Source organism: Mus caroli, unplaced genomic scaffold (genome assembly GCF_978045245.1).
Source record: "Mus caroli unplaced genomic scaffold, Mus_caroli_1 scaffold_3, whole genome shotgun sequence".
NCBI lineage: Eukaryota > Metazoa > Chordata > Mammalia > Rodentia > Muridae > Mus > Mus caroli.
This window is the reverse complement of record NW_028227258.1, coordinates 112697641-112769729: the sequence shown is the minus strand read 5'-3', so window position 1 is coordinate 112769729 and position 72089 is coordinate 112697641. Positions and strand designations below refer to the sequence as shown.

The following is a 72089-nucleotide window of genomic DNA, read 5'->3' as shown; positions in this document are numbered from 1 at the left end:
GGTAATTTCTACTCTATAATTAGGACAAAAATAATATCATATCTAAATACAACAACTGATTAAGTGAGAAAAGGAAATTCTTTTAGCCAGACACAACTAAGCACTCCCAGTTATCCAGACTGAGGGGCTGTGGATTAGAGCCATCTAGCTGGCAGAGATAAATGCAGAAAATAGAATACAGTCAAAAGAATTTCGTGCCAAGAAAGAGCCAGAGCAGAAGTCCCTGATATAAGAAGAGTGATTTCAGAAGCTTTGTATCAGAGCATCTGGTATCCCTGAATTGTCTGGTAAAATGTGTCACATGGCTTTTTCACTGGGATCACCTGCCTTTGGGTTCACAGAATCATGCCTGTCCTCAATGTTTCTTGGTGTATGTTTAGTATAAGGAAGTACTATGAGTAAGGGAGTGTACTGAAATCTCAGAAAAAAAGATCTTTATGATTTCTGGTTGAACTTGTAGCCATATGTGTCAAATTTGTTAATAATTAGACAATTTAATATTTTTAAGACTTAAATTTCTCATATGTAAAATTTGTATTTATAAATCTGCTCTGTAGTGTTATTTAAAACATTTAACAAATTATTTTAGGCCTAACATGCATAATGCAAGTCATAACATGGTTTCACATATAAATACATTTTGTTATATTTTATCCTTTATACTTTATAATTATATTCTATACACTGTGTCTTTGGTATATTAACATTGGCATTTATTTTACATAGTGTTTTAATTTTTTTTTTTAGGAATTCCAGGGCTGGAGAGATGGCTCAGTGGTTAAGAGCACTGACTGCTCTTCTAGAGGTCTTGAGTTCAATTCCTAGCAACAACATGGTGGCTCACAACCATCTGTTATGGCATCTGATTACCTCTTCTTGTATGTCTGAAGACAGCTACAATGTACTCATATACATAAAATATGTAAATAAATATTTAAAAAGATTAAAAACAGAATTCCACATGATGACTGTTAATTATGTTTATCCATATTCATCCAATACACTTCTTCTAATAAGGTATAGCTTTAAGTATAGTGAGATAGATTATGTTTATCCACATTCATACAATAAACTTCTTTTTTAATTTTTTATTAGATATTTTCTTTATTTACATTTCAAATGTTACCCCCTTTCCTAGTTTCTCCTCTGAAAATCACCTATCCCTTCCCACCTCCCCCTGTTCACCAACCCACCTACTCCTGATTCCTGGCCCTGGCATTCCCCTATACTAGGGCTTAGAACATTCACAGGACCAAGGGCCTCTCTTCCCATTGATGACCAACTAGCCCATCCTCTGTTACATATGCAGCTGGAGCCAAGGAATCCCTCCATGTGTTTTCTTTGATTGATGGTTTAGTCCCAGGGAGCTCTGGGAGTACTGGTTAGTTCATATTATTGTTTCTCCTATGGGGCTGCAAAACCCTTCAGCTCCTTGGGTTCTTTCTCTAGCTCCTCCATTGGGGATTCTGTGCTTAGTGCAATGGATGGCTGTGAGCATCCACTTCTGTATTGGCCAGACACTGGCAGAGCCTCTCAGGAGACAGCTATATAAGGCTCCTGTCAGCAAGCTCTTGTCTGCACCCAGGAGGTGGGGCTGATCCTCAGCCCTCTGTGCACCTACAATAAACTTCTAATAAGGTATCTTTTTAGCTACACTGAGATAGAGTCACAATGCAATAAGTATTCTTGAAGTTTTGAAAATGTTTCTTGATATAAAAATAGGTAACTCAATAACTTCATAATTTCATAACTCCTGCTAATCTCAGACAAAGTAGCACAAATACTACTACAAATATTGAAAGACTCTTCTCTTTATCACAACCTCACATCAAAGCTGAAAAACAGCAAAGTTCAAGCTCAAGACTTCACATTGCCCAACACAGGAGTACCACAGAACATCTTTCACAGAGAGTGAATAATGACAAAGCAGTTGAGAAACAGCTCAAGCCTCCATTGTCTAATCTCAAAAACATGTGGAGTGAAAATTGAATGGACTTAAAGTTAGATGTGAGCCACATGGCATCGTCTGAACTCTGGGACCAGAAAGCATTACACATGCGCACATCTGTGCGAGACCATATGCTTTCCAGAGCTTTACTGCAGAAGAAACTAAATTCTTTTGATTTGGGAGAACAAAGATGATTCCTTAGTATAGTCACAGACTTTTAGCCATCTAGAAAATCCAAGGCCATAAAGACCATTGAATAGTAATGGCAAACTTCAAAACAAAGGTCTTTTTTTGAATGAACTTATATAGTTTGAAACAAATAGGTTTCTCGCAGCCCCCTGTAATTTTGCTTCAGATAGTATAATCCTTCCTCGGGTTTCACAATTCTAACCCGCAGACCCACATGCAATGTGGTCTTAATAAAAATAAGTCTGACTTTAAGCAAAAAGAACAAAAGAAGTCTTTTTCTCTGCTTTTAGATTAATTTTCAATGGAATTTCTCTAAGTACTGTCAAGCAACTATTACTGACATTGTGAGAACGATTAATTAACTATATGTAATATTTTTGTTAATAATACTAAATAAAGGAAATATTAAGTAAATGAAATTTTAAGTTTTCAATTTCAAACTGTTTCACAGACAATTTAAAAAATAACATTTAATATAATGTAAAGCATGGAAATTCACCTCATTTTTCTCCTTTCCACTAAATCATGTAAATTATCTTTAACCTTTGAAAATTTATTTTATGCATCCTCTTTCTCAGGATACCATGGAGACAAGATAAGACTAAGCTATTCCAACCTAATGGAATAAGTTCAACAAAATAATATGAGGAATTATGTATATTATTTGCATTACTCTGGGTTACGTGAAGAGAAGAGACTTCAAGAGGGTGTAAAGAGGGATTCGCTAGATTAGATGATGCAATGAGGACTATCTGCACACTGGAGAGGCTGAGAGCCCAGTGGCTGATTAGGACATGAAAGTGGATACCTTAGCAGACCCAAGGCTGGACCTTAAGGCCAAAGGTCCAAAAGATTCACAGAGAATCAGTAGCATCCACCCCATGTTGGAAGGCTGGAGAAGCTGTAGTTTGATGTTGGTGGAAGTAAGACAATCAGACGACATGGTGGGACTTTGCTGGAACTTCTTCATAAACTGCTACCACAGAAGCTTCTTCTGTGAATTTTCTCTATAAACCATAAACAGACATCCATAGATACGTGTCTCCTACATGATTTTATAGTATTGCTTCAAGCTAAAAGTCAGACTCTTCTCCATTTAATCAATATAAGAAGTTTCAGGACCAGCAGTCTCAACTAACTTGGACCACTGAGATCTCTCAAACACTGGAACACCAACCAGGCAGTATATACCAGTTGATATGAGGCCCAAAACACATATTTAGCTGAGGACTGCTGGGTCTGGATTAAGACAGAGAACTTAACCCACAAGAGACAGGGGGCCCCAGGAAGTTTAGAGATCTGGTGAGGGTGGGGGGTGGGGACATACAAGTGGAGGCAGGGAGAAGGTATGGGATGTAGAATAGTCGAGGGTGGACCAGGAAGGGGAATAAACTCTGAAGTGTAAATAAATGAATAAATAAATAAAATAATTACCCATGTTAAAAAAAAGTTTGAGGAACCAAAGGCATATGTGTGTGTGTGTGTGTGTGTGTGTGTGTGTGTGTATACATATATTCAACATTCTTAGTGATCAGGGAAATGCAAATCAAAATGACACTGAGATCTACCTCACACTAGTCAGAATGGCTAAGATCAAAAACTCAGGTGACAGCAGATGCTGGTGAAGATATAGAGAAAGAGGAACACTCCTCCATTGCTGGTGAGATTGCAAGCTGGTGCAACCACTCTGAAAATAAGTCTGGCAGTTCCTCAGAAAATTGGACATAATACTGCCTGAGGACCCAGCTATACTACACCTGCGCATATACCCAAAAGATGCTCCAACACATAACAATGACACATGCTCCACTATGTTCACTGCAGCCTTATTTATAATAGCCAGAACCTGGAAAGAACCCAGATGTTCTTCAACAAATTTATGGATACAGAAAATGTGGTACATTTACACAATAGAGTACTACTCAGCTATTAAAACAAAGACTTCATGATATTCTTAGGCAAATGGATGGATCTGGAGGAAATCATCCTGAGTGAGGTAACCCAGTCACAAAAGATCACACATGGTTTGCACTCACTGATAAGTGGATATTAGTCCAAAAGCTCCAAATACTCAAGATACAGTTCACAGACCACATGAAGCTCAAGAAGAAGGCAGACCAAAGTGTGAATGCTTCAGTCCTTCTTAGAAGGGGGAACAAAACACTCAAAGAAGGAAATATGGAAACAAAGGCATGAAAAAGAGACAAAAGGAAAGGCCATCCAGAGAATGCCCACCCTGGGGATCCATCCCATATACAGACACCAAACCCAGACACTATTGTGGATGCCAAGAAGTGCTCACTGGCAGGAGCCTGATATAGCTGTCTCCTGAGAGGCTCTGCCAGTGCCTGGCAAATACAGATGTAGATGCTCACAGCCAACCATTAGACTGAGCACTGGGACCCCAGTGGAGAAGTTAGGGAAAAAACTGAAGGAGTTCAGGAAGTGTGCAACCCAAAGGAAGAACAACAATATTAACCAACCAGACTCCCCTGACCACCACCCTGCTCCTCAGAGCTCCCAGAGACTAAACCACCAACCAAAAAGTACACATGGAGGGACCCATGGCTCCAGCTGCATATGTAGCAAAGGATGGCCTTATCTGGCATCAACTGGAGGAGAGGCTCTTGGTCCTGTGAAGACTTGATACCTCAGTATAGGGGAATGCCAGGGCAGTGAGATGGGAGTGGGTAGGTGGGTAGGGGAGCACACTCATAGAAGCAGGGGAAGGAAGGATGGGATGGGGGGGTGCAGAGGGGGAACTGGGGAAGGGGATAACATTTGGAATATAAATAAATAGAATATACAATAAAAAATCAATCAATCAATCAAAAAGAAAAGAAAATCACACACATTTGGTTTCCATTGAAGATGAACAAGGTAAAGCTCCACAGCATTAGAAACACAGTCATCATGCTTGCCCTAGAATTCACAATATGCTATACATATTTTGGTTGGTGGAAACACATCTCATTGAACTCATAGAGATTAGGAGATGACTTTCTTGGCCATTCTCTCCTTTCCCCATGTGGGTCCTGATCCTTGATCCAGGGAAATGAACCCAGGTACTCAGGATTGTCAGCTGGTACCATCATGAACTGCATCATCTTGTCAACGTATATGTAGTTCTTAAAAGCTCAACATATGTGAACCATTTGGTATTATATCAAATAGTTGAATTTAGAAGTCATAAGTCCACAGAGACATCTGGCGAATATGACTCTATACAAATGAAAGAAAAGTAATGTAAGATTTTAGTGATTGTACCCAAAATGGCTGGCCAGTAGCGGTAACTAAGTGGGTAATTTTGAGCAAGCCACAAACTTTGGAAGTTTGCAAACATCCAGAATAATTTTCTATTAAAGTCTCTTAAAATAGATTTACATTTTTTGAGAAATTTAAATGAGAATGCTTCCCATAGGGTTATATATTTGCATATATGATCATTTGTCTGTAGACTGTTTTGAAAATGGTGGGAGGTTTGTTCTGATTGGAGGAGGTGTATTTCTGGGATGGGCCTTGACATCAGGCCCTATAGCAGGTACTTTCTGCCTGCCTGTCTGCCTGCAGATCAGGTTGTAGCTCTTAAATACTGATCAGTTCCACGCTTGTCACCCTGCTTCCCTCTACAGTGACAATGGACTACCCTCTGGAATTGTAAGCAAGCCCTCAATTAATTTTTTTTATACAAGTTTTCTTTTTATTAGGATCTCTTGCTGTGGTCATGGTGTCTCTTCACAGCAATAGAAGCGTGACTAAGACTAATGAACTATGTAGAAAATGTGTCTTAGTCACGCATATCCATAATGCCAAATCTTAGCTTGTTTTCCAGTCTATTCCAATCAGGTTTCAAATAATATATACTTTCCTATCTATAAAAACACACGAGCATTGAAGATTCATTCATATACATTACATATACATTACATATAAGATACATTACATATACATTGACTCAGTCAATACATGATGGTTTCTAAAACTCATTTCAAAGTGTTTCATTTGGGAGTCTAGACTTTCTTGAAATCCATTTAGACATTTTGTGTAGATTTTTGCTATTTTGGTAAACCTGAAGAAAACGGAATTTGGGAACGTCTTTAAGGATATCTGTAAGTTAAATAGTACAATTTAATTTGTTTTGGCATCATTTCGAAAGTCAAACTAGTTTAACTAGTAGTCTGGAAAACATAATATACCTGTAGCATGAGACATTCTAACCCATATTCAGACAGCTGACAGACTCTCCATGCTCCCCTTACTTTCTAAATATGTTTATCAGCAGGAAACTGGAATATTTCAGCCTGCATTTAAATTAAATTTCCAATTATGGATAACTAACAAGAATAACTTTACATTAAAATTGGAAATTCTTAGACTATATCATATATGGCTTAAGAAACTATTCTTAAGTACCATCTAGAAAAATTAAGATCATAAATATCAGAGAATCAATAAAATCAATTTGATTTCTGTACATGTGTCCTTAAGTACTCTAATTGAATTTGTTGTTTTAAATATCCAATTGAGATTGTAGTCTTATACAACAATATTCTAGAACTCACATATTCTTTTTCTCAAAATTCTGTGTGTCATTTTAACTGTTTCTCCATATTTTGTTTTCAAATCTGTTTTCTCATTTGCTTTCCCCAGGGTTCTTGTCACATACAGAGGACAAAAGTGTCAATCTGAAACCCAGTCTCCAGATATGTTTGAGTAGCATTTAAAGGCTGTTTACTGGAGAGCTACGGCTGCCTATATTGGGAAACTTGGAGGGGGAGAGCTCAAAGAATGTGATTTGCAGTCTACAACTACTTGAAAAAAGCTTTAAGACAAACCAGCTTCCAGAAGCCTGCGGTTGTAGGTGACTTTTCAGGCTCGTCCATGTTTTGTCTAACTGAGCGGCAGTGCACTGGTACCCAGGGCTGCCAGTGGGCTTCTGCTTGAACATTCCAGCTCACTCAAGTTGGATACAGTAGTTAAGTAAGACAATGAGGCCTCTATTTCCCACCACATGTTATTTTTCTTAATGTATACAGAGCGGCTCTGACATATGAGGAGCCTGTTTGCCTGCTCCGTGCAAAGTTTTATGTTTCTGAAAGGCTTGGTCCCCCTCCGCTAATGATGAAAATAAATCAATTTCATCTGTGGCTTGTTTTATTCCTGGTGTTTCTTTTTTACCTTTTTTCTCTCTTTTAAGGCACTTTCCACAGAGCCATATGGCAGCTGAGAAGACCAAAGAACGAGCTGTGTTTTCAGGTCTCAACAAAGGGGCTATGATGTCACCATGCCCCATGAATGCCTGAAGCTCGGTCATGTATACACAGGCCTTCAGGCCCATCACTGAAAACTAAAGGGAAGGCCAATGGGGCCATCATGACCTGAAGAGATTCTAAGTGTTTTTTCCAGACTTTGTCATCGGGCCCACATCCTCTCTCCACCCATTTGTCCTACCCCTTCCCAGGGGCTTGCTGCCAAAATCCCATTGGCTGCATCCATGACGTGTTTGGAGATAGAAATATGTGGAAGGACAAGAAAAGAACCAGTAGAGTTTTCACCGTCCTCATTGTTGAAACTTTGTATCAGAAGGTGCAAGGACCACACAAAGATGGTAGCTCTCCTCCTTCCACAGCTCAGAGTACGGTGTGGAAGAGAAGCTCTAACACAGCAACCTGCTCCTCATTGGTTCTGAACGGCTGGCTTGTTCTCTAGTAACAGAAAATCTGAGATGGACCTCCACACATTTAAGCAATGCAATACACTATTCACATCTACCTTCAAGTAATATGTTCTGATGTAGAGATTCTGTGAAATCACTGTACACACAAACGTTTACAAACATATACAAACACACACGCACACATGCATATACACGCATGCCTGTCATTTTGTATATTTAGGCTCTATTTATTTTAACATTTGCACATGAAAGCTCTAAATAAATGCATAAATTGCAAACACTTTAAGCCACTGTAAAGCAATTACATATATGAAGAGACTAGTCTATTTTGCTGGTAGTATTTACAAGGACAGAGGGAGATGTGCATAAACATAGTGATAAAATTATTTTTAAAGGTGTGAAGGTACAAATATTTCCTCTTATTGACATCATGGCCTCACATCAAATGCAATCTTATTTTCCAACTGTCAGGTGATCAATAAGATGGGAAGCTATGCTGGGCAATGGTGGCACATGCTCTTAATCCCAGCACTTGGGAGGCAGCGGCAGGCAGATTTCTGAGTTCGAGGCCAGCCTGGTCTACAAAGTGAGTTCCAGGACAGCCAGGACTACACACAGAAACCCTATCTGGAAAAGAATTTAAAAATAAAAACCAAGATGGGAAGCTATAAATATAGATGATGCTTTTCTGTTCCCTAGTGACAACTGGAGAGGGAAAAATGAAGAGAGAATAAATCCTGCTTTAATTCCCACATCTTTCAGAACTTTTGTCCCCACCTATGTTGTGTTAGAATGTATAACTCCTTCTAATACTATATGGCTCTTCAAATTCTTTACTCAGTAAATGACAGAACAACAATATGAACTAACCAGTACCCCCGGAGCTCTTGTCTCTAGATGCATATGTATCAGAAGATGGCCTAGTAGGCCATCAGTGGAAAGAGAGGCCCATTAGTCCTGCAAACTTTATATGCCTCAGTACAGGGGAATGCCAGAGCCAAGAAGTGGGAGTGGGTGGGTAGAGGAGTGGGGGGGAGGGTATGGGGGACTTTTGAGATAGCATTGGAAATGTAAATGAAGAAAATACCTAGTTAAAAAAATTAAAAAAAAAAAAAAGAAATGGAGGAGGTAGGGAAAGCACAGCTCCCTAGAATAGGCACAGCGCAAAGGTTAATGTCTGAAACAAGTGTTGTCAAATTCTATTATGCTTTGTTAAAGATTTTTATTAAACAAGTAGATATTACCCATTTTTAAACAAAAATATGATGTGAGATATACATTGATAACATATTAGCGTCATGGTACATAATTTCAAAATAACATTTATTTTCAACATGAATCAATTATAACATAAATGAAAATATTATTAATGGAAATAAATTTTCAGGATAATTAGAGGCAGTGAATGTTGCCCTTAATGCCTATTTTGAAATAAATTAATGTTGAAATTAAAAAAAAGAAAAGAAAAGAATGAAGAATTCTCCAAATCATGATTAGGATAGATTTTTTTTTTTGTCTTGATCAGATGAAGCAAGAGACACAAATGTTTTCATCTTATTTTAAAGAAGTACTTCATCATGTTCATACATTCATGTCACACTTTGAAAACTGCTACACTTATAAGTTTACTTAGTCCTTACAGGAAACCTATAGGGAATCCATGATTATCAACCTATTAAATTGAACAGGCTCCTAACTAGTCAAACTCTGGGCTTTTCCTCTCATGACTCCAAATTCTCCCCCTCCTAGAAAAATGGAGACCCTAAAGTTAATTTCTACTAGGTTGAAATCAATCATAATCAAAAGAAAAATAAAAGAACATTTCTCAATTGCAAAACGAACATTTGTGACAGGAAATATACATGGGCATTTTGAAATATAGCCAGTCATAAAAGGACTTCCTTAGTGGGACTGAACAAAGCTCTATTTGATCAAGACTTTATAATCAAACTCCTATGACACGTATTCTGCAAAGGACACATGTTACATATTTCTGTTTTAAAACATCTCCCATATTAAACTATAAATTTCATCAGGACAAGCTTTATTGATATTGTGCTCTGAATCTCATTCACATTGGCTACTAATGCTAATAAAAATTTGGGATGCATTAACTGGACAGTCACTAAACCAATAGCAAGGGGGTGGGGGGGAGAGTTTGTTTAAGAATGAAGTTCCGGGCTGGTGAGATGGCTCAGTGGGTAAGAGCAACCGACTGCTCTTCCGAAGGAAGGTCCAGAGTTCAAATCCCAGCAACCACATGGTGGCTCACAACCATCTATAATGAGATCTGACTCCCTCTTCTGGTGTGTCTGAAGACAGCTACAGTGTACTTACATATAATAAATAAATAAATCTTAAAAAAAAAAAAAAAAAAAAAAAGAATGAAGTTCCATGCTTTTCGTTCCTGACCACAGTCATGTTGGGGCAGTGCTTCATGGACATGATATGAGCTCACGGCTTAAAGATGTGTTGATCCAAAGACTGCCCATTAATTCTCTTCCTCCCCACCCCTGCTTCCCCTCTCCCTGTGTATGTGTTTGTGTATGAGAGAGAATGTACATGAGCGCACGCACACACACACACACACACACACACACACACACAAACACACGTATACTACGAAAATTAATTGCAAATGAAAAAGTACAGTCCCCTGACAATAACTTCAAGACATTTTATTGACATACTTTTCTTTCTCTATAATTTCCTGATGGAACACATTTTTAATATCCTTGAATTTGTGCTTCAGGGAGCATAGAAGAGGTAAGAATGCTTTTAAATAAGGCAGTATGCCATGAAATTAGTTTAATTTTATATGAAATACCATGAAAAATAATATTCATATGAAAATCATTCAAATAATAAATTCACAATGCATATAAAATCCCAAAACATACTGACTGTATCATTGGCCCCATTGTACTCAATAAAAATGGGAAAATGGCAACTGCTACACTCCAAAGTACTATACTCTATGATGTCATGCATTTAGAGGATATTATGTCTATATGTCTCTTTCTTCCAAAGAACAAATTCAATGATATAAAAGAGTAGCTCACAGAAAAAAAAGAAACCTTTTTTTCCTCTTGTCTGACAGATGCAATTACTTCACCATCTCAGGCATGCATGTGGTAAATACTGGATTTGTAGTACCACCACAAATAATTACAGCATTTTAGGCACACTGAGAAGAGAAAAAAAATTGCTTATCAGCATAATGTCCTTCTCCAGTGATCTTTTAAGAGCGGGACAGTGGAAGCTAACTTGTAGTGTCTTTAAGGTAAGGGAAGTTTATATTTTTTAAAGGGCAATAGTTTTTTTAACAAGCTGACTTGCAGCACAGAAATAAAGCATTATAAAAATTGGAATAAATGTCTTAAAAGCATCCTGTTATTTGAAACACAATTTTACATGGTACATTTCTTGTCTAACCCTCACATAACTCTGCAAATATCTGTTGAATTCAAGCTGTCTCAAGGGTAAAAGTATAAAGTTCAATGTTTCTGTTGGATTTACTTGAGCTCAAAGAGCATCTGGATTTGTTGGTCATGGCATTCTGTCTTAAACCCTCAAGTGTCTGTCAGGCCCAGTTACACCAGAACAATTCAGCAATTCAAGGTTTCTTTCTCTGTGCAGGAACATCTGAGTACATGGCTTACCTGGGATTTAACATGAGCATATTACCATTTGTTGAAAACAATAACAAGATAGTTGTACAGCTTTTGCATGAATCATCTCTAGCCTATTCATCATAATACTTTTAAAAATGGAAGAATATTGTCTAACACTTTTGAATCTGGATTATTTGGATACAAATTGGAAAGGAAGAAATCAAGGTTTCACCATTTGTAGATATGACAGTAATGATAGTAAGTGACACCCCCCCCCAATTCTACTAGAGAACTCCTCCAGCTGATAAACAACTTTAGCAAAGTTGCTGGATATAAAATTAATTCAAAAAAGTCATCAGCCCTTTTGTAACAAATGATAAACTAGATGAGAAAGAAATTAAGGTAATAGCAGTCTTCACAATAGCCACAAGTAAGAAAGATCTGTATGACAGGAACTTCAAGTAACTGAAGAAAGAAATCAAAGAAGACCTCAGAGGATGGAAAGATCTCCCATGTTCATGGATTCATAAGATTAACATAGTGAAAATCGCCATTTTACCAAAAGCAATACACAGATTCATTGCAATTCCAATCAAAATTCCAACACAAACTTTTACAGACCTTGAAAGAACAATTTTCTATTCCAAATGGAAAAACAAAAATCCAGGATAACCCAAACTATTCTGAACAATAAAAGAACTTCTGGAGAAATCACCATCCCTGACCTCAAGCTGCAGTAATGATACAGACCGCATGGTATTGGTACACAGACAGACAGGTTGATCAACTAGCCTGTTATAGCTGTCTCCTGAGAGACTCTGCCAGAGCCTGATAAATACAGAGGCAAATGCTTACATTCAACCATTGGACTGAGCACAGGGACCCCAATGGTTGAGTTAGAGAAAGACTGAAGGAGCTGAAGGGGTTTGCAACCCCATAGGAAGAACAACAATATCAACCACTCAGACCCCCCACAGAGATCCCAGGGACTAAACCACCAACCAAAGAGTATACAAGGAGGTTCCCATGGCTCCAGATGCATATGTAGCAGAGGATAGCATTGTTTGGCATCAATAGGAAGAAAGGCCCTTGGTCCTGTGAAGGCTTGATGCCTTAGTATAGGGGAACGCCAGGGACACCAGTGACAAGGTAGTGAGTAGAAGGGAGGGAGAGCACCCTCACAGAAGTAGGGGGAGATGGAATAGGGGGTAAAAAGAAGAAGAGCAAGCTGGTTTGGTGACATTGTATCCACAAAAGAGCATAAGCATCATTAAGTGTTTCAAGAATATTTAGGAAGAAAGAAAGAAAGAAAGAAAGAAAGAAAGAAAGAAAGAAAGAAAGAAAGAAAGAAAGAAAGAAAGGAAGGAAGGAAGGAAGGAAGGAAGGAAGGAAGGAAGGAAGGAAGGAAGGAAGGAAGGAAGAAAAAAAGAAAGAAAGAAAGAAAGAAAGAAAGAAAGAAAGAAAGAAAGAAAGAAAGAAAGAAAGAAAGAAAGAAAGAAAGAAAGAGAATAAAAAACAGAAAACCCAGAAGTAAGCCTACATACCTATGGACATTGATATTTGACCAAGAAGCCAAAACCATCCAGTGGAAAAACAGAGCACTTTCAACAAATGGTACTGTTTGATCGGGCAGTCTTCATGCAAAGGAATGCAAACTGATCGATATTTATCACTCTGCACAAAGCTCAAGTCCAAGTGGATCAAGAACCTCAACATAAAAGTGGATAGACTGAATCAAATAGAAGAGAAAGTGGGAAACAGCCTAAAACACATCATTGAAACAGGAGAAAATTCCCTGCACAGACCACCAATCGCTCAGGTGCCAAGATCCACAATTGATAAATGGTACCTCACGAAACTGAAAAGGTCCTGTAAGGCAAAGGGTACAAACAGTAAGATAAAATGGCAGCCTACAAACTAGGAAAAGATCTTCATGAACCCTATATCCAACAGAGGGTTAATATCCAAAATATATAAAGAACTCAAGAAGTTAAACCCCAACAAACAGAATAACCCAATTTAAAAATGTGGTAAAGAATTAAATAGAATTCTCAACAGAGGAATCAAGAATGGCTGAGAAACACTTAAAGAAATATTAAAGTAAAGGTTAAAACACAGAATGATGTCAATGACAGAAATAACCATCTCTGTTTATTTAAGGGTCTGAGGGATAGTAGACATATGCAAACACAGGACAGGATAACTAGAACAGGCATTTGTCCCAAGAAAATTGTCATGAGTCATTTGGAAGCCTTGCTCCCAGCCACTCCAGTGTGGTTGGTCTCAGAACTTCTGTAGCCATCTTTGCAGGTATGCGGTCATCTTTTGACATATGGAAATTCCATCAGTTCTTTGTCCTGAATTATTTCTCACTCAGGTATTTCCTTAGGCAAAATTGTGGATAATCTTTTTCATCTCTCAGGAGTAAACCCACCACCATTTTTTTTTTTTTGAGCACGTGTTAATTTCCTGTGTAAGGATTACTTTCCTTTTACCTACATTTTTTTGCTGGTGAATATCAAGGAGGCAAAGTAGTGAAAAGCTTTTCTTTAGTTCATGTTTTACTTCCACACAAATGATGTGATGTTATGACTATTTATGGATCACTGTTATATGTGGAATGGATAGGCAGTTTTTCTAAAAGACTCTGCATATAAATTTCCATTTCTTTGTTTCTCCCACTGCCTCTGTTGGCTTTCCCTGGACAGGATTTAAATGGCCTGTTCCCTTATAAACACATGTTGTTAGGGGTTGTCTGCCATCTTTGTTCACAGCAACTTTATTTGACTACAGTTAGGTAAATATAAAGGAATCATAATTTATAGGTTGGTATCTTAAAATGAACTATTTTTGGAGTTAGATTCATAATCAACTTACGATGAACACTTAACAACATTTTGTTCTGTTTACTCTCTGAGAACAAAGTTTTCCTCAATGAAAAGAGTCTAAATGCTGTTTAGACAGAGGTATTATTGTGAAGGGATGACACACGCAGTTCAGTGCCAGGCTGTTTTCTAAATTCTATGTAAGAAAAAAATGAAATAGGAAATTCAACGCATTTTACGATTGCATTTTTAAAAACGCACTTTCAATACATTTCCCTTCTCTGGTGTCCTAATTTCATATACCATGGTGAAACTGCAAGTCTAGCATCTTAAATCTCTGTGGCTAGACTGAACTTTTCCCAGCTAGTGGCCACAGATTCATTTCTGCTAAAATTCTATTACTCTAAGCTATTTCTTTCAAGGATTGCAGCAACTTTTTCTGAAAACAGATCAGCAGCTTTCAGTATAATCCGACTTCATCTGACTGAGGCAAGGTCCATGTTTGCAAAACCCAGTCACAGAATGTGACAAGAATAAAAAGCCTTCCTCTGGTAGCAGGACCAGAAAGATCCTGAAACCATGGTTTCCTTTACTGTTTCCTTCCTTGTTTGTCTTGTACAGACCTTAGTATGACTAATTTTGCTTTATTCCACATTATATTCAGTAACTATTTTAAATGGTAGCTTTGATATTTTACTCAAAGTAAACTAAAAGAGGATGATTTTCAATTTAAAATAACTATTGAATACTCAAAATAATACAAAGGAATTTTACTATTGTTCAGATATGATTACACTAAATAAATTAGGTTCAAAATGAATGCTGAATTTTATGTTAAACTATATGCATTAACAAATGCTTACAAACACAGGCCATGCATGCCAGAAGAACAGTTAGACTGCCTCTGGACCCAATTCAGTTGTTCCTACCACTGAAACAGAACACCAGTTACAGCCTTGTCTCCCCATTGTTCATGCTTCCTGTGGCCCACACAGACCATCTGTATATACCCTGGCCTCCTCCATCCCATCCCTATGTCCCATCCCTCAACTCAAACAGAAATTCCCTGCTCAGTCCTAGACCACACCTCTGAGGTGAGCAGGTATGCTACCCAAGGACTGTCTTTACTCTCTCAGTATCCCTACATGCAATCCTAAGAATTATCCTTGCAGCTATACTGGACCATTTTCCTCCTGGCTTCTTCTTTCCCCCAGTCTGTTACACCAGCCAGGATTATCCTTGAGCATACTAGTTGAGCAGGCCAATCAGGCAACACACAGGCAACATATTCTCTGAAAGTCTAAAGAGGAAACAGAAACCATGGAACAAAAACATCACCCAAAAAACAAAAAAACAGAAATCAGCATCTAGCCTCTCCAAACCCAGATGCCTAGATGCCAGGGTAAGAACAAAGTCAATAACAGCTATGGCAATATCTGTCCACCAGAGCCCAACAACCTTATCACAGGCCCTGAATTCCAACACAGCTGAAACACAGGAAGAAGACATTAAAAGAAACAATATGAAGATGGTAGAGATCTTTAAAAAGGAAATTAATAAATCCCTTAAGGAAATCCAGGGAAATACAAACAAATAATTGGAGGAAATGAATAAACCAACTTTTAAAAGGCAAAGGAAAAACAAACAGTCGAAAGAAATCAATAAAACTTCTCAACACCTGAAAATGAAAATAGAAGCAATAAAGAAAACACAAACTGAGGGAAGTTTGGAAGTGAGCTAAACAAAATAATGTTGGCACTAACCGATATTATAAACCAAATGAATATAACAGACCATTCCACCCAACCACAAAAGAATATAACTTCTTTTCAGTATCTCAAGATCTTTTTCCAAATTGATCACATACTAAGACTCAAAGCAAGTCTCAGTAGATACAAGAAAATTGAAATAAGTCCCTATATCCTATCAGATCACCACGGATTAAAGCTGTATATCAAAAAAAAAAATGAAAAAGAAAAAAGCAAAGACAAAGGCAAGAGAAAGATATTCTGTTGCCCTGTTTTGAGACCCTTTTGTCCTGGGTTGCCTCACTGAGTCTAAATAAATAATAAATAAACAGGAGGTGCCTAGTATTGCTGTAACATGATATGCCATAGCTAGTTGACATTCATGGGAGACCTGCTCTTTTCTAAAAAGAAACAAAGGAGAATGGGTGGGGTGTGGAAGGGGAAAGCTTGGGGGATGAGTTTTAATGAGTGGAGGAAAGAAAATCCTCAGTCAGGAAGAAAAAAAGTGAAAGAAAGAAAGAAAGAGGGAGGGAGAAAGAGAGGGAGGGAAAGTGGGTGGAAGAAGAGAAAGAAGGAAAGAGAGAAAGAGAGAGAGAAAGGAAGGAAGGAAGGAAGGAAGGAAGAAAGAAAGAAAGAAAGAAAGAAAGAAAGAAAGAAAGAAAGAAAGAAAGAAAGAAAGAAAGAAAGAAAGATTACAAACTCATGGAAAGTAGACTACTCTCTAGGACAACTCTCTACTGAATGAAAAATGGGTCAAGACATATATAAAGAAACTCAAGAGTTTCTGGGATTTACTGAAAGTGAAAAAACAACCTACCCAAACATATGTGACACAATGATTGATGTGCAGAGAGAAAGGTTCATAGCACTAAGTGCCTACATAAAAAATAAATTAAAAAAAAAAAAGCTGGAGATATGTCATACAAGCAATTTACCATCACAGCTGAAAGCTCCATGTCAAAAAGAATTAAACACACCCAAGAAGAGAAGACAGCAAAACATAATCAAACTGAAGGGTGAAATCAAGGAAAGAGAAATAAAGAAAACAATACAAAGAGGCAATGAAACACAGTTGGTTCTTGGAAAAGAAAATCAACAAGATACACAAACCCTTATAGAAACTAACTACAAGTCACAGAGAGAATATCTAAATGAATAAACTCAGAAAAGAAAAAGGGACATAACAGACACACTGAGGAAATACAGAAAATCATGAGTATTCTTTTAAAAACGTGTATTCTACCACATTGGAAAATCTTAAAGAAATAGATAATTTTTTCAATAGGTACCACATTTCAAAGTTAAATCAAGATCAGATAAGCAATGTATACAGAACTGTAACCTCTAGTAAAATAGTAAAATCCAACCAGTCATTAAAATTTAAAAAAAAAAAGACCCAGAGCCAGAATTCTACTAAACTTTCAAAGAAGAGTTAATACTACTCAAAATATTCCAAAAATAAGAAACCAAAAAACAGTGCCCAGATCATTTTATGAGGTCACATTTATCCTAATACATAAATCACATTAAGACACAACAAGAAAGACAATTACAGACAAATTTCACTTATGAACATAGTACAAAAAAATTATTCAATAAAATACTTGCAAACTGAATCCAAGAACGCAACAGAAGATCAGCCACCAGGAATGTTTTGGGATCTGTTTAATTCCAACATAAATCCAAGGTAACTCAAACACCAAGTCAATACAGATGAGAAAAAATGTACTGTAATCAATAAGCACCTGATTGATCAGGGTGGCAAAACAGACTCTGAAGCTGAACTATGACCCAGAAGTGACTTATATAGCATTATGTAAAGAAAGCAACTATTAAGTTAGAAGAAGTAGAATGGGTTGTATCATTGTCCGATCATATTTTGACATAAGGGGTTGAGCAAGAGGTTGTTTTCCATCTATCAGAAGAGTAGGTTCCTCTGCCTGGGAACATGTACTTAGTTTGACCCTCCCAGATGCAGAACTCATCCTTGATATGCCTGGACTCAGACAACTGTCTCCTTACAAGTTGTCACTGAGATGTCTTGATTCAGACAACTGTTTCCTCATAATAGAATTTGATCAGCTACTGTGTAGTCCACAGCTCCCCTGAGACCTAGGACCTTAATTTCTCCCTATTAAAGACAGTCTGAAAACAAAATGTTACTACTTAGAATAAGTATCTATGCTTGTCCCCAACATGATCAAGTAGACTTCATCCTAAAGATCAAGGTATAAATAAACTTAAAGTAAACAAAACAAACAAAAACATGATCATCTCATAAGATGTAGGAAAAGCCTTTGAAAAAAACCAACACCACCTCATGATAAAAGTTCTTAAAAGATTAGGGATAAAAATGACATCCCTAAAACAAAATAAAGGCAATTTCCAGCAAACCTATAGCCAATATCAAATTAAAAGGTGAGAAACTCAAAGCATTTTCATTATAATTAGAAAGAAAACAAGGTATTCAACCTCTCTATATCTATTCAAATAGTACATGAAGGTTAACTAGAGCAATCCTACAGCTGAAGGATATAAAAAGTGATAAAATTTGGAAAGGAATATTTCAAATATCATTATTTGCAGATGATATGAAAGTATCATGAAAGGATACTAAAATTGCTACCAGGGTACACCTGCAGCTGGTAAATAATTTCATCAAAGTGGCTCAATAGAATACTATCAAAAAACCCAAAAAAAAACAACAACAACAAGAAAAAAACATTTTTCTATCAATATTAAATTAAAAAGAAATTAATAATACAACCTCCTTTATAATAGTGTCACATAATGTAAAATATCTTGGGATAAATCTAACCAAACAAGAGAAAGACTTATATGATTAAAAAATTCAAATCTTTAAAGAAATTGAAGATGATATCAGAATATGGAAACATCTCACATGCTCAGCAACCAACAGATTGAGAAAAGATTTTTACCAATCCTACATCCTATAAATGGCTAATATCCAGTATATACAAAGAACACAAAAAGTTAGACTCCAAAGAATCAAATAACCCTGTTAAAAAATGGGGCACAGAGCTAAACAAAGAATTCTCCACTGAGAAATACCGAATAGCTGAGAAGCACCTAAAGAAATATTCAACATCCTTAGTCATCAGGGAAATGCAAATCAAAACAACACTGAGATTCCACTTTACACAAGTCAGAATGGCTAAGACCAAAAATTCAGGTGACACCAGATGCTCAAGAGGATGTGGAGAAAGAGGAAGACTCCTCCATTGCTGGTGGGATTGCAAGCTAGTACAACCACTCTGGAAATCAGTTTGGCAGTTCCTCAGAAAACTGAACATAATACTGCCGGAGGACCCTCTAATACCATCCTGGGCATATACCCAGAAGATGCTCCAACATGTAATAAGGACACATGCTCCACTATGTTCATCACAGCCTTATCGATAGTAGCCAGGAACTGGAAAGAACCCAAATGTCCCTCAACAGAGGAATGGATACAGAAAATGTGGTACATTTACACAATGGAGTACTACTCATGAAATTCTCAGGCAAATGGATGGAACTAAAAAATATCATCGAGTGAGGTAACCCATCACAAAAGAACACACATGATATGCACTCACTGATAGGTGGATATTAGCCCAGAAGCTCAGAATACCCAAGATACAATTCACAAACCACATGAAACTCAAGAAGAAGGAAGACCAGAGAGGCCCATTGGACACACAAACTTTATATGCCCCAGTACAGGGGAACGCCAGGGCCAAAAAGTGGGAATGGGTGGGTAGGGGAGTGGCGGGGGGGAGGGTATGGGGGACTTTTGGGATAGCATTGGAAATGTAATTGAGGAAATTACATAATGAAAAAATTAAAAAAAAAAAAAAGAAGAAGAAGGAAGACCAAAGTGTGGATACTTCGATCCTTCTCAGAGGGGGAACAAAATACCAATGGAAGGAGTTACAGAGACAAAGTGTAGAGCAGAGACTGAAGGAATGACCATCCCGAGACTGCCTCACCTAGGGATCCATCCCATATACAACCACCAAACCCAGAAACTACACTGATGCCAACAAAAGCATGCTGACAGGAGCCTATTATAGCTGTCTCTGGAGAGGCTTCACCAGTGACTGACAAATACAGAAATGGATGCTTGCAGCCAACCATTGGAGTGAGCATAGGGTCCCCAGTGAAGGAGGTAGAGAAAGGACCTAAGGAGCTGAAGGAGTTTGCAGCCCCATAGGAGAAACAACAATATGAACTAACCAGTAACCCCAGAGCCCCCAGGGACTAAATTACCAACATAAAAGTTCACATGGTGGGACTCATGGCTCCAGCTGCATATGTAGAAGAGGATGGCCTAGTCCGTCATCCATGGAAGGAGAGGCCCTTGGTCCTGTGAAGGCTCTATGCCCACGTGTAGGGGAATGCCAGGTCCATGAAAAAGGTGAGGGTTGTTTGGTGAGCAGAGGGAGGGGTGGAGAGAGGGGGTTTCTGAGGGGAAACCAGGAAAGGGGACATTTAAAATGTAAATAAGATAAATATCTAATAAAAAATTACACTGCTAAAGCAACTATAAAGAATACTACACTAAATCATTAAAGATAAAATTTTATCTGAAAAAAAAACTTCAAGTCTTTGAAGAAATTAAAGATGGTATCAGAACATGGGACGATCTCGCATGTTCATGGATCAGTAGGATTAATACAGTAAAAATGGCTGTCAAACCAAAAGCAATCTACAGATTCAATTCAATCCCAATGAAAATTCCAACAAAATTCTTTATAAACCTTGAAAGAACCTGCTACACCTGAATTATATTATGGTTTTAGATTGTATACCATCTGAAAACTATCCTCTCAAATCTATGTCATCTTGCTCGATGCTAAATGGCTTTGGTTGGCTATCAGACTATACCTAATCTTCAACCCTGTCAGAAATCTGAGAATGACTTAAATATTACCTGAAAATATGAGGAGCACAAAACATAGCTTCCAAAACTTAAACCAATTTATAGAGACAGCTGATCACCTAGACAGTCCCTTAGTCCACAACACATTGGAGTACCAATCTGTAGCCTTCTGGCTCAGGATCAACTGACAGACCTTGTGAAACAGGAATTATGAAGGACTAGCTTACTCTGTCTTGGCAGAACTAAGCTGTCAACTATCCTGTATCTTGTGTCCTTTCATGAACAGTATAAGTCTGTAGAAGAAATAGGCAATTTCTGCCCAGTGGCCACCTTGCCACAATAAACAACATTGCCTGCAGGTGAAGATGCTCACGGTCTTCTTTGAACCAAAGAAAGAGGATGCTGTCAGGAGCAGCTATGTCCCAGCAACAAATGATCAAACAACATTAAATGTCACATTCTGTGGATCTCTGATGTTTTCAAAAACTATCTATCTATGCAAAGTATATCTGGACTGTTAAGCCTTAATAACTCTCAGCCTTTTCTAAATGAAATATCTTGAAAACATCTTTTGAATTAACTCAGAACCATGAGTTTGCTCTCTGGCCCTTAACTCGTATTGCTTAAACATTAAAAAAAGTTTGTAATAGTAACTATAGAAGGACTGGGTCTAAGTTTTGTAGTCTTAATTCTTTGTATCAATAGAATTTTATAGCAAGGAAAACCTTAAATCTATATCACAATAAATCAAAAAATAAATTCTGTATCAATGTCAGAAATTATGCCTTTAACTTTGTAACAATTATCACAGTTTCTACCAGTGTAAGATATAGCTATACAATGTTTGGGTCAAGAGGAAATTTGATAACCTATCCTATTTCTCTATTTTTCTAAATTCTATGATATTACTAAAGCACCCTTCTCTCTTCCTCCCCTCCCTCTTTTACCTAAAAAGGAGTGATAGAGAAGAAGAAAGAAAAGTTAGAAGTCGCCGAGTTTAAGCTCTCTAGTTCCCTCCATGTTCAAAGCTACATTTGGAAAGTACCCCTTAAAATGACAACATATCTATAATTCATAGCATTACCAGAACTATCCCCCAACATAAGGGACTGGGACTACGATCTTCTTTTGTCTGCTTCCAGCTGTTCCCAGAATTCCTGTATTCTCTGTTCAAAGTTCTACCTCCACATTTTAATTTTTTTTCTTTATACAGAAACTCTTATATTCTGCTATCCATTTTATTTTGATTGGTTAATTTTAAAAAGTTATTCTCCAAACCTTGCTTCCAATCCTCGTTATTTTCTCTCTGCTGCTCAGGGATCCTCTCTGTAGTTCTCTGTAGGCCCGTCAGACCCAGTCAGCTTTTAATCCACATACTGCTGCACCCTCAGGGGAGGGGCAGTGATCTTTTATCTCAGGTTACTTGAGTTCTAACAGATACATTGGCACCTCAATTGGTTGTGGTAAATCTCCATCCTCAATAAACCTGAGCAAGGAAAACACAACTTTGTTGTGGTAAATCTCCATCCTCAATAAACCTGAGCAAGGAAAACACAACTTTGTTGTGGTGAATCTCCAACCCCAATAAGCCCAAGGCAAGGAAAAACAGCAACTACATTGTATATTTATAAACTACACGCCTATATTGGGCAGTTATATGTGGAGGCAGACCACTTTCTTCCCCAGCTATGGATCCCTACTACCTGCAGTTTCTCCAGGCCATGTGCTTCTGCTCCATCTTCCTTCCAACAACTCTCTGGCCTCCAATGATCAGTGTCCCCTCCTACTCCTTCAATTCCTCTCGTCCTCTTCCTGTCTTGCCCAGAAATCCTGCCTTCTCAATTTAGCTCAGCGATTGGCTATTTGTCATCTTTCTTAGCCAATCAGAAAATTAAGGGAAATTCCTTTGCACCCTATTATTCAAGGTGCTCCAGAGAGTCAGGATTTGCATTAATAGGCATGTAAGCAAAAATATACTGAGTGACTGTGCTGCAGTTTCCAGTGTCTCTGTAATGAATGAATTTGTTATGGATGGATGGGAAGGATGGAGGAAGGAAGTGGTGCATACACAGTGAAGAGAGGCTGAACCTTGTCAATGTCTGAGGCCTGAGCTACGGCCAGAGGCCATGTTGGTATTCATGGAATGTACTGCTACTCGAGGCCATGCTGATGTTCATGGTCTGTGCTGCCACCAGGAATACACATTTGGCGAACCAACGCGGGACTGAGAAACGGCAAAGGATTTTTGAAAGAGACACTGCTGGTTTGGAGCTCCATGGAATAATTAAAAGATAAGGAAATTCATACCAAAGAAGATATGGGCTAAGCTGAGCCAGTGTTAAACCCGAGCGCTGGTTCACTTAGGTTCAACAGTGAAGCTTAAGAGGAGCTGGGCACAGGAGGTAGGCCGTGGTTCACAAAAGCTACATTGTTAGGCATGAGAAAGGAAAGGGTTTATTAAAAGGAAATTAATAATCAAGCGGATTGCCGCAGTTATAAAAACTGCATCATGAGGGAGGAAATTGTCCCAAAAAGCAGAGAGAAATTTCAGGAGTGCCATACTTCGTTCTCTCTGGGCCTTATAGCAGGAGTACTCTGTCCCCTTTTTGTGTCTTGTTTAATGTCTGGTGCACCAATCTGTTCTCGTGTTCAATTCATGTATGTTCGTGTCCAGTCTGTATAAATGAATGTTCTATGTTTTATGTTAGATAATAAAGATGGTATAAAAAACTTTATCTGCAAAGCCGAGAGCTGCCACGTGTTTCAGCCAAAAACCAGACACGTGGCAGGAGGGACCCTGCTGGAAAAACTATTCATTTTAGGAAAAAGCAGCGAGTGCACAGCCTCTTAGTTTCGGAGTAAAAAATCTGATAAATGGTTCATGATTAATGTGTTTGACAATGGTAAAGTGCTTTTTAATTCTATGATTGTAGCTACAAAAATTAATATTCTCTGATTGGTCTAAAATTAACTGCTTCATTTGGTTCTTTTTTTTGAAAATGTGCTCTACATATTTTCACATTCAGCTCATAAGTTGTTGGTTAAGATTAATAATTGTTACATTGCTACAGATGGTTAATGTTAAGTTTGATAACTCAAGTTTAGAGTCCTTCCGACACGTGGCCTAAGGCAGCCCAAGAGGCTGAGTCTCTAAAGATATTTCTAGTTTAGATAATAATTAATGTGGTTCCTATTCTAAATAGTAAAATTTAAGATAAGATTTAAAGCAATGCCTCTTTATTAAAACGTTAAAGCTTGCTTTAATAGGTATTCATAAGTATTAATTGACATCCAAACTTCGTAATATGATAATAATGCTTCTAATATTGATTTTAAAGATGATAAATTGTTTTAAACTTAGGTTTTGCTTTCCCAAAGTTGTAGGTATTATCCTAACCTTACACAAAAAACTTAAAAATTATGGTTAAAACTGCCATTGTTCCATTGACTGCAGCTTGCAGTTTGATTGCAAATTTAAGATTGATGCTCAGATTAAAAGGTATTTTACGTTTGAGTCAATACAGGGCTCTGGGCAGTCCCAGAGCGGCTTGTGGCCTTTCTTTTGTTTTGCAAACAATGCCTAAAAAAGTTTTTCCCTGTGTTCAAGAAAATTTCTTTTTAACATGTTACAGATCTATTCAGATGTTTAAAATAATGCTTAAATTCAAAGATTTTTGCTTCTAGTAAACTAGTAATCACTAAAAAAATTTGCCTCTAGGTATGGCTAATATAGCTTTACATTATGTAAAAAAAATTTTTATTGTTTCTGCTTCTATACAAGAAGCCAAAAGTTTTAATCTTTCAGTATATATTGTTTCCTAAGTAGAAAGTGTTTTATTAACTAATGCTTCACAAGAGAAGTTTACCTTAAATCCTTGCTCTCACCCAAAAGATTCAGAGACAATATCCTTTTATTACTTAGTGTTTTAGTTTACTACAAAAGGTTTTACAGAAAATAAAAAAAGCTTTTAAAATTGTTATTAATTGCTAATTAAAAATTAGTTGTGCCCAAGACAATTCTTTGGCCAAAAAAAAACATTATTGTAAAGTCATTTTTCTCATCCTCCCAGCCGATCGTTGGCCCACGTGGGCCCAACTAGCTGCTGTGGGGCAAAGTCTTAAGACACACAGTTGCCCCTATTCCAGCACAAATAATCTAGTTGTGTGCTGCGAATGGTGTTTTAAAATACTAAACAATCAAACCTTAATTTGTATATTAATAGTCAATGCCATATCTCTGAGCTCATAATTGCTTAAAATTGTTCATCCCTCAGATACTATTAATTCTCAAATTTACAATTGCTTATACATATTTCTAGTTAATAAATAAATTATGCACGTGTGACTCTTAATAACTTTTCAAGCTTTCTAGTTACAACCGTTCCTTAAAAAAATGATTAAAAGTACAATTAGTCACTGCTCCTTTACAGCCAAGTATTTAAAATGTTTTGTCCAACAAGTTATTAATTCAAAAGGTTAGATATTGTAAAATTTTAAACTTTAACCTCTTAAAAGACAAAAGAGAAAAATTGTATCTCCATATACACTATTTAGTGCATTTCCGTGCACACTATTTAAAACATACCTTTATTTTCAAAATTTGAAATTAAAATGTCAAATTTAATAAATGCTTTTTAGTATCTTAAAAGGGTCTACTTATTGGCTTATAGATTGATCCTAAAACAACTACCTTATTAGGAAAGGAAAAAACAAGTTCTCTCCACAGAACGCTACAAAAACATATCAGTAATTCATGTGCCAAACTAACAAGTAAGTTAACTCAGTGTCCTAATTAAAAAGACTAAAAGATTAAATTCATGTTTTAGATCCATCCTTGCTTGTCACTTTTCCAGTTTAGACTAGCTTCTAGCCTTTTAACTTTATGGCAATAGTACATCAGAGACTGTATATTCAGAATTAATAAAATTAGTCATTTAGTAGAGTCATAATTATTTTTCACTTTTCTTCAGTGTGACCAGTCATTCTAACTCAATCTTAGACTGGTCTAATATTCAGTCCAATTATTAGAGATTCCTATATTCTAAATTACCTAGCAAAGTTAATTCATCCCCTACTTCCAGAGAGTCTCTGGCCCTTTTTCCTATTCTAAAACCAGCCCAGAGACTGTGCTTGTGCCTTGTTAATTTACAAACTAATATTAAAGGTCAGTCTACAGCAGATCGCCATTGACATCCAGTTACTTCTAATTCTTATACATTAGTAAAATAAAAGGACCCACTAACTAAGAAATAAAAGGGTCCAGATCCAGTTCTAATCTAAGAAAGGGGCTCGGTTTGTGTTTTTTCTCCTAAGTATCATTCTAAAGACTAGAATTCCTCTTTTGCTTAAAATTCAGCTAAAAACTAAAGCTCCCAAAAAAGCTGTTTTCCTGCTACTCTCTGAGCCAGCTCCCCCACAAGAGGCCAGAGACTAGCCTTAGCCTTACAATTTACAACTAAATAAAGTACCTAGACTTCCCCCCCCAAAAAAAATTTACATTACTACTTTCTCATTGTCTAGATCTCTTTCTTTTTTCAAGCAGGTCAATCTACATTCTCCAGCCGGACCTACAGGCGTACCTTCCCCTCCCCCAAGAACACACAGGTGGCTACTGTTATCTTCCTTCCAAGGACATTCCAGCACAAGGCTTTCAGTCTGAGATAAAATTTAGATTTACCAAGAGAGCTAGAGAAGTAAAAATTTCAAATATTTACAGAAATTAGTTCTTATTTTAATAGACGGGCTTAGTCCCTTAACTGGCCTCTGGCTTTTCACCCTTGCTTTTACTGCAAGGTGTCCTTAATTCCTCAGGCTATAAAAATAACAGAGATAAGGAAAAATGCTTCCAGCTCCTATTTTAGCCACAATTCGTGGTGTTACTAATGACATAATTCTTGTCTAGGCCTTACTAAATCTAAAGTTGACAAGTCTCCTTTAGAGACTGCACAGGACTCAGAACTACGAATACTGATTTGTAATCATAGGAATACAGTATGGCTACCGCTTGGCACAGGAGATTACTGCAGGAAAAGGTCCAGCTTGACCATTTCTGAGTTCCCTGTGCGACACACCTGGTTTAAAAGAGGTTGGTATCTGATTCCAACTAAAAACCAAAAATATCTAAGACTCTACCTCCCCTCCCCAAAAGATACCAAGAGCCACAGATGTGGGTCGTGATAACACCCACGAAAAAAATCGGGTCAATGTCCACCCAAGCCAAGGTTAAAGGCCCACTCATCTACAGATAAAAAATCATTTGATCACCTCAGTTAAGCATTGCCTTATTAAACTTAATTAATAGGGGGGAGAGAGGTTGGAGACCGTACTGTCGAAAGGGCAAGCCCTTCACTGCCTCCCACCCAAATAAAAAAGCCAATTGGCCTTGTACTAAGGAGCCGGTCTTACCCCTTCTTCCTGTTTCCCCGCCTGTCATCCAAAATTGCGGAGGAATATCAACTCAGTGTTATTCTTAATAAAGCGTATTTCAAGTTTGTTCAGTCAAACTTAGCCAGGGTTCCAACGCCCTACTTAAATTGCAACCAGGAAGTTACCTATTCAGCACTAATTAGCATTATAAAGTCAGAGCCTACACTCAACACTATTCTGTTAGTGGTTTACTAGGATAATAAGGACAGCCTTAGCCAGATACAGTTTACCATTAGAAAAGTTAGGGAATCCCACGGAAACAAGTTTTTTTTTTTTTCTTTAGCCCTAAGAACTCAGGCAGAACTATTGAGCATAGATAATTTTTCTGCCTCAGGCCAGCCTTTTCTTTTTTTTCTTTTTTTTCTTTTTTTGTTAACTAATGAGAGGAGATGTGGTTTCCCTTCCCCCACCCTGGAACCTGCTTGCTCAAGGGTGGAGTTTCCTGCTCATTCGTTCTGCCACGCCCTCTGCTGGACCCTGTCGCTTTGCTGCTTGGAGGCACACACGTGTTTGTCCTGCTACTGGACCCCGAGTTACTTGGTGGGAAATTGGGTTCCCTCCCCCTTCCTTTATAACTGAGTGTCTAAAAAAGTAAAATGGAGCTTTGATCAGAATGTTGTCTTAGCTACATTTCTTTCTCTCGCCGCCTAGCCACTCTTCTCTTCCAGATTTCCAAAATGCCTTTCCAGGCTAAAACCCAGGCTGTGGTCTGCTGGCCAGACACAACAGTCAGCAATTACCTTAGTTCACATGGATTGAGCTTCACAATATAAAACAAGAAAATACGTTGATATTTCTGAGTCTTCTCAATAGCCTAGAATTCTGGAAAGCAGATAAATAAGATTCTATTATGAACTTCATAGACTTCTTCAAAATTAGTTTTCTATGTCGCTGATGCTGTTATACAGAATGAATGAGGACCACAGTGTTGAGAAAGACTAAACTTTGTCAAAACTTTGTATGTACCATTAGGATGCTAAATTAATTGTCAGTAGTTTTAAACTAGTTTGTTCAATATAACACGGTGTTAACATAAAAATTAAAAACCCAGGAATATTTAGAACATCATTCTGACTAATTCTTTCATTCAAAATAAGAATTGCAATATATATGTTAGATCATTAAACATTTACATACTTGGCATAAATAAAAGATGTTTAAATTAAGTGCTATATACCAGAGCCCCATGAATAAACACATACAACACACATGCACACACATACACAGAGAAAGACAGAGAGAGACAGAGATAGAGAATATAAAAGATAGTCCACAAAGGACAAATCACTATATAACAGGGCCAACTGAGAGATTCAACTATTCTAACCTAAATATTTTTTTAAAAGAGACAATATTTTGGAGAATACATAAAGAATGGAAAAACAAGTCCAAAATGTTCAGCAGCCAATTCCATTATTCTGTGCTCATAGATAATATTCTTTCCATGATACCAGTGGCAATAAAGCTGGCCAGCTTTGAATCAGTAAGTCTACTTCATTGATGATGGGAACAATCGAGTCAAGAGTTCATAGGGTTCAGTCCATATGATAAAGCAGACTGGGTACATACAGGATTGGAGACAAGAAAATGTGTAAATACATCTTAGGGCAGATTTCAGTGAAAGAAGTTGGATGCAGGAATCTGTGTCTAGAGTTGGGTTCCTCCTATCAGAGAAGTAGTAGACTATTATCAGATATCTTCTGTCATGTCATTAAGCACTTGGACATTGAGGTTCATTAACATGTCCACATGTATTGAACTCCCAATGCAAAGTCAGTCCTGTAAGAGACCAAGGTGTAACTCTGGCTGTGGACCACTGTGTTGGGTGCCTTAGTGTAAATGTGAGCTAGAAGACAGGGTGCAGTTTACTTCCATGAACAGAAAACCAAGACTGAAAGCTAAGAATAATAAAAAGTGCCATAATCTTCTCTTATATATCACACTTGTGACAAAATTAACAGGGATCTCACATGATACATTTAAGGTAGAAAATCAAATTCCACTGTTTCATTTGCTGATAAACTGGTTCATACGAAAACTGTGAGCTGAGAGTAGATATGACTCGATTCAGACTAGCTTACGTATTCTAAGAAGTGGAAGAAATATTTTTAATACACAAGCCTATGATTGGTATACCTAATATTCATTTAATGTAAATCAAGTTTGCATTTCAATATAAGATAACGTGTCAACCATAAACTCTCAGCTTCTTGTCAAGAGCCTACCTAGTAGGATAAAAGAACAGAGAAGATCAGGTCTGAGATGAAAAGTTGTGGTACATTGTGAGATTTACATAAATTGTGAAACTGCTTGTATCATGTGATAGTGCTAACCAGAACAAATATACAGTTGAACAGTCATTAAAATCCAAATAGACAAATGGCAGGGCCAGTGAAGATCAGATACCTTAAAACATTGGCCAATCCAGAGCTAGAGTGGAGTAACCATAGAAAGTAGAGTGACTTCAGAACTGGAGACACAGATCTCACAAGTATAGCACTGTACAAAGTCCTGTTTTTCAATCTTAGTGCACTGTTGCCTTTGTAAGTTTAACATGTTGCCGGGCAAGATTTTGCTGAAAGGACCCAGATATAGCTGTTTCTTGTGAGACTATGCTGGGGCCTAGCAAACACAGAAGTGGATGCTCACAGTCAGATATTGGATGGATCACAGGGCCTCCAATGGAGGAGCTAGAGAAAGTACCCAAGCAGCTAAAGGGATCTGCAACCCTATAGGTGGAACAACATTATGAACTAACCAGTACCCCAGAGCTCTTGACTCTAGCTGCATATGTATCAAAAGATGGCCTAGTTGGCCATCAGTGGAAAGAGAGGCCCATTGAACTTGCAAACTTTATATGCCCCAGTACAGGGGAACGCCAGGGCCAAAAAGTGGGAGTGGGTGGGTAGGGGAGTGGGGGGAGGGTATGGGAGACTTTTGGGAGAGCATTGGAAATGTAAATGAGAAAAATACCTAATAAAAAATATTTTTAAAAACAAACAAACAAACAAAACCAAAAACATGTTGCCAAAGGAGGACTCTGGGTCCCCAATTCACCCTAAAGTTCACAGAGCAGAAAGGTGACTGCTTAAGCCATGTCGACTGTGATAGGATTTGATCGCATCTACTCTGGGCATCAATTTGATTTTCTCACCAAAACTAGGAAATTCTTCAGTGTTTAAGAAGTTAAGCTAAATAGAAAGACTAGAACCCAGTGTGATGCCTAGGTATGGGAACTATCCTATAACACAAATCCCTCCTTACATTCAATAAATACTTTGCAAACCAGAGGACACTGGCCTGAAAGAATGCTTCGGAGTGTAATGCTAACATAAGATCTCAAACACAACGCTTTGGAAATATACACTTCCATCCATTGGGAATTACCAGACTCATCAATTCAGATGCCTTGAGGTGACACTGCATCTCTAAGAGGAAGAATACATGTATGTTGAGGCTAATTTGAAACTGAAGTCACATGGTGACCAACTATGCCACATGTTTTGTTTACTATGCAAATATGTTTATTAGATAATATCTCAGTTGGTTTTACAAAAGTGTTTCTTTGCATGACATTAGCAAACACATCAGTAGGCTATGAGTAAAGCGTATTTTTCTGTATCATCTTGTTGTCTTCATCTGGCCAATTGAGGATTTGACAGAGATATTCATTGGGTCAGCATAAGGTTCATAATTTTTTAACAGTTTTATAAACTGTGATGGTTCACTTGCATGACAACTTAAATCCTTTTTTATCATTATAAGACTGTTAAGGTTTTATTACCTTTCTATTTTTCTACGATTATAAAACACACTGTGTGGAGATCCTACACAGACTATCCTCTTGTCCGTCAGCTGTTTTGTGAAGTGGAAAGGGAATGTATTCTCACCCCCAGCTCTAAAGTAACAGTGTTTCTATAGAAAGCCTTTTCCCCAGGACAGCAGCTTAGTGGCTTTTTGAGCTTCTGTTCCAGAAGGCTGTGTCTCATAGTACATGATATGCTTTGCTGCTACCCAGTCTGATGATATTTAAGTGGATTTTTTTCTCTTGCTAAAAGCATACTATACACAAAAGCACGGAAAATATTGTATTTCATACCCATGTTTCAATAATCACTATACGGTTCATATCAATAAATATCAATTTTAATCAATTACTCAACTCATTTTCCTACAAAATCTTAACTCATTTTTCTATTTTAGCATCGATATCAAAATTATGACTTGTATTTATTAGAACTGTATTGCCTACATTAGGCTGTCTTGATATATCTATTCCATTGTAGAATCATTTAAAAATGAAAGTAGGAAGTTTGAGTCCTATAATAACTTGGGCTACATAGAGAGGACTTATCAGATAGATAGATAGATAGATAGATAGATAGATAGATAGATAGATAGATAGATAGATAGATAGATAGATTTTTGAAATTAACATGTAAACAATAATTGACATTATCCTTTATCTTTGAGTGAAATTTTGCACTTTGGTCAACACTTAATCAATCGTCCATCCCTTAGCAATTCTCCTCTCAGTACTTGGCATATTTTACTTCACAGTGTCTTCTGAGATCATCTATATTGATAAAATGTAATAATATCATTATTTAGACAAACTGAATAGTTCCTTTATTTGTGCACATGTGTGTGACTTTTGGTTCACTCATCCATTAAAAAGCAAGTGTTTCTTTTGTATATGGATAGTGCTGTCATGAACACAGCAATGTCTATTCAACATACTGGTTTAGGTTTCTCCTTGAAACTGAACTTAGACAAGATTTGACCACAATCAGTTCTGAGTACTGAACTAGAGTCCTCTGCAAGAACAACGAGTGCTCTTAACTACTTAGTGATCTCTCCTAGGCACTTGAATTTACCTTTTTAATAGTCTCTAAGGTTAAAATTTTTTCCACTTCCTGAAGTTAGTTTAATTTGGGTTATAATATTTGAACTTATTTTCTAGCTCACTGAGTTCATAAACAACAATTATGTAATAAACCACAGATTCAAAAGTTCAAAAAATATTTTTTCGTCTTAAATTCTTTTATTATGATATATATGCAGATCTGCATAACCAACCACACATTTTGATTGCATCAATTAGTGAGTAGTATGTGTGTGTTCCCATAGCTTCTCTGATGGGTAGTAGGAAGCAGCTCTGTGACCCGCTGGAGTGTCTCCAGGGCTCACTGCCTCTCTGGCACTTCCTTCTTGGATTCTTGTTTCAGTTTGTAATCAACCAGGGCAGTCTTGATGGCATCTTCTGCCAGCATGGAGCACGGCAGGCAACAGGCAGAGCTCCTTGGAGGTGTCTGTGTTTTTGATGGTCAGGGCTTCCTCCTTGCTTTTTGCTTTTACTCACTCCGTGGCTAAGGAACTGGAGGCAATGACTGCACTGCAGCCAAACGTTTTAATGTTTAAATGTGGCATCCACAACCTTCCCCTTTCCATCCACCTGGATCTGCAATTTCATGATGTCACCACATGCCAGAGTCCCTACCAATTCGGTTCCATCATTTTTAGATGTTTGTTGAAGGACCTCACGTTCCTAAGGTTTTCATGATGATCCACAACCATCTTGTGGTAGAGCGTGGCTGGAGCCAACAGTTCTGGGGTGGGCAGGCGGGGTGGGCAGGAGGGGGCTCAGGAGCAGCAGTGAGGATGCCACATGCCTCAGCCAGCCGGCTCCAACCACTGCCATCTTGCCGGTTTGCACCTGTGTTGACCTCTCAAAAATATTTTATTAAGAATAACACTTTCTTTTTTAAGAGGGCATGAAAGAAATGTTTCTATTTAAATTGAGATTCACAAACTTTTCCTCATTCTGGCTTTTTTCTTTCTTTCTTTCTTTCTTTCTTTCTTTCTTTCTTTCTTTCTTTCTTTCTTTCTTTCTTTCTTTTTTTTTTCAAGACAGGGTTTCTCTGTGTAGCCCTGGCTGTCCTGGAACTCACTTTGTAGACCAGGCTGGACTCGAACTCAGAAATCCGCCTGCCTCTGCCTCCCAAGTGCTGAGATTAAAGGTGTGTGCCACCACCACCCAGCTGACTTCCTTCCTACAAGAGAAAATATGATAAGTTGTGATCAAGACAATTATGACTCAAAACCCTGAAATTATCAATTCCCAGTTTTAAAATAATTTTTTTTGCAATTGTTTTTCCCTATTCTACATGTTTGAACAATACATTATGATATAGGAGTGCTCTTATACCTTAGGGCTGTGAAGCAAATCTTCGTGATGGTTTAATCAGAATAAAATTAAATCACATGAATACTCTATGTGTCACATTCACTTTGGCCCAAGGAATTCTCTAAAAGCTCTTTATATGTAATTTTGAACTGATGTTGCCAAAATATAAGTGTGCTATCAAATTGTGTGAATATATAGAGATGATGTGAACTTTACCTCACGGCAAAAATAAGTTGAATTTTAAGAATCCAAATTAAATATTTGTAAAACTCACAGTACAACTACATGAAGCACTAAGTAAATAAATTTATGTCAGAAAGAAATAAGATCTTATTTTAAATATCTGGCTGTCATTATTTTATGCCAATGTGTCCTCATTATTTTTACAATTTCATTATGAAGAATAAGAGATGCACCTCAAACCAAACATTTCCATGATGAAGTCATCATACAAAAAAATCAAAGCTCTTATGAAAAGAGAGAGATGAAGTCTCTGCACGTCTGCAAATAATCGCATTTTATTTAATCGTCAAAGTAGAAGTCAGAGCAACAGTGAGTAAAGTTATAAAACCCTTTCCAGGATCAAATATAGGAAAGCAAGGAGTGAAGACTGTGAATCAAAGATTAGGCTATATAGTGTAACTCAATGTACATGGTATTAATCTATACCTTTATACAAAATGATGTAAATGGTTTTCAAAGAGTAAAAATTGTGCCTTTAAAAGAAAAGATTGATACAGTATCATAAATTTCATTGGATTTGAATTGAATTGAAGCAATAAGCTGATAGATTTAAGTAAAGCATTACAATATCTTGTAATCTTAGTATCTGTCATTCAAACATAGAGTGCTATGACGTATTTTCCAGTTCTGCCTTCTTCATTTATACCTATAATATACATAATTCTATGCATTCTAAATCAATTTTAAGTAATACTGTCTTATAGATGTAGATTGTAAAATCTATTTTCTTTATATCCAATACTGATATGTACTGTATGAGTTGATTTAATTTTATTCTTGATTAAGTTTGTTTGAGAATAATAAACTATATTAATATTTATTAATGATAGCAAAGCATATATAATTTTCAGATGGATAAATATATTGACTATCAGTCAATACATAAACAGATAAAGAAAGAAATGACATATAGGTAGGTAGATAAATGATAGGTAGATAGATGGTAGATGATAAATAGAAAAAATGAAGTAGGAAGGAAGGGAAGAAAGAAAGAAAGAAAGAAAGAAAGAAAGAAAGAAAGAAAGAAAGAAAGAAAGAAAGAAAGAAAGAAAGAACAAAAGAACGAAAGAACAAAAGAAAGAACAAAAGAAAGAAAGAAAGAAAGAAAGAAAGAAAGAAAGAAAGAAAGAAAGAAAGAAAGAAAGGAAGGAAGGAAGGAAGGAAGAAAGGTAGGTAGATATGTGCACCACACTTGTGCACAAACTTAAAAACAAGTAAATTCAAGAGTCATTTAAGATCATATGCTAATGGTCAATTAAGAATGCTAATTAATAAGCCACTGAAGATTATTTTAACTAATTTGATATAGTTCATTAATTTCGAGAGTAACTTGAATTCTAAGTGATGACATTAATATTTTCCTCTTAATAGTAAAATAATTGCTAAAACCTTTAAAGCTGAAATTTTTCATTCATTTATATTGTATGGAAAATAAGACTAATGTGAGAGACGTAGATTTAGAAAGACCACCCTGTCCTCTTTAAAACTTACAATTGTTAATTATACTGTTTCAGTATATCTTCTTCAAGAGAAAGACTATTAATTACACAATAACTTTTTAAACATGGATTAATGATGCCATTAACAATTCATTGCCATTTTTTGTCTATTAAATTTGTCATGCAATATATACACATTTTATTCAATATAATATCAAAGAATTGACAGAAGCTGGCCAACTACATCTCAATTTTCCAGCAATTCCAAAAATATTCTTATAATTATTCTTTTTGTAAACAAAAAATAAAGCTATAAGCCACTTATATATTATGCAAGGTATTATGTATTTCTGCTTTAAAATTTACCCTTACTTTGAACTGCAAAATAAGAACACTAATAGCTGTGTCGTGGCACACATATAGATAGAGCTTACTGAGTCTAAAGTTAATTGGCCTTGTAGAAAGAAGCCTAATTTAAAAAAAAAGTCAGGCATAAATAATATCAGCAGGTATTTATTAATTAGACTAAAAGGAATTAATTCATTCATCTGGTCATTGAATAAATTTTACATTAGTTTTAGGCCAAGTAAAAGCAATGTTAAATTCATCAAGTGTACAAATTACTAAAATAATGGATGTTGCATGGGTTAACTCCTGTCTAGGTAGAAAGGCTTATTTAAAATAACCAACATTATTCTGCCAGGGTTACAATCCTGGCATATCTAAACAGTTCCAAACTCCATATCCATTTTTGTACATCTTTCTCTTTGACTTCCTTTCATCAATGTCTTTATAAGGCTGGGCATAGTAGCACACACCTTTAATTCCAATACTCACAAAACAGAGACAGGTAGAAATCTGAGTTTGAGACCAGTCTTGTCTAAAGAGTGAGGTCTAGGATAGCCAGAGCTACACATAGAAGACTGCCTCAAAAACCAAAAAACAAACAACAACAACAAAAAAAAAAAAAAAGAAAAAAGAAAAAAGAAAAAAAAAAAGAAAAAACAAAAACCTGGAAAATGCTTTTTATAAAATTATTAAAAAAAGTGTTTCTTGAGTTAGGGAAGCAGAAACCGGCCTGAGTAGGGCCACAGGCCTCATCCAGCCGGATCAGCGCAGGGGTAGCGGGAGCACAGGGTTGCCTGACACCCGCCAGCTCCCCACGACCCCCGCCGCAGGATTTTGGGACTGCTGGTGAGTGGAACACAGCTTCTGCTCCAATCCAATTGCGCGGGACCTGAGACTGCATTAGTTAGGGAAGCAGAAACCGGCCTGAGTAGGGCCACAGGCCTCATCCGGCCGGATCAGCGCTGGGGTAGCAGGAGCGCAGGGTTGCCTGACACCCGCCAGCTCCCCACGACCCCGCCGCAGGATTTTGGGACTGCTGGTGAGTGGAACACAGCTTCTGCTCCAGTCCAATTGCGCGGGACCTGAGACTGCATTAGTTAGGGAAGCAGAAACCGGCCTGAGTAGGGCCACAGGCCTCATCCGGCCGGATCAGTGCCGGGGTAGCAGGAGCACGCAGGGTTGCCTGACACCCGCCAGCTCCCCACGACCCCCGCCCCAGGATTTTGGGACTGCTGGTGAGTGGAACACAGCTTCTGCTCCAATCCAATTGCGCGGGACCTGAGACTGCATTAGTTAGGGAAGCAGAAACCGGCCTGAGTAGGGCCACAGGCCTCATCCGGCCGGATCAGCGCCTGGGTAGCGGGAGCGCAGGGTTGCCTGACACCCGCCAGCTCCCCACGACCCCCGCCGCAGGATTTTGGGACTGCTGGTGAGTGGAACACAGCTTCTGCTCCAATCCAATTGCTCGGGACCTGAGACTGCATTAGTTAGGGAAGCAGAAACCGGCCTGAGTAGGGCCACAGGCCTCATCCAGCCAGATCAGTGCTGGGGTAGCGGGAGCGCAGGGTTGCCTGACACCCGCCAGCTCCCCACGACCCCGCCGCAGGATTTTGGGACTGCTGGTGAGTGGAACACAGCTTCTGCTCCAGTCCAATCACTCGGGACCTGAGACTGCGCTGGTTGGGGAGAGAGAAATCCAGCCTACATAGGGCCACAACCCTCTTCCGGTCAGAAAAACACCTGGGCAGCTGGGGCGCAGGGTCGGCTGACACTCACCAGCTACCCACAACACCCACCACAGGATCTTAAGACTTCTGGAGAGTAGAACACAGCTTCTGCTCCAATCCAATTGCACGCGGGACCAGAGACTGCATTAGTTAGGGAAGCAGAAAAACGGCCTGAGTAGGACCACAGGCCTCTTCCGGCTGGACCAGCACCGGGGTACCATCAGCTACCCACGACCCCCGCCGCAGGATTTAGAGACTGCTGGTGAGTGGAACACAGCTTCTGCTCCAATCTTTAAACAGTGACAACGACAACAACTAACCCCAGAGATTACCAGATGGCGAAAGGTAAACGTAATAATCTTACTAACAGAAACCAAGACCACCCACCATCATCAGAACCCAGCACCCCCACTTCGCCCAGTCCAGGGCACCCCAACACACCGGAAAAGTTAGACACGGATTTAAAAGCATATCTCCTGATGATGATAGAGGACTTCAAGAAGGCCGTTAATAACACACTTAAAGAAATGCAGGAGAACACTGCTAAACAGGCAGAAGACAATAAAGAGGAAGCACAAAAATCCCTTAAAGAATTTCAGGAGAACACTGCTAAAGAGTTACAAATCCTTAAAGAAAAACAGGATAACATAATCAAACAGGTAGAAGTCCTTAATGAAAAACAGGAAAACACATCCAAACAGATGATGGAAATGAACAAAACCATACTAAACCTAAAAAGGGAAGTAGACACAATAAAGAAAACCCAAAATGAGGCAACACTGGAGATAGAAACCCTAGGAAAGAAATCTGGAACCATAGATACGAGCATCAGCAACAGAATACAAGAGATGGAAGAGAGAATCTCAGGTGCAGAAGATTCCATAGAGAACATCGGCACAACAATCAAGGAAAATGTAAAATGCAAAAAGATCCTAACTCAAAACATCCAAGAAATACAGGACGTAATGAGAAGACCAAACCTACGGATAATAGGAGTGGATGAGAATGAAGATTTTCAACTCAAAGGACCAGCAAACATCTTCAACAAAATTATAGAAGAAAACTTCCCAAATCTAAAGAAAGAGATGCCCATGAACATACAAGATGCCTACAGAACTCCAAATAGACTGGACCAGAAAAGAAATACCTCCCGACACATTATAATCAGAGCAACAAATGCTCTAAATAAAGATAGAATACTAAAAGCAGTAAGAGAAAAAGGCCAAGTAACATATAAAGGCAAGCCTATCAGAATTACACCAGATTTTTCACCAGAGACTATGAAAGCCAGAAGATCCTGGACGGATGTTATACAGACACTAAAAGAACACAAATTCCAGCCCAGGCTACTATACCCAGCCAAACTCTCAATTAACATAGATGGAGAAACCAAAGTATTCCACGACAAAACCAAATTCACACATTATCTCTCCACGAATCCAGCCCTTCAAAGGATAATAACAGAAAAAAAACCAATACAAGGAAAGGAACCACGCCCTAGAAACAACAAGAAGGTAATCCCTCAACAAACCTAAAAGAAGACAGCCACAAGAACAAAATGCCAACTTTAACAACAAAAATAACAGGAAACAACAATTACTTTTCCTTAATATCTCTTAATATCAATGGACTCAACTCCCCGATAAAAAGACATAGACTAACAAACTGGCTACACAAACAAGACCCAACATTTTGCTGCTTACAGGAAACTCATCTCAGAGAAAAGGATAGACACTACCTCAGAATGAAAGGCTGGAAAACAATTTTCCAAGCAAAAGGCATGAAGAAACAAGCTGGAGTAGCCATTCTAATATCTGATAAGATTGACTTCCAACCCAAAGTCATTAAAAAAGACAGGGAGGGACACTTCATACTCATCAAAGGTAAAATCCTCCAAGAGGAACTATCAATCCTGAATATCTATGCTCCAAATACAAAGGCAGCCACATTCATTAAAGAAACTTTAGTAAAGCTCAAAGCACACATTGCACCTCATACAATAATAGTGGGAGACTTCAACACACCACTTTCACCAATGGACAGATCATGGAAACAGAAACTAAACAGGGACACAGTGAAACTAAGAGAAATTATGAATCAAATGGATCTGGCAGATATCTACAGAACATTCTATCCTAAAACAAAAGGATATACCTTCTTCTCAGCACCTCATGGTACCTTCTCCAAAATTGACCACATAATTGGTCAAAAAGCAGGCCTCAACAGATATAAAAATATTGAAATTGTCCCATGCATCCTATCAGATCACCATGGACTAAGGCTGATCTTCAATAACAAAATAAATAATAGAAAGCCAACCTTCACGTGGAAACTGAACAACACTCTTCTCAATGATACCTTGGTCAAGGAAGGAATAAAGAAAGAAATTAAGGACTTTTTAGAGTTCAATGAAAATGAAGCCACAACATACCCAAACTTATGGGACGCAATGAAAGCATTTCTAAGAGGGAAACTCATAGCTCTGAGTGCCTCCAAAAGGAAACTAGAGAGAGCACACATTAGCAGCTTGACAACACACCTAAAAGCACTAGAACAAAAGGAAGCAAATTCACCCAAGAGGAGTAGACGGCAGGAAATAATCAAACTCAGGGGTGAAATCAACCAAGTGGAAACAAGAAAAACTATTCAAAGAATCAACCAATCAAGGAGCTGGTTCTTTGAGAAAATCAACAAGATAGATAACCCTTAGCCAGACTCACTAGAGGGCACAGGGAAAGCATCCTAATTAACAAAATCAGAAATGAAAAAGGAGACATAACAACAGATCCTGAAGACATCCAAAACACCATCAGATCCTTCTACCAAAGGCTATACTCAACAAAAATGGAGAACCTGGATGAAATGGAGAAGTTCCTAGACAGATACCAGGTACCAAAGTTGAATCAAGATCAGGTTAATGATCTAAACAGCCCTATATCCCCCAAAGAAATAGAATCAGTCATTAATAGTCTCCCAACTAAAAAAAGCCCAGGACCAGATGGGTTTAGTGCAGAGTTCTATCAGACCTTCAAAGAAGATCTAATCCCAGTTCTTCACAAACTATTCCACAAAATAGAAACAGAAGGTACTCTACCCAACTCATTCTATGAAGCCACAATTACTCTGATACCTAAACCACAAAAAGACCCAACAAAGATAGAAAACTTCAGACCAATATCCCTTATGAATGTTGATGCAAAAATCCTCAATAAAGTTCATGCTAACCGAATCCAAGAACACATCAAAACAATCATCCATCCTGACCAAGTAGGTTTCATCCCAGGGATGCAGGGATGGTTCAATATACGGAAATCCATCAACGTAATCCAGTATATAAACAAACTCAAAGACAAAAACCACATGGTCATCTCCTTAGATGTGGAAAAAGCATTTGACAAGATCCAACACCCATTCATGATAAAAGTCTTGGAAAGATCAGGAATTCAAGGCCCATACCTAAACATGATAAAAGCAATCTACAGCAAACCAGTAGCCAACATCAAAGTAAATGGTGAGAAGCTTGAAGCAATCCCTCTAAAATCAGGGACTAGACAAGGCTGTCCACTTTCTCCATACCTATTCAACATTGTACTTGAAGTCCTAGCCAGAGCAATTCGACAACAAAAGGAGATCAAAGGGATACAAATTGGAAAAGATGAAGTCAAAATATCACTTTTTGCAGATGATATGATAGTATATATAAGGGACCCTAAAAATTCCACCAGAGAACTCCTAAGCCTGATAAACAGCTTCGGTGAAGTAGCTGGATATAAAATTAACTCAAACAAATCAATGGCCTTTCTCTACACAAAGAATAAACAGGCTGAGAAAGAAATTAGGGAAACAACACCCTTCTCAATAGTCACAAATAATATAAAATATCTTGGCGTGACTCTAACTAAGGAAGTGAAAGATCTGTATAATAAAAACTTCAAGTCTCTGAAGAAAGAAATTATAGAAGATCTCAGAAGATGGAAAGATCTCCCATGCTCATGGATTGGCAGGATCAACATTGTAAAAATGACTATCTTGCCAAAAGCAATCTACAGATTCAATGCAATCCCCATCAAAATTCCAAATCAATTCTTCAACGAATTAGAAAGTGCAATCTGCAAATTCATCTGGAATAACAAAAAACCTAGGATAGCAAAAACTCTTCTCAAGGATAAAAGAACCTCTGGTGGAATCACCATGCCGGACCTAAAGCTCTACTACAGAGCAATTGTGATAAAAACTGCATGGTACTGGTATAGTGACAGACAAATAGACCAATGGAATAGAATTGAAGACCCAGAAATGAACCCACACACCTATGGTCACTTGATCTTCGACAAGGGAGCTAAAAACATCCAGTGGAAGAAAGACAGCATTTTCAACAAATGGTGCTGGCACAACTGGTTGTTAACATGTAGAAGAATGCGAATCGATCCATTCCTATCTCCTTGTACTAAGGTCAAGTCTAAGTGGATCAAGGAACTTCACATAAAACCAGAGACACTGAAACTTATAGAGGAGAAAGTGGGGAAAAGCCTTGAAGATATGGGCACAGGGGAAAAATTCCTGAATAGAACAGTAATGGCTTGTGCTGTAAGATGGAGAATTGACAAGTGGGACCTCATGAAACTACAAAGCTTCTGCAAGGCTAAAGACACCATCAATAAGACAAAAAAACCACCAACAGATTGGGAAAAGATCTTCACCTATCCTAAATCAGATAAGGGACTAATATCCAATATATATAAAGAACTCAAGAAGGTGGACTCCAGAAAGTCAAATAACCCCATTAAAAAATGGGGCTCAGAACTGAACAAAGAATTCTCACCTGAGGAATACCGAATGGCAGAGAAGCACCTGAAAAAATGTTCAACATCCTTAATCATCAGGGAAATGCAAATCAAAACAACCCTGAGATTCCACCTCACACCAGTCAGAATGGCTAAGATCAAAAATTCAGGTGACAGCAGATGCTGGCGAGGATGTGGAGAAAGAGGAACACTCCTCCATTGTTGGTGGGATTGCAAGCTTGTACAACCACTCTGGAAATCAGTCTGGCGGTTCCTCAGAAAATTGGACATAGTACTACCGGAGGATCCAGCAATACCTCTCCTGGGCATATATCCAGAAGATGTCCCAACCGGTAAAAAGGACACATGCTCCACTATGTTCATAGTAGCCCTATTTATAATAGCCAGAAGCTTGAAAGAACCCAGATGTCCCTCAACAGAGGAATGGATACAGAAATTATGGTACATTTACACAATGGAGTACTACTCAGCTATTAAAAAGAATGAATTTATGAAATTCCTAGCCAAATGGATGGACCTGGAGGGCATCATCTTGAGTGAAGTAACACAATCACAAAAGAACTTACACAATATGTATTCATTGATAAGTGGATATTAGCCCAAAACTTAAGATACCCAAGATATAAGATACAATTTGATAAACGCATGAAACTCAAGAAGAATGAAGACCAAAGTGTGGACACTGTGCACCTTCTTAGAATTGGGAACAAAACACCCAGGGAAGGAGTTACAGAGACAAAGTTCGTAGCTGTGATGAAAGGATGGACCATTTAGAGACTGCCGTATCCAGGGATCCGTCCCATAATCAGCTTCTAAACGCTGACACCATTGCATACACTAGCAAGTTTTGCTGAAAGGACCCAAATATAGCTGTCTCTTGTGAGATGATGCCGGGGCCTAGCAAACACAGGAGTGGATGTTCACAGTCAGCTATTGGATGTATCACAGGGCTCCCAATGGAGAAGCTAGAGAAAGTACCCAAGGAGCTAAAGGGATCTGCAACCCTATTGTTGGAACAACATAATGTACTAACCAGAACCCTGGAGCTCTTGTCTCTAGCTGCATATGTATCGAAAGATGGCCTAGTCGGCCATCAATGGAAAGAGAGGCCCATTGGACTTGCAAACTTTATATGCCCCAATATAGGGGAATGCCAGGGCCAAAAGAATGGGAATGGGTGGGTAGGGAAGTGGGGGGCGCTATGGGGGACTTTTGGGATAGTATTGGAAATGTAATTGAGGAAAATATATAATAAAAAAAAAGGGAAAAAAATAAAAAAATAAAAATTGGAAAAAAAAAGTGTTTCTTAATGTATTTGTGTTTCAAATGCAAATTTTTTTCTTCCAGGATTTCTTTTGCAATGTGGAGTAGCTCTACCCCTCTGTCTGTTGATCATTTTTATTCCTTATGCCCCAAACAAGTAAAAGAGCAAATGAAACACTGAATGTTTCATTCACATTATATATGCAAGAAGTGGTTTTCCAAGGTTAACATAACACAAATGTGAACTTCTCCATTTTTAATAAGATATCTGACTTTGGATTTTCAAAAAGTAATTTCTAAAGTTTTACACTGAGCTATTAAATGAAAGTTCCAGGATGTAACGTCAAAACATATCTAGTGTTTTCTTTATCCTCCTGTCTTCTTGGCCAGTTTGCAGCAGTAAGAAAACAAGGTTTGCAAGGGATATAGATAGCCTGATGACTAGATTGCGTGAGAGAATAAACATTTCAACAGGCTTTGGCAGAGGAGTAATATCAATGTTTCAAGGACATACTAAGATAATAGTAGAAGCTGCTCATTAGTAGTTTCTATGTCTCAGTGCTAAACATGAGAAATGGCAACCTGCAGACAATCAACCATACTTGTGCTGAGGTCAAACTAGTAAGCGCCCTTTCCTATGGAACACAGGAAATGAAGGGACAGTTTGGCTTTTCCCATCTGGCTCACAGATGTCACATACTGTGAAAGTTGGGGATCCAGAAAACTTTATGGCTCAATTGTCTTGAAACACATTTATATTATGGTGTGATTAAAAGACCTAGTAGATGTTATAGACATGTTTGCAAAATATATTCACACATATATTAAGTCCTAAAATTTATGTTGCATCAAGGCCATACAAAAATATTCCCCAATAATATTTTTTGGTGAGGACAAATATCTAACCAAAGATTTTATACTTGATTTTATTATTCAAGGATATGTGGGCTTACATAGCGATTCTGCTAAATACTAGATATAGCAATGATCTTGATAGAGCTAAGATTTCAATTGCTTAATTTGAAATTCTACTGTACTATTTCAGTTGAACCTGGAACTGATAAAACATTAAGTAGATAATTTATATTTATCTACTATGTTGAATTCATATAAGACTGCTATAGACTTTGAGATATGCCAATATAGGTTTTTAAATGATGTTCATACAACACAAAATCTACAGAAAACCTGCATCTAACTTTTATCCATCTATATAGTTTTCCCATCCTGCGTACACTATACATTAACACAAAACTGCTTAATAACACAGTGCGCAACATCAGACCCTTCTGAAATCTTCAGGCTAAAGGAGGGATTATTGAATCTTCCTTCCTTTCTATTCTTTCACGGAAGCAAAGATTCTCAAATTTATCTAGAGTTTGTACACATATAACATCATATTCTTTTCTGATGATCAGCTAAGAAGGAAAGGTTGCAAGTTCAGAGAATACTGCTGAACCAAACATCCTGCAGTTTCACCTACAGGCTTATAGGCATACAAATACATTGTCTCAGTATCATGTGGGAGATGTGCTTCTTGCCTGTAGTTTGGGGTCAGGTGTCTATGCTAAGAGAAGAGCCCTTGGGTTCAGCAAACACAGCTTTTCTATGAGATACAGCTTTTTCTTCAAACACATAAGATATTCCCACTGAATTATGTTCCCACTGGGCTTTAGCTATGAGTGTAACGGTCAAAAATAGCAGTGGAGCAGACAAGCTAGAAAAGATAAACAACAGCCAAACTTGTGTTCTTCTTTTCCTGTTTTTTTTTTAAACACTAGGAAGCAATCTTGAAGATGATCTTCTTATGCACCCTGCCTGTGTTCTTCACTGTTCACTAATGAGCAACATATTTGCTAAACATGATGTGTACCCCTAAAACAGCATCAAGACTTCCATTGCCATGTGCTTAAATGGAAAGCATTTAAATGCAAATGCCACTAAACTAAATCTGAAATTGTTTGTTGCAATTTTTTTCCACACTTCAAGCAACCATGATCTGGTTTCAGACAGAACTACAACGTCAAGGGGAAGTGGTTGGAAAGTTAGTGTAGGGCAGGAGTGTGGATCAAACATATTAAATTTTTTCACCAAATTATTAGCACAGTGGCAAAATGCCAGCAGTTGGTAAGATAGCTCAGAAAGTTCAACTGTTCACCATGAAAGTTTGAGGACTTGAGTTCATGCATGCCTGGGACCCTGTAAAGGAAGGAAAGAATCAAATCTGCATGTTTTCATCAAACTCTGAGCACATGGCATGGCATGAGCATCCACAAGTTAAAACACACACACATACACTCATACACACAAACACACACAAATGCAAACACACAAAATCTGGTACATATACATGTGCAAAAATACACTTACACACAATGATAAAACAATGGATTAAAAATGATATACATGTTTTTAATTTTTTATAAAATATATTTTTCACCTACCAACAGATATTACTATTCACCACTACTTTGTATTTCCCAATCTTCTCATTTTTTAGAAGCAATATCGTTATACTATATACTTTGAAACTGTTTCTCCTACCTCCTCCAAGATCCTCCCTACCCACCCAACTTATGTTCTCTCAATGTTCATCTGCCCCTGCCATCACTGTGTGTTTGTGCCTGTCTCCCTTTCTTTCTCCATCTCTCTGTGTATTTCATTTTCAAAAAACAAAAAAAAAAAAACCAAAAAACAAAAAAAAACAACCGAAAACGAATACACACACACACACAAAAAAAAAAAAACAAAAACAAAAACAAAAATGAGAAGCAAACAACACGTCAAAAACAGAATCAAAACAAACAAGCAAAAGACCAGTAAGATAATATATGGCAAAATAAAAGAAAAAGCACACTTACTCACATGAAAACAAAACCAAACACAGCAGGGAGTCCATGCATATGTTGGGCAACTAATCCTGGGCATGAAGCCCACTCTGGATACTGCTTAACATACCCCGTGATGCTCCATTGCAGAAACCTACATTTTCCCTTTAAGCAGGTATGAATTGAAAACTGCTTCTTTGTTAAGGATGGAGGCTTACGTCTACTTCCTCATCTCAGTGCAGGGGCCTTCTTTGACTTGAGCGTGTACAATCCCTATGCATGCTGCACTCCGGAAGATATTGTTTCCCTAAGATCATCCATCACCTCTGGTTCTTAACAATCTTTTGCCTCCTCTTGACCCCACAGTGCTTTGAGCCTTGAGTGAAGAAGTTTGTTGAAGATATCACCTTTAGAGCTCCAAAGCCTCTCACCCTCTCCATGCTGGCCCCCTGTAGTTAAAGGGACATAGACATTTTAGAGCTGTTCACAGAACTCTTTTGTTTCTGAGACATTCACCTGGTAACGCAAATGAGCGGAATAATCACCAAGGTTCTCTGAAATCATCTTTTAGGGCTATAAGCCAATGTCCCTTTTTGAGCTTAAAGATGTTAGATCTTAAAGGCAAACTCAAAATCAGTAACAGCGTTTGATTTTTGTCATGTCTGCTGATTTGTAGAATTCATATAGAGGTGACAACTCTGTGCTGTGCTCTGTGAACATGTAAAAACTGAGAAATATTGGTCTCAGTTACTTGAAAAGATCAAATGAAAATCTTTCAACTATTTTAATTGGCTTTGGTATAGGAGTTAGCCAATTGCCCCTTTTCTTTGCAAGCATAGATTATATCTTTGTCTAGCAGAGGCAAATGTTCACTTAACACTCAACTGAGATGGCATGAGTAACAAAAAGACCCGAGGGTTTTGTTTTCCAGTTTTCTTTGGCTAATCAGGACACATTTATTCTGGAAAATATTCTGAATAAATTATTTTTTCTTCAAAGCATGAGTGTAGAGCAGCTGTTTTTCATGGTACACACCTGCAAGGTATTACGGAATGATGTGTTTTTAAAAGGAGTGCTTCAAAATCCTATGTTCACTTTGTGCCTCCCAGCTCAGACTCACTCTCTGCCTGCTGTGTGTGTTCAGCAGGCCCTGCTTACTGTCTCCCTGACCCTGGTTGCCTAGTTACAAAATCCTCTTTGTGATTTGTGAGATGCTCATCCTGATTGAGAGCAATGGATTTATTTATTTTTTTTCCTAAAGTAAACTTAAGAGAGTTTCTATTTCAGAGTGGAACATATTAAAACCAGTAAACCTTGCCAAATTTAGAACATGTAGTTCTCGCGGAGAAAGCTTATCAACTAGAGTTTTTGTCTCTTCCAAATTCTTTCTGTTCAATAGGGCCAAGATTTTCCTCCTGGTTCTACAGAAAAGTAACTTCACGTAGCTCCTTAAAAAAAAAAATAAGGATAGATTATAAAATCAAGTTTAAATATAAAAATACATTACAAAAATTTAGTATATTTTTAAGTGGATTGAGCATCTCTTTAGTTTTCTCATTGTTTCTATAAATGAACTTGAGAGAAAATACATTGTAAGTAAATTGCCATGTTGAAACATTTCAAATAATACATCTTTTGTTTTGTTAATTAACACAGTGCATTTCAAATTTCAAGCCACATAGCTCTGTGCTCCTGTCCAAGCAAACTGCTTATCAAACAAGTATTTATAGAAACCACTTATCTCTCTAATTTTTTCTAAGGCATTTTTTTTTTAACCACTAACAAATTCCAGTGGAGTATATGCACAGCTTCATGATGATTCCTGTGGATCACAAACACACTAATATAGTAGTGGCTGTTGATTACAAGAGGTTGGGTGCAATAACTCTGAAGATTTCTTAGAGACGCCAACTGGCAAGCGGAGCGAAGCACCACAGTCCAGTTCTGAAATAACTAGCCCATTATGTCATAGGCTCGGCTTGCTACTCTGACACTTGAGCGTGTACACCCACTGCAGTCAGGATAATTGGTACCAGCTGTTTAACTGTTGATCTTTTTCTTTTAACTTTGGCCAGGAGCCAAGCTGACTTAAAAGCAAGGATTCTAAAAAAGAGCCTGAAGACTCCTGCCAATGTATATGTATGTTTTTGTTTCAAGCTGCCTTGCTGGAGTAGTTCATTCCAAGGCCATGATGGAGAAAAGACAGTAACACAGATGCAAGAGAAAATAGGCTGTCTAGCTTCTAAGAGACAGAGGGAAGCCAAAATGTGTGACACAAACATCTCATTTTTCCACTCTTTTCTTTCCAGAGCAACAGTTTCCACTCACTGGTGTGACCAGCAATTTGTTTTTATCCTCCAGATATTTTCTGTAACAGAGCTTTGCGGTGAATGTGAATAATGGGTTCAGGGTCTTAAAAATGTAGTTTCCTCCTGTTTTTATTATTTTTTTTTTGTCAAGCCATTGAAGAAAAATTTATCTTGACAACCAGCAAATATGAAACAATATCCTTCCCCTAATCCCTAAGGTAATAGACACAGAAAGGATCTGGTACCTGATGCCCCTGATACAGTATGAGAAGTGTATTCAAAGATCCAAACAGAGTTAGTTACTAGAAAATGTGTATTGGCGATGACTTTCTCAACTACTACTGAAAGCAACTGCTTTGTAAAACATCATAGTTTGAACAAACTGTGAAACTCTAATTATTAAAAGTATGATAAAGCATTAAACTGGATTTTAGTGTTCTGATAGTATTCAAGTTTCATTTCGGGGAATAGTAAACTCCTAGTTGTAAGAAAATTATTAGAGCATCTTCAGAAAGTTAGAAAAGTGGGTGGGTGGGTTGGTGGGGGAGCTCCCTCCTGGAAGCAGGGTGGAGGGAGGATGGGATAGGGAGTTTGAAGAGGGGAAACAGGGAAGGGGCATGACATTTGTAATGTAAATAAATAAAATAATGTATAAAAAATATAGAAAACGAAAAGGAATTACATGGCAACAGGAAGATCAAATAGGTGTAAAGGTTGAAAACACAGACATGAGCAGAAAATCAGGGAAATAATGCAAACATTTTCAGAGTCTGAGAAAAGAAAGAAATGTTAAAAATAATATGAAGGGCGGTGGGCGGCCTCTGACCGAAATTGGGCCTCAACCGGATGGTGGTGGCAAGGCATAGCTGCCAGCCCTGGGGCTTGATCCTCCGGCTGCTCAGGCTGGCCTTGGCTGCTGCTGGGGCCTGGGAAGTGGCTTTGCTGCGCTGCTCTTCTTGGGCCCTTCTTGGGTTGTGTATGGGACCAACTATCGCAAAACCATCTTCATATTTATCAGCAATTCTGGTGGTGAGCAGATCAACCAGGTGGCCCTGGAGGCCTGGCGCAGCCTTGGGGACAGGGAAGAAATCAGCCTACAGGAAGTGGAGCCAGTAATCTCCCGAGCTGTGATGGATAACCCTCAACATGGCTTCTGGCGGTCTGGCCTCCTGGAGAAGCACCTGCTGGATGCTGTGAGGCCCTTCCTCCCACTCCTGCAGCATCACGTGTGCCACTGCGTATTCAAGTGGTTCAGGCTGTGCTGGACAGTACCACCTACTTCCCTGAGGATGAACAGCTCTCCTCCTCCCACAGCTGCAAGACAGTGGCCTCCCGACTCACATTTTTCCTCTGAGAAACCCAGGTTGCATCACTGCCTCTCTGCCTAGACAGAGCAAACACGAAAGGCCTGGGCGGCTCTTGGAAGAATTCTTTCCTAAGCTGATTGGCAAGTGGGACCCAGAGCACAACACTAAGATAAGAAAGGTCTAGAAGCACCATCGCTAAGAAATTCCTGGGTAACCCAGAACCTCTCAGCCTTGCCATTGCCCTGCAGCAGTCTGAGCCTGAGGCTTCTCAATGTGAACAGCATGCAACACAGGGATGAAGGATCTTGAGTGCTTCCAGCTGGGGACTTTCACTGGCATGCCTTGTGTGGCTCCTTTCCCAGATCTCAGCCCACAGCCTCTGTCTGGATTTGGTAATCCAGCTAGGTAAGGCTAGCACCTCACAGTTTCACCAAATGGAAGGACTTAAGCTACTACATGGGCCTGAATTTCAAAGTTTTTAATTTTGTACAAGAGAACAGAGAACTTAGCCATGGTATTAGAAAAAACAAAACAAAACAATAATACGAAGAAAAAAAATCAAAGTTTGATGATGAAATTGAAGGCAAACAGGATGTTAGTCCACCACATATATTAAATGACATACTTCTTACTCATTCAACAAATGTTTATTGGACACATGATACATAGTATACCCACGGTGAAAATCAAAAGCATATTCAGATATCACAGATATCCCTCAAAGGGAGAAGAGAAATCTTGTTATCAGGTAATATTCACTAGTGTAATACTCACTAGTATGGTTGGATCTCATCCCAGGACAACACCAAAAATGTTTTCCAATTATAAGTCATCAGAGTCTAGTCTATCTGTGCTAATAGACCATGACAATCCTCTCTTCCACCTGGGGATCAACAACATCAATCAGTTCTTGGTCTCAAGAGTAAGTTCTTTTTTTTTTTAATTTTTAATATTTTTTATTACATATTTTCCTCAATTACATTTCCAATGCTATCCCAAAAGTCCCCCATAGCGCCCCCCAATTCCCTACCCACCCATTCCCATTCTTTTGGCCCTGGCATTCCCCTATATTGGGGCATATAAAGTTTGCAAGTCCAATGGGCCTCTCTTTCCATTGATGGCCTACTAGGCCATCTTTCGATACATATGCAGCTAGAGACAAGAGCTCCGGGGTTCTGGTTAGTACATCATGTTGTTCCAACAATAGGGTTGCAGATCCCTTTAGCTCCTTGGGTACTTTCTCTAGCTTCTCCACTGGGAGCCCTGTGATACATCCAATAGCTGACTGTGAACATCCACTCCTGTATTTGCTAGGCCCCGGCATCGTCTCACAAGAGACAGCTATATTTGGGTCCTTTCAGCAAAATCTTGCTAGTGTATGCAATGGTGTCAGCGTTTAGAAGCTGATTATGGGATGGATCCCTGGATACCGCAGTCTCTAAATGGTCCATCCTTTCATCACAGCTACGAACTTTGTCTCTGTAACTCCTTCCATGGGTGTTTTGTTCCCAATTCTAAGAAGGTGCACAGTGTCCATACTTTGGTGTTCATTCTTCTTGAGTTTCATGCGTTTAGCAAATTGTATCTTATATCTTGGGTATCCTAAGTTTTGGGCTAATATCCACTTATCAGTGAATACATATTGTGTGAGTTCTTTTGTGATTGTGTTACTTCACTCAAGATGATGCCCTCCAGGTCCATCCATTTGGCTAGGAATTTCATAAATTCATTCTTTTTATTAGCTGAGTAGTACTCCATTGTGTAAATGTACCATAATTTCTGTATCCATTCCTCTGTTGAGGGACATCTGGGTTCTTTCCAGCTTCTGGCTATTATAAATAGGGCTGCTATGAACATAGTGGAGCATGTGTCCTATTTACCGGTTGGGACATCTTCTGGATATATGCCCAGGAGAGGTATTGCTGGATCCTCCGGTAGTACTATGTCCAATTTCTGAGGAACCGCCAGACTGATTTCCAGAGTGGTTGTACAAGCTTGCAATCCCACCAACAATGGAGGAGTGTTCCTCTTTCTCCACATCCTTGCAGGCATCTGCTGTCACCTGAATTTTTGATCTTAGCCATTCTGACTGGTGTGAGGTGGAATCTCAGGGTTGTTTTGATTTGCATTTCCCTGATGATTAAGGATGTTGAACATTTTTTCAGGTGCTTCTCTGCCATTCGGTATTCCTCAGGTGAGAATTCTTTGTTCAGTTCTGAGCCCCATTTTTTAATGGGGTTATTTGACTTTCTGGAGACCACCTTCTTGAGTTCTTTATATATATTGGATATTAGTCCCTTATCTGATTTAGGATAGGTGAAGATCCTTTCCCAATCTGTTGGTGGTTTTTTTGTCTTATTGATGGTGTCTTTAGCCTTGCAGAAGCTTTGTAGTTTCATGAGGTCCCACTTGTCAATTCTCGATCTTACAGCACAAGCCATTACTGTTCTATTCAGGAATTTTTCCCGTGTGCCCATATCTTCAAGGCTTTACCCCACTTTCTCCTCTATAAGTTTCAGTGTCTCTGGTTTTATGTGAAGTTCCTTGATCCACTTGGACTTGACCTTGCTACAAGGAGATAGGAATGGATCTATTCCCATTCTTCTACATGTTAACAACCAGGTGTGCCAGCACCATTTGTTGAAAATGCTGTCTTTCTTCCACTGGATGTTTTTAGCTCCCTTGTCGAAGATCAAGTGACCTTAGGTGTGTGGGTTCATTTCTGGGTCTTCAATTCTATTCCATTGGTCTATTTGTCTGTCACTATACCAGTACCATGAAGTTTTTATCACAATTGCTTTGTAGTAGAGCTTTAGGTCCGGCATGGTGATTCCACCAGAGGTTCTTTTATCCTTGAGAACAGTTTTTGCTATCCTAGGTTTTTTGTTATTCCAGATGAATTTGCAGATTGCACTTTCTAATTCGTTGAAGAATTGAGTTGGAATTTTGATGGGGATTGCATTGAATCTGTAGATTGCTTTTGGCAAGATAGCCATTTTTACAATGTTGATCCTGCCAATCCATGAGCATGGGAGATCTTTCCATCTTCTGAGATCTTCTATAATTTCTTTCTTCAGAGACTTGAAGTTTTTATTATACAGATCTTTCACTTCCTCAGTTAGAGACACGCCAAGATATTTTATATTATTTGTGACTATTGAGAAGGGTGTTGTTTCCCTAATTTCTTCCTCAGCCTGTTTATTCTTTGTGTAGAGAAAGGCCATTGATTTGTTTGAGTTAATATTATATCCAGCTACTTCACCGAAGCTGTTTATCAGGCTTAGGAGTTCTCTGGTGGAATTTTTAGGGTCACTTATATATACTATCATATCATCTGCAAAAAGTGATATTTTGACTTCATCTTTTCCAATTTGTATCACTTTGATCTCCTTTTGTTGTCGAATTGCTCTGGCTAGGACTTCGAGTACAATGTTGAATAGGTATGGAGAAAGTGGACAGACTTGTCTAGTCCCTGATTTTAGAGGGATTGCTTCAAGCTTCTCACCATTTACTTTGATGTTGGCTACTGGTTTGCTGTAGATTGCTTTTATCATGTTTAGGTATGGGCCTTGAATTCCTGATCTTTCCAAGACTTTTATCATGAATGGGTGTTGGATCTTGTCAAATGCTTTTTCCATATCTAACGAGATGACCATGTGGTTTTTGTCTTTGAGTTTGTTTATATACTGGATTACGTTGATGGATTTCTGTATATTGAACCATCCCTGCATCCCTGGGATGAAACCTACTTGGTCAGGATGGATGATTGTTTTGATGTGTTCTTGGATTCAGTTAGCAAGAACTTTATTGAGGATTTTTGCATCAATGTTCATAAGGGATATTGGTCTGAAGTTTTCTATCTTTGTTGGGGCTTTTTGTGGTTTAGGTATCAGAGTAATTGTGGCTTCATAGAATGAGTTGGGTAGTGTACCTTCTGTTTCTATTTTGTGGAATAGTTTGTGAAGAACTGGGATTAGATCTTCTTTGAAGGTCTGATAGAACTCTGCAGTAAACCCATCTGGTCCTGGGCTTTTTTTAGTTGGGAGACTATTAATGACTGCTCCTATTTCTTTGGGGGATATAGGGCTGTTTAGATCATTAACCTGATCTTGATTCAACTTTGGTACCTGGTATCTGACTAGGAACTTCTCCATTTCATCGAGGTTCTCCAGTTTTGTTGAGTATAGCCTTTGGTAGAAGGATCTGATGGTGTTTTGGATGTCTTCAGGATCTGTTGTTATGTCTCCTTTTTCATTTCTGATTTTGTTAATTAGGATGCTTTCCCTGTGCCCTCTAGTGAGTCTAGCTAAGGATTTATCTATCTTGTTGATTTTCTCAAAGAACCAGCTCCTTGATTGGTTGATTCTTTGAATAGTTTTTCTTGTTTCCACTTGGTTGATTTCGCCCCTGAGTTTGATTATTTCCTGCCATCTACTCCTCTTGGGTGAATTTGCTTCCTTTTGTTCTAGTGCTTTTAGGTATGTTGTCAAGCTGCTAATGTGTGCTCTCTCTAGTTTCCTTTTGGAGGCACTCAGAGCTATGAGTTTTCCTCTTAGAAATGCTTTCATTGTGTCCCATAAGTTTGGGTATGTTGTGGCTTCATTTTCATTGAACTCTAAAAAGTCTTTAATTTCTTTCTTTACTCCTTCCTTGACCAAGGTATCATTGAGAAGAGTGTTGTTCAGTTTCCACGTGAATGTTGGCTTTCTATTATTTATTTTGTTATTGAAGATCAGCCTTAGTCCATGGTGATCTGATAGGATGCATGGGACAATTTCAATATTTTTGTATCTGTTGAGGCCTGTTTTGTGACCAATTATGTGGTCAATTTTGGAGAAGGTACCATGAGGTGCTGAGAAGAAGGTATATCCTTTTGTTTTAGGATAGAATGTTCTGTAGATATCTGCCAGATCCATTTGATTCATAATTTCTCTTAGTTTCTCTGTGTCCCTGTTTAGTTTCTGTTTCCATGATCTGTCCATTGGTGAAAGTGGAGTGTTGAAGTCTCCCACTAATATTGTATGAGGTGCAATGTGTGCTTTGAGATTTATTAAAGTTTCTTTAGTGAATGTGACTGCCTTTGTATTTGGAGCATAGATATTCAGGATTGATAGTTCCTCTTGGAGGATTTTACCTTTGATGAGTATGAAGTGTCCCTCCCTGTCTTTTTTAATGACTTTGGGTTGGAAGTCAATCTTATCAGATATTAGAATGGCTACTCCAGCTTGTTTCTTCATATCATTTGCTTGGAAAATTGTTTTCCAGCCTTTCATTCTGAGGTAGTGTCTATCTTTTTCTCTGAGATGAGTTTCCTGTAAGCAGCAAAATGTTGGGTCTTGTTGGTGTAGCCAGTTTGTTAGTCTATGTCTTTTTATCGGGGAGTTGAGTCCATTGATATTAAGAGATATTAAGGAAAAGTAATTGTTGTTTCCTGTTATTTTTGTTATTAATGTTGGCATTCTGTTCTTGTGGCTGTCTTCTTTTAGGTTTGTTGAGGGATTACCTTCTTGTTTTTTCTAGGGCGTGGTTACTGTCCTTGTATTGGCTTTTTTCTGTTATTATCCTTTGAAGGGCTGGATTCATGGAGAGATAATGTGTGAAATTGGTTTTGTCGTGGAATACTTTGGTTTCTCCATCTATGTTAATTGAGAGTTTGGCTGGGTATAGTAGCCTGGGCTGGAATTTGTGTTCTTTTACTGTCTGTATAACATCCGTCCAGGATCTTCTGGCTTTCATAGTCTCTGGTGAAAAATCTGGTGTAATTCTGATAGGCTTGCCTTTATATGTTACTTGGCCTTTTTCTCTTACTGCTTTTAGTATTCTATCTTTATTTAGAGCATTTGTTGTTCTGATTATTATGTGTCGGGAGGAATTTCTTTTCTGGTCCAGTCTATTTGGAGTTCTGTAGGCTTCTTGTATGTTCATGGGCATCTCTTTCTTTAGATTTGGGAAGTTTTCTTCTATAATTTTGTTGAAGATGTTTGCTGGTCCTTTGAGTTGAAAATCTTCATTCTCATCCACTCCTATTATCCGTAGGTTTGGTCTTCTCATTGTGTCCTGTATTTCTTGGATGTTTTGAGTTAGGATCTTTTTGCATTTTACATTTTCCTTGATTGTTGTGCTGATGTTCTCTATGGAATCTTCTGCACCTGAGATTCTCTCTTCCATCTCTTGTATTCTGTTGCTGATGCTCGTATCTATGGTTCCAGATTTCTTTCCTAGGGTTTCTATCTCCAGTGTTGCCTCATTTTGGGTTTTCTTTATTGTGTCTACTTCCCTTTTTAGGTCTAGTATGGTTTTGTTCATTTCCATCATCTGTTTGGATGTGTTTTCCTGTTTTTCATTAAGGACTTCTACCTGTTTGATTATGTTATTCTGTTTTTCTTTAAGGATTTGTAACTCTTTAGCAGTGTTCTCCTGCAATTCTTTAAGGGATTTTTGTGCTTCCTCTTTACTGTCTTCTACCTGTTTACCAGTGTTCCTTTGTATTTCTTTAAGTGTGTTATTAAAGTCCTTCTTGAAGTCCTCTACCATCATCATGAAATATGCTTTTAGATCCGTGTCTAGCTTTTCCGGTGTGTTGGGGAGCCCTGGACTGGGCGAAGTGGGAGTGCTGGGTTCTGATGATGGTGAGTGGTCTTGGTTTCTGTTAGTAAGATTATTACGTTTACCTTTCGCCATCTGGTAATCTCTGGGGTTAGTTGTTGTCGTTGTCACTGTTTAAAGATTGGAGCAGAAGCTGTGTTCCACTCACCAGCAGTCTCAAAATCCTGTGGTGGGGGTCGTGGGTAGCTGGCGGGTGTCAGCCGATCCTGCGCTCTAGCTACCCCGGTGCTGATCCGGCTAGATGAGGCCTGTGGCCCTACTTAGGCCGGTTTCTGCTTCCCTAACTAATGCAGTCTCAGGTCCCGCGAGCAATTGGATTGGAGCAGAAGCTGTGTTCCACTCACCAGAAGTCTTAAGATCCTGTGGCGGTTGTTGTGGGTAGCTGGCGAGTGTCAGCCGACCCTGCACCCTAGCTACCCTGGTGCTTTTCTGACTGGAAGAGGCTTGTGGCCCTATGTAGGCCGATTTCTCTCTCCCCAACCAGAGCAGTCTCAGGTCCTGTGTGATTGGACTGGAGCAGAAGCTGTGTGCCACTCACCAGCAGTCTCAACATCCTGTGGCGGGGGTCGTGGGTAGCTGGCGGGTGTCAGCCGACCCTGCGCTCTAGCTACCCACTTGCTGATCCGGCCGGATGAGGCCTGTGGCCCTACTCAGGCCGGTTTCTGCTTCCCTAACTAATCAAGAGTAAGTTCTTTATTATCTAAAACTAAAATAAATTTTGATGCTGCCTAGGCAGCCATATTGTTGATATTTTGTGGGTATATGAACCCTATCATGTTTGGAAGATGCTCTCTAGCAGTAGTCTTCTTTGTCCTCTGGCCCTTACAATCTTTCTCTTCCCAATTCTGCAGTGTTTCTGAGGATTAAGTATAGTGGTTACGCCATAGATGTCGCAATCTGGGTGGAGAAATGTGATTATGCCGAATAAATCTCCATGTCACAAAAAATTCTGAAAATATTCTTTTGTAGCGGTGATTTGTTTTTAGTAACAAACTCATATTATTAAGTCCCAAGCCTGAATTATTTATGCTTGTTCATTTTTAAATGCCTTAACTTGGTTTATTCAGATTGATAAAGATGTGCATGAATTTAAGACTAAAATTTATGGTTAATCAGTGTAGAATTTGTATTCATCTTTAGGAAATGGTAATACAGTGGTTAATGCTAAATATTTTGACAGCTTTTCCATTTTTAATACCTTTGATGCCTTTTAGTTAAGTATTGATCCTATGTAAAACATAAAGTTTCATAGCACATCAGATGCCTACATTGCCAGAAAAGAAACTCAGAGAATGTGTTCTTGTGTTCTACTGCAGCAATGATGTTGCAGTTCTTAGTGTTATAAAACCTTCCTTGCCTTCTGCTATGGGATCTTGTACAGAGTAGATTTGGAATCAATATTTGTTAATAGGTAACATGATAAACAATTGGGAAAATATCAGTCTCAAGAGCCTAGTCTTTGATTTCTGGTTTCCTAACACAAAGTAAAAGAAAAGTAGAGAAACTTCAAAAAATTAGTCTAAGAGGCCTATAAATACATGTTTGTGGTTACAAGGAATACTTATAAATTACGGTTAGATTATAAGCATAATACATCATCTTCAATCATCTGAAATATGAATATTTGAGATCAAATTAGCCACAGGCTACCGTATTTCTCTGATTTTGTTTATCGTATTGAGTATTTGAGAACGCACTGTCATTTGGAACAATGACACACTGTGTGCAATGACACACTGTCTATGTTTTGATGGAACCCACATCTTTACCTCTCTTGATCAAATATATTACATAAAATATTGATAGTTGATTCTTATCAGAGGTTAGTAAAGTTTTTTATGAGGTATCAGCAAAAATAATTATATGGTTGTGGTTATTAGAACACGAGGATCTATACTAAAGGGCCACAACATTAGGAAGGTTGAGAACCATTGCATTTGTACTTATAAAGAGCAGAATAAAATTTACATAGGTGGATCAACATCATAAGAGAGATTCCGTCCCAAGGCCTGGGTAAGACTTCTGTTTATAGTATGGCTCTGCTTCTTTTTAATCACTAGACACATTCAAGAACTAGCCATGTATTCATTGACTTTGATATAAAAAAAAAGCTATAAAAATTTCAAAATACATATTTAGAAATTTGTAGGTTACAACTATTTCTTATATACTTTTTGTCTCATGAATTTAGAATTAAAAAAAACCTCACCATCCTCTCTCATTTGCCTTGACTCAGTATTAGGAAGTATAGTTTTAAAATGCCAGTAAAATAGTATACACGGGACTTGAAAGCAAAAGGGATGTTATTGTGTAGAAGAAAGCAATCAACTGCTTTGGAGAAGAAAGAGGTTATTGGAGGTAAGCAAGGCAATAGTATCAACCAAAATAAATTATAAAAATACATCATGAAACTCATTGATTTGTATATTAATTTTTAAGTTTCCCTCATGCACACACACACACAAACACACACACACACACATGACTTTTTTCAGCTTTTAACTAGGTAATAGTTTCCTATTACAGGATTTTCAAAGGGAGTTTATAGGCTCAATCCAGGGGAAGGCCAATTTTGGGGGCAATTTAGAAGCCTTTTAGAAGTAGCTTTTTGATATATTTTATTGACTCATCAAGGACTTCTAGACTTTAAATTTGGATTTTATTTAAGGAAAAATGGAACTCCTTTGGAACCAAGACTTATGAATAATGTAAGTGATGGAGTTAGGCTGTACCATTTTTAGCCTACAAATAGTCTGTGTTTTTAATAGTTCTAACATTGATTTTCTTTTTCTGCTCAATTCACATATTTGCAAGAAAATACAATAAGTTTTTCCAAATTCTTTGTGGAATGGAATAAATAGATTCTATAAAATGTCCTTTTAGAGGACAATACTGTTTTGAAAATTTAAATTTAGACAGTGTTAGTCAAAGAGATTATTTATAGTCATATTTTATACTCATTTCAGAAGAAAGAACACATTATCAAGCTGTTGGAAAGTGGTATTCAGATTTTTGGGTGACCTACTGTTTATTAGCAATCTCTAAGTTTATTTACAGGTGAATCTTTAAATTGTATTTTAGAAAAGTGAGTGACTGAGGGAGATAGCACAGACATAACAGTAATACCTTGCAATCCAGGGGGCCTGAGTTCAGATGCTCAGAATCTACATAAAACAAGCCTGGTGAGGAGAAACAACTTGTAATCCTAGACCACTGGAGGTGGAGCCACACAGATCCCCAGGACTAGCTGGCCATCCACTCTAATTGAGGAGCACCAGGATAAGCAGAGAACGCATCTCAAAGACCCATGTGCTTGACCTCTAGCCTTTCCACTTAGATGCACACATGTGCATACATGTCCACCCACGCTCTTAGGAACATCTACACATGGTATTCATGTAAAAAGATTCAGAACTTCTCAAAGACTACTCTCACTGGGCAGTCTGTTGCCATTTGTGACCATGTGTCTTCTTCAATCTGTAGTGCTGCTTTGTTCCAGCAGGGTCATCTTGCTTCTTTGAAGAACAACAACAACAAAAAATGTTCAAGACAATATACCTTTCCTTATGATCTTCTAACTCTTCTATTTTATTTTGCCTTTCTTAACCTAACTTTAATAGTCTTATATTATTTAAGCTTCTGAATTTTTGATGCTGTAACAGTTAACACTAAGCCAGTACTTCTGAGTTTCCCTGACTCCCACTTTGAGCAAGAACTGGGCATTTGGCCAATGAAGAAATTGTTAGTTATAAATCCCAAAACAGAATAAACTACTTCTTAGGTTTTCTTTCTCTCTTTTTTCATTTTCCTTTTTCTTTCTCTACTGCCTTCAACTCGGGGGGGGGGGGGGCGGGGGAGGGAAGGGGTGCAAAAATGACAGTTTGAAATTAAGTCCAAATGTTTGTACAAAACTCAGCAAAGTGAGGGATGTTCCTATAGAGCTTGTAAATTTAGCTAAAACTGGACAACTGTAATTTGGGAAATTTATTTCCTTGGAAAATTAGAGCTTTTCTCTAAACTCTTGTTAATTATACATCTCAGAAAGGACTTCTCCGTCTCTTGAGGGAAGCCTGATGCTGCCAGAAACAGTGGAAGTTTTGAGTCACAGCTCCCTTTTAAAGTCACAGTTTAGGTATGTGGTGGTCCTGCTGCTTCCTCTATCATCAAATAATTGAGATTCAGAGTAAATAATGTATGAAGATATTTCATTATTGAAATAAAAACTAATGAAGTGTTATTTTCTTACTCCTGTGTCTAAATACTTATCAATTGTGTCTTTTTGCTTGAGTACAGTGCTAAATTATAGATACAAAACTGAGAAACAGGAACTGGAGAGATGACGCAGTGGTTAAAATTGCATAACGCTTTTGGTTCCTGTACCCAAGAGATCCATAACTCCCTGTAATTGCAGTTCCAAGGGTATCTGTTACCTCAGACTTCTGAGCGCCCCTGTAGTCACAGTCAAATACCATTCTATATAGACATAATTAAAAATTAAAAATAAATATTAAAAACTATAAAACAGAATATGAAGAGTCTCCATTCCAGATATCTTAGTTTATTGAAATCAGTAAATGACTTCACAAAACAATTGACTTACTGCTGTACTTCTCAAGTAATTTCTAGGTAATCCCATAAAGATAAAGTGGAATTATCATCTATACTACAGTTTCTTAAATCTATCTAAATATTACTATAATAAATATGTAAATGTTATTTTTAATAATTAGCAATAATTATGGAATATCATGACTAAATAATACCATGCAGTATTCTAAGGGAAATCGACTTATGCTTTAATTCTAAGTTTTGAAATTTAAGTTATGATTAACCCTTTTCTCATGAACAAAAAGCACTTGATACCTCCTGTCAAGGGATTTCAGCTTAAATTAAAATTTCTTTGACCATTCAGACTCAGAGCTTTGTAGTGTGTATATAAATAATCCATTCATTTCTCTATGATATTCTACGATCTTCTGACAGAAACTCTTTCTTACCCATTATTTAAAGACTAGCAACAAGGAATCCTCAAAATTACATTCAGTTTTAAGCTTTGTAAGCATGGAAGGGAAAGGGAGAAAATGGAGAAGTGACGTGACCATTCAGAGCAATAGGTTACTATGAGATGCTTTATGAGTAATCTACTAGACAGACATAGGAATTTTGTATCTATATAGCAAGTTTACAAGGTATTCTTTGAATTAAATACAGCCATAATGATTTCTTTCATACTTTTCATTTGAACTAAAAGTACTTCTTAGTACTTTCTATAATAAAGGCAACGTTAACCGAGGAAAGAAAATACTTAATTTTTATAAAAAGAAAATACATATCAAAAGATGGCCTAGTTGGCCATCACTGGAAAGAGAGGCCCATTGAATATGCAAATTTTATATGCCCCAGTACAGGGGAACTCCAGGGCCAAAAAGTGGGAACGGTTGGGTAGGGGAGTGGGGGGGTAGGGGAGTGGGGGGGTAGGGGAGTGGGGGGGTAGGGGAGTGGGGGGAAGGGTATGGGGGACTTTTGGGATAGCATTGGAAATGTAAATGAGGAAAATACCTAATAAAAATATTTAAAAAAAAGAAATTATGAATTCAGCAAATAATGTATGGTATCAGGTTATTTAAGTGAAAATCTGTTTTCTTAAGTATAGGATGGCAGTGCACTGCTCTGATGAGTCTGGCATGTGTTAATAGTAAACTGGAAGCTGTTAATGATGGCACTGTACACTATTATTAGAGAGCAAACACACTATTCTTGAAAACCAATGACAATTCTAGATATGGTATTCTTAACTATATAGAAAATAAAATAATTCCCTGAAACATTTAAGCAATTAAAATAGCTATACAAAATTACAAACTGTATGGTTTTGTTGTTGAAGTCCACTATAACAACTGAAGTAATCCTGTGTAAACAGTAAACACCAATATAAAAGGCATCTCATAGTTTTGTAGAATTTGTGATTTTTTTTGAGGATTCAATGTGTTTTAATCTGGCTATTCTTGACACAGTTAGGCTAGTGATAAAAATTCCAGAGATCTCAAATTACTTAGCTCTTTTTCATTAGTGTAGTAAGTTGTATCCCCAGCTTATATCTCACTAGCAACTATTTCAGATTTCTCAACCCAGTACTCTGCCATTTCAGTGTTAAGAACACTTATACTCTTGCTATGTACTTCACCACTAGGGACAGCAAATTAGAATGCAGATATGAGGGTTATGTTATTTAGAAGACAAGAAATGTTCCTATAATGAGATGAATAGAAAAAGAAAGAAGAAAGGTTATTTCATGAAAACATGCAGCTGTTCTGCTCTACCTAAAGCAAGGAATTGCATCATTATTTTGGATTTTTTTTAGACACACTATGATACAAGTTTTATTTTTAAGTTTGTAAATATCATTAGAGTCATTACAGTAATATGAGCTTCAATCAAAATACTAAACATTAAAAACTGCAGATAAAAGAATAGATGTGTTGCTTCACAATGAAATGCCAGTACTCTGAGAGAAACAAACATGTCCAACAAGAATACGAAGTAGATGATTGGTTAATCCTGTAATATTTGTACCAGTATTGTACCAATTGGCTTGTATAAATGTAACTTTTATTTGCCAGATGTAAATGTCATCTGGGATGTTTACCTAGGCCTAGTCCTGGAAACTTCTGGTCCCCATACAATCTCATCTAGGCCCAGAATATTTTCAGCCTCAGAGACTTACTGCTGAATTTGCTTTCTTCTGAACTCTGGCTGGCTAGGTCAACTCAGCTGTTCTGGCTCAAACTCCTTTCTAAGCTGGCTGGTTCAATCTGCCTTCCTTCAAGTTTGTTACTGAATTGTTTTGCTTGACTGTAAACTAACTCTGGCATTTTTCTAACCTTCTGGCTTCTTCTTATTCTCTGGATTCACCTGCCTCTGCTTAACTGCACTGAACTGCTTGAACTCACGAAGGAACTCAAGTCCACTGTACTGCACTCATTGCATTAACTCATACTAACTGAACTGAACTGAACTGAGCTGAGCTGAACTGACTTCCAACTCCCTTCTTACTCGCTGCATTGCTCTTAAATATTCTCTCTTTTCTGTCCGTTCTCATAAGAGTTGGGTGTATTCTATCTCTGACTCAAATCTTTCTCTGATTTGCCACTTTGTCCCTCAATTAAACATCACTTTCAAACATGCTGTTTCTTTCTACAAACTAACCTTACCTACATTACTGGGATTAAAGGTGTATTTTAAGGACGAGCATGTTTGTATTCCAGCCAGAACAGGCATGCCTTGCCAAGCCAGTCATTATGCTCACAGAATTCCTAGTTGGGCAAAACTATTGGTCACTTTCTCTTTACTTAATTCTTCCTGCTCTACTATTCACCTCCCAAATCTACATCATTCTGTAGTGATTCTGTCTGCCAATTGAGACATGTCCCATAAACCTTTACTAACCTCTTGATTTATATGAACACTCCAATTTAAACACACACACACACACACACACACACACACACACACACACACACACACACACCCCTAAAGATGCAAAGCTAGCATTGACATGTGAGAGAGAACTATTGTACAAAATTTCCATCCTGACCCATTTATATTTATGATAAGCCTTAAACAGCACAAGAACTGGACAGATACCTACCCTCTATGCTATTGTTTACTATAAAAAACACCAAATTATCACTTACCACTTACTATGTTTCATCTGGGCTGCTCATAATGCCAATTGGCCAACTAATTGCAGTTTCCTTGACTCACTTGACCCATGGTGGCTTCTTCCTTCTTCACCTTATTTTTCTCCTTATGGGTCTCCTCCAACCCTAAGGCTGGATATCTAAACCCCACCTATGTCTCTTCTGTCCAGCTATTGGCTGTTAGCATCTAAAACAATCAGAAATAACTTAGGGGCAAGGTCATATAGTTTCTACATGTGAACTTGAAAAAACTATCATGTAAAAGCAAAATTCTAGGCCTTTAGGGCCAGGCTTGAGAATGTGACCTCTGTGACTCAATGCTCTAAGGTATGCTAATCATAAAACATTCCTCCACCCACCTGCTTCCTGGGTTCAAGGAGTGTCCATTCAAAGAAAGTCACCCTGACGGACCCTGACCATTGCTGGAACCCACTATGCAAATGTGTTATTGTTTGTAGGGGCTCTTAGAAACTGCCCTGAGAAATAACCCCCACACAATTATCAGGTATCCCTTGTGACTCTTGTGACTTTGCACTTCTTTGTGACTCTTAACAGGTATTTTTGGTATTTTCCAAGAACACCCTCCCCACTTCCTTGAGTTGTGATTTCTTCCTTTAAATACCCCTTACCCAGTTACTCAGGGTGCTACGGTTCTCTACCCCTGCATGATGTATGACTGTGGGCCCAAGAGCGCTCTTGAATTAAAAGTCCTCTTGCAGTTTGCAGCAAGACCGTTTCTCGTGAGTGATTTGGGGTGTCACCTCTCCTGAGTCAGAACCTGCTGGAGTCCTCACATTGTGGGTCTTTCAAACTCTTTTGTCTCAGGGACAACCAGTCTTGAGAAAGCAATATTAACCTTAGAATACACACAGCATCTGGACAACCCACTACAGAGAATACGAAACATTTGTCTTTCTGGCTCTGAGATTCTAACAGAATTCTGGTTTTCAATAAGTTATTTGACAGTTAATATAATGACAGCTTTCTCTTCTTTACTCTCTGTTCTTTGATAAGCACCTCAATATGTCCTTTATCCTGATTTTATCAAATCTGTAAAACTTATCAAATTATATTCTAGGAAAATCATATAATGGGAAATAGTAATGTTCCTACTTTAAATTAGAATTAACTCTGAATCCTTGTCAATTCCTCTGTCTCTATCAATAATCATGCTGAGCCTGTTTCTTGGTTCTTCATACTCTACCCTCTACCCCCTAGTCTTTTTATTTTCAAATGCTCCTGACTGCAAAGAATACTCCTCCTATCATTCCTCTAATATAAAAAAATCTTGTTTTCATTCTTAAAATTTAAGATTTCCCTGTCCCAGAATTTCAGACATTAGCCACATTCACTATGCATTCTCATTTCAAATTTCTTCATACACACATACTTTTATGTATGAATGCATATGATGTTTCTGAATTAGAACTGTTTTCATGATATAATGGTTTGAATGCTAATGGCCCCCATAGGTTCATATAAATAAGTTCTTGATTCCCAGTTGATGGAATTGTTTGGGAAATACTAGGAGATACAGCCTTGAAGGTGTGTCAGTGAGGGTGGGCTTTTAGATTACAAAAGACCACATCATTCACAATTGCCTCTTTCTCCCTCCTACTTATATGTAAGGATGAAAGCCATCAGTACTCTAACCCTCTAGTCATAAGCTCCCATTAAAATATTCTACAAGTTAATTGGTCCATTGTCTTTTCACAGCAATAGAAAAGTAACTAAAAATCATGTTGAAAGTAAAGAACTTAGAGGATATTTTAAAGTTTCATAATTAATATATTGAACTAATATCCAGACCCACAAACAACAACCAATGAAGCTGTATAAACACTATTTTGTTTTTATAGATAAAAGGAATTATTAAGAGTGTGAAATATTTACAAGTAGTTTTTCTTCATCCTAGACCTTTTAAAAAATCATTATTTAAAACTTAAAGAAACATATTTCTTTTCCAGCATTGATGAGGAAATGCACCAGAATGCCTTTAAGTATTAAGGAATGAAGCACTCTTAAATAAATACACAGTTTTGAGAATAAGGATGCACTTGAGTTTTATAGTTCAAAGAACAATATGGTGTTAAAGGGATAAAGGACAGTGTTCTGAAATTTAGTCACAAAGGAATCATTTGAAAACATCTGAACCAAGCTCACATCTTTTTTACTCTTTATGTGCTTCATACTTGTTTACATGTTTTAACCATACCATTGGCTGAGTATTTTCTGAAAAATTTTGAAAAATTTGAACTTTTGGTTCTTGTAGGTTAATTACAAGTAGTGTCTTTTTGTAGTGCAAAGAACATGACACACAGAAGTGGATGCTCACAGTCAGCTATTGGATGGATCACAGGTCCCCTAATGGAGGAACTAGAGAAAGTACCCAAGGAGCTAAAGGGGTCTGCAACCCTATAGGTGGAACAACAATATGAACTAACCAGTACCCCCCCCGGAGCTCATGTCTCTAGCTGCATATGTAGCAGAAGATGGCCTAGTCGGCAATCAGTGGAAAGAGAGGCCCATTGGTCTTGCAAACTTTATATGCCTTAGTACAGGGGAATGCCAGGGCCAAGAAGTGGGAGTGGGGGGGGAGGGGAGTGGGGGGGAGTTTGGGGGACTTTTGGGGTAGCATTGGAATTGTAAATGAAGAAAATACCTAATTAAAAAAAATTTTTAAAGAAAAAAAATAGAACATGACTAGTTATTGTAGATTACAACAGTTAGTAATCCCACAGGAGGAAACCAAGTCATTCTTTTTCTCTACTAAAAAAGCTAGGTTTCCAAGCTTATACAAACAAGGTACATGAGCCCATTTATATGCCACTGTGACACTTGCCACAAGTGAAGTCCAGGTAGACATCATTTCTTTGCTAAAGCAAGTGTTTGTCTTTAATGCAGAAGCCATATGTCTTGCTCTTACAGTATGAATTTGTACTTCCTAGATGGCAATTACAATAAAAGCTCAGACTTTGAACGTTATTACTACATCTTCCTAAAGAATGAAGTGCTTTCAAACTTGAGATTCCACCTCACAGCAGTGAGAATGGCTAAGATCAAAAATTCAGGTGACAGCAGATACTGGCGAGGATGTGGAGAAAGAGGAACACTCCTCCATTAGTAGCTAGTAGGATTGCAAGCTTGTACAACCACTCTGGAAGTCAGTCTGGAGGTTCCTCAGAAAATTGGACATAATACTACTGGAAGATGCAGCAATACCTCTCCTGGACATATACCCAGAAGTTCCAACTGGTAATAAGAACACATGCTCCACTATGTTCATAGCAGCCTTATTTATAATAGCCAGAAGCTGGAAAGAACCCAGCTGTCCCTCAACAGAGGAATGGATACAGAAAATGTGGTACATTTACACACTGCAGTACTACTCAGCTATTAAAAACAATGGATTTATGAAATTCTTGGACAAATGGATGTATCTGGAGGATATCACCCTTAGTGAGGTAACCCAATCACAAAAGAAGTCATTAGATATGCACTCACTGATAAGTGGATGTTAGCCCAGAAACATAGAACACCCAAGATACAATTTGCAAAACACAAGGAAATCAAGAAGAGGGAAAACCAATGGGTGGATATTTCATTTCTCTTTAGAATAGGGAAAAAATACCCATGAAAGGAGTTACAGAGACAAAAGTTTGGAGCTAAGACGAAAGGATGGACTATCCAGAGACTACCCCACCCGGGGATCCATCCCATAATCAGCCACCAAACCCAGACACTATTGCATATGCCAGAAAGATTTTGCTGAAGGGACTCTGTTATAGCTATCTCGTATGAGGCTATCCCAGGCCAGTGCCTGGCAAATATAGAAGTGGATGCCCACAATCATCTATAAGATGGAACACAGGGTCCCCAATGGAGAAGCTAGAGAAAGCACTCAAGGAGCTGAAGGGGTCTGCAACTCTATAGGTGGAACAAAAATATGAACTAACCAGTACCCCCAGAGCTCATATCTCTAGCTGCATATGTAGCATTTGAAATGTATATAAAGAAATTATCTAATAAAAAAATAAATAAATAAAATTTATGAAAAAGAATGAAGTGTTTCTAGACACAAAGGAAGAGAGACTGTTGGGAACATGTGCCAAATTTGATAACAATCAAATGGTGTTTTACAAAGTACTCACTTGTGTTAGTTGGAAATTTTAGTCAGAAAGACTGAGAAGAGGAAAGGGGAAAGATAGTAAGGAGAGAACACAAAAGAAAAGGAAGTGCTTTTAATAAGTATTTTTCAATAAGTGCTTTCATGTCATTCAATGTATGTGGTTTTGAGTTTTTATTTGCTTAAAATATTGTGATAACATACAACATACCCATACCATGCTAGGTGTGAAATTTTCAATTATGGGCTCTTAATATTTTTTTTTTTTTTTGCTCTGGCCTTGATGGAGGTCAGAGGTTTATTCTGGTATCAAATCTTAATGACCACGGCTTGGGAACACAGATTTCCATTACTCTACTTTGTACATTTTGCTCTTCATTCCTTTCACTTTGCTTCAATACAATTAGTAAGATTGACCCAGATATCCACTCCAACAATAAAGGAATTTCTAGTTTTCCATTTGCTAAAAGAGCTACTCAGTCTCTCTGTAGGCACATAAGATTTGCAACGTCATATTATCTCTGTGTGTTTGTTATTCTAAGATTCTCAAGGCATTCTCACCTAGGTAAGTATCCAAATCAGGAGATTTACTACAAAGCGAGAAATTTCAGTTTTAAATGAAAGTGTAAAGAAAATGAAAAAAAATGTCTAATTTGTTTAAAGCACAGCACAATATGGGAAATGTGTTAAGGTGAGCAGCAATATTCTACTTTTGCTAACATTTTATGGCTGTATTGATTAGACTGGCAACTGTCTTAAATGAGGCATTTTGGATTTCCCTTGTCAAAGGCAGCATTTCAAAAGATGTCTCAACAAATTTCCTCAGAAGATGATTGAAAAGAATAATGACTATATTCATGTGCAAAGTTTCATGCCAAGTCATTTCAAATTCTGTGGTGTTTTGAGATTCCTTTTTCTTTTGAAAAAAGATTTCTTGGTTAACATTCATTAACTATACCCCTGCTGATAGCAGAAAAAGATTTAATAGACATTCTCTCTCTCTCTGGGTGAGAAAGAATATAACAGAGTTAAAATAGCCCGGAACTAGTGATGCAAAAACATACTTTTTCTTCCCAAGCCTACTGCTTATTAAAATCACATTCCCAAATGAAATGTACATTAAAATACTCTATAAATACATTTGCATTTACCCACTAAATAGTTGAAAGAAATATACAAGGGTGTATATGTGTGAATATGAAAGGCAATTTTATGTAGTTATTTCTGTATAAATACATAGTAGTGAACATATATTAATATATATGTATATGTACCATTAACCTGAAAAAGTCAATATTAAATTCATTATCAATAAGTGGATCCTAGTTTCCAGCATTTATAATCATATGTTTAAGAGCCTCAATGACATATGAAAAAGAAACTATTTAAAATCTTCCTTGAGTGCTTATTTCAGCAGCATATATACTAAAATTGGAACAATACAGAAAAGATTAGCATGGCCCCTGTGCAAGGATAACAGGCAAATTCATGATGTGTTCTGTATTTTTCTGGCATCAATGGAAGGGGAAGCCCTTGGTCCTGTGGGGGCTCAATGCCCCAGAGTAGGAGAATGCTAGGGCAGTAGGCGGGAGTAGGTGGCTAGGGGAGAAGGAGGGAGGGGGATGGGATAGCAGAGTTGCATAGGGGAAACCGAGGGAAATAAGATTTGAAATGTAAATAAATAAAATAACCAATAATTAATAAATAAATAAATAAATAAACAAACAAATAAATAAAATCTGCCTTGAAATTAAAAAGTCATGACTTGTTTATAGATTTTTTTGGGGGGTAACATGGGGTTTCATCATATCCTATAGTGATCCTTGTCAACTATACTTTTATCATTAAAATTCTTGTATGCCTATGTATGTTATAAAAAATCTACAGCTATATTTCTCCTTTGATCTCTCATCAAAGATTTGCTTCTACATGTAGTATTTAGTTCTCATCTAAAAAGTATATTCCATTCATCTTTTCCTCTTTTCTTCTCTGCTGGAAATTACTTCCTCTCTACCCGTTTCTTCCTCTTACACTGTTACCACTGCATGGTTCCAACTTTGAAAACGATGTTCCTTTAATTTGTGATCTTCGTTTTCTTCCATCACAGTCTTGTACTCTGACGGAACATTTCATATCTCTACCAGCAATTCATGAATCACAGTGACCTAGCACCTACACCAACACTGCTGGGAATGTGTAAAAACATGTGAGTGTTATGTTCAGTGGATTTATGCTTATCTAGTGGGGTGACTTTAAGGCCCTCTTCTTATACATTCTGCATCCATAGGAACAATGACTGTGTATATCCCTGATTATACTCTCACTTTTGATACTTGCCTGGATTCTGAATTCTTTATGTGAGAGGTATTTGTTGGTGGTGGTTTTTTTGGTTTGCTTTGCTTTGTTTTTGTTTATTTGTTTGTTTGTTTGTTTTTTCTTAATTCATTCTTTAGGGAACTATACAGAAAAATAAGCTCTTGTATTTTGGAAACGGTCATTTACCTACTAAATCTCCTCATTGTCAAGTCCTTTCAGGACATTTCCCAGTTCTAGTGAGTATATGTCCAAAAGTGTACTAAATAACTCCTAGAAACATATTGAGTATACCAGCTATTCTAGAATTTTTTCTTTTCTTTTTTTCTTTTTATTATGTATTTTCCTCAATTACATTTCCAATGCTATCCCTAAAGTCCCCCATACCCCCCCCACTTCCCTACCCACCCATTCCCATTCTTTGGCCCTGGCATTCCCCTGTATTGGGGCATATAAAGTTTGCAAGTCCAATGGGCCTCTCTTTCCAGTGATGGCCGACTAGGCCATCTTTCGATACATATGCAGCTAGAGAAAAGAGATCCGGGGTACTGGTTAGTTCAGAATGTTGTTCCACCTATAGGGTTGCAGATCCCTTTAGCTCCTTGGGTACTTTCTCTAGCTTCTCCATTGGGAGCCCTGTGATCCATCCAATAGCTGACAGTGAGCATCCACTTCTGTGTTTGTTTGGCCCCAGCATAGTTTCACAAGAGAGAGCTATATCTGGGTTCTTTCAGCAAAATCTTGCTAGTGTATGCAATGGTGTCAGCATTTGGAAGCTGATTATGGGATGGATCCCTGGATATGGCAGTCTCGAGATGGTCCATCCTTTCATCACAGCTCCAAACTTTGTCTCTGTAACTCCTTCCATGGGTGTTTTGTTCCCAATTCTAAGAAGGGGCACAGTGTCCACACTTTGCTCTTCATTCTTCTTGAGTTTCATGCGTTTAGCAAATTGTATCTTATATCTTAGGTATCCTAAGTTTTGGGCTAATATCCACTTATCAGTGAATACATATTGTGTGAGTTCCTTTGTGATTGTGTTACCTCACTCAAGATGATGCCCTCCAGGTTCATCCATTTGGCTAGGAATTTCATAAATGCATTCTTTTTAATAGCTGAGTAGTACTCCATTGTGTAAATGTACCACATTTTCTGTATCCATTCCTCTGTTGAGGGGCATCTAGGTTCTTTCCAACTTCTGGCTATTATAAATAAGGCTGCTATGAACATAGTGGAGCATGTGTCCTTCTTACCGGTTGGGACATCTTCTGGATATATGCCCAGGAGAGGTATTACTGGATCCTCCGGTAGTACTATGTCCAATTTTCTGAGAAACTGCCAGACTGATTTCCAGAGTGGTTCTACGAGCTTGCAATCCCACCAACAATGGAGGAGTGTTCCTCTTTCTCCACATCCTCCCCAGCATCTGCTGTCACCTGAAATTTTGATCTTAGCCATTCTGACTGGTGTGAGGTGGAATCTCAGGGTTGTTTTGATTTGCATTTCCCTGTTGATTACGGATGTTGAACAATTTTTCAGGTACTTCTCTGCGATTCCGTATTCCTCAGGTGAGAAT

At 37.9% G+C, this 72089-nt stretch overlaps 1 non-coding gene and 2 pseudogenes across 1 annotated transcript; 2 read left to right on the top strand and 1 right to left on the bottom strand.

Moving 5' to 3' along the window:
* Positions 1 to 32498: 32498 nt before the first annotated feature.
* On the bottom strand, positions 32499 to 33013 carry LOC110292025 (iron-sulfur cluster assembly enzyme ISCU pseudogene; annotated as a pseudogene).
* A 10878-nt stretch (positions 33014 to 43891) lies between these two features.
* On the top strand, positions 43892 to 49815 carry LOC110291807 (torsin-2A pseudogene; annotated as a pseudogene).
* A 19786-nt stretch (positions 49816 to 69601) lies between these two features.
* On the top strand, positions 69602 to 69708 carry LOC115030660 (U6 spliceosomal RNA). Its single transcript, XR_003836266.2, has one exon. It is a non-coding gene; the product is annotated as a U6 spliceosomal RNA (small nuclear RNA).
* Positions 69709 to 72089: the final 2381 nt, after the last annotated feature.